This window comes from Papaver somniferum, chromosome 2 (assembly GCF_003573695.1).
Source record: "Papaver somniferum cultivar HN1 chromosome 2, ASM357369v1, whole genome shotgun sequence".
Taxonomy (NCBI): domain Eukaryota; kingdom Viridiplantae; phylum Streptophyta; class Magnoliopsida; order Ranunculales; family Papaveraceae; genus Papaver; species Papaver somniferum.
The window spans coordinates 199594405-199665881 of record NC_039359.1 but is presented as its reverse complement, the minus strand read 5'-3'; the positions used below and the strand labels follow the sequence as shown (position 1 = coordinate 199665881).

The window sequence follows — 71477 nt, the reverse complement described above, 5'->3', positions numbered from 1 at the left end:
GAAAATATGCAAGAATAATAGCTAAAACAAGTATGGAATGGACACTAAAATCATATGAATTATGCACTTATCAGATTCCCCCACACTTAGCTTTTTCTAGTCCTAGAGCAAACTAAATCAAACTAATCCTAAATACAACAACTTCATGTCGTTGAAAAACGGTTATAGTTAGCATGTATAACAAGCCTTTAAACCCCTAGGTGTCCCTAGTGGACGAGTTATAGTATCGTGAGGGCTTACAAGAGGTATACCAATAAAACCTACTCCAATTTCTCTCCTCGGAAGAACAACTAAGGATAGACACAAAGTAGAAAGCCAAATAATTAGCTTGCATAAGTTCTTTAACTACAAACATCCCACATACATTCCAATCATCACACATTAGCAATTACTTACGTGTGATATTCAACCTGATTGCAAAACTCTACTAAGATAATCATTGTACTTGTTGCAACGTTTGTCACAACACTCGCATACTGAATCACATGGTTAGATAAGAGAATGGAAATAGAAAGGTGAGTGTGCAAATGTTGACTTAAGTGAAAGATGTATACCCACAATACTTGTATGAATGTCGTCAAAGGATCTTTATTTATAGCACAATAGTTGATAGAAGCACCCATTTAACTCGACCAAATGATTAGATACTCTAAGTGCATGTTCCTTTTCAGCAAGTATGTGATAATTGCCTTGGATCCTGCATTCCACGCTTGTTTAGGCGACGAAGACAGGGACAACGTTTCACACATACTGCTATCCAAGTGTCGAGAACCTCATCAATAGTCTTTTTGACTTATTATATAATGATGATATGGTTTTTGTTTTTATCGACTATGATTAGTCCGCAATTCCGGACCTATCATTTATTAGTGTCGATAAATGAAGAGGAGCCTTATATATATGTTTTTTTTTTGCTCACTCTTTAGTGGTAATTGAATATTTGTCCCTACTTTTGATGGATTTTACAAATATCCTTATCACACAATAAATATGTCATTTTTTATCTATAAGCCCATCAGGGGTCCACTAACGTTTTTTCTCCTTTCCATATTTACCTCCCTCTTTTAGATCGGATCAAGGTTTTATTTCTTCTTATTTCCCTTCTTCCCTTCAACGTCTGCAACCACATCACCACCAACTCCTCCGTCGCCGCACCAACATGTCCTCCACTATAATCGGTTGATCTATCAATATCTTTATGTTCGATTTTGAACCTGTTAATTATTTTTCTTCATCTTATTAGGTTAAAAATTGATTTTTCAGATTCATGGATCGACAGATTTGTTTTTGGTTTTCGATTTCATAATTTTGAGTTGGAGATTCAGGAGATCTTTGTATGTTCGAATTATTGAAAGAAGATACTGATTTGGTATGTATGATTTTCAATTTTGTTGCAGAGGTTTAAGATTTGAGAGATAGAGAGTTCTGTGATTGAAACAAATCAAACCAAACCACTCCCAACACCACCATCTTCATCGTCACCAGCTCTGCAACTATCAGCACCTTCTTTGCTGCCAACTGGTTCGGGATTTTGAAGATTAATTTTCAAAATCAGATCTGACGAGATGGAGATTTGATTTAGGATTTAGTATTTTATCAATTGGTTCAGATGGTTCGAATTGGTGTTGAAGCTTTATAGAAGACAGTGTCGGTTGCTGCTATGGATTATAAATGGTGGTTGATGGTTTTGTTGGTGGTTACTGCAATGAAGGAGATGAAGCTGTTGTTGTTTATGAAGCTACATGTGATGATCAATTGGTGTTGTTTATATGTTTTTATGGGATCAATTGTTGTTGTTGGCCCAATTTTTTATGGGATCAACTACTGTTGTTGATCCAGTTATGGGATCAACTCTTGTTGTTGACCCAATTTTTTATGGGATCAACTACGGTTGTTGATCCATTTATTGGATCAACTCTTGTTGTTGACCGAATTTTTTATTGGATCAACTACTGTTGTTGATCCTTTCAACTCATATTGTTGACAATATTTTCTTGGATAAGTGTAATCATGCTTGTAGTTTAAATCATGTAAATTTCTTCCAATGTTGAACTTGTGGTGCAATGGTAGCATGACTGACTCCATGTCAGATGATGCGTGTTCGATTCATGCCAAGTTAACTCCATTTACATGGATCAACTTTCATTGTTGATCCAATTTAGGGGATCAATTACCATTGTTGATCCCCTAAATTGGATCAACTTCTATTGTTGATCCCTTTTTTTTGGATCAACTTCTACTTTTGGTTCTATTTTTATTTAGATCAACTACTATTGTTGATACAAAAATATCTTCACCAGTGGTGGTGGCGGCGGAGGCGGAGGACTAATGGTGGTGGAGACGACAAACTAGTGGTGGTGGAGGACTGGTGGTGTAATGGTGGTGGAAGAATATTAGTGGTGGTGGTGGTTGGTAGGTGGTGGTTGTTGAACGGTGGTGGTGAAATGGTAGTTGAATGTTAGTGGTGGTGGTGCTAGTGGTGGTGGTGAAGTGGTAGAGGAATAAATTTGTTGCATTTTGAGATAAAGAAAAATATTATATGGGTGAGGGTATTAAGGGAATCTAATTTTAAATGGATAAGGTTATTAAAAAGTAGGGACATATTTATTGTTATATAAGGATATATTTATTGGGTGTCAAAATTAGGGACATATAAATAATATACCCCACTCTTTATGAATGTAAGACAATTGTCTTATGGGGCTTTTATAAACTCAACCAATGATTATCTTGCTACAACATCCACGGCAGTATCAAGATCTCACCAAATCACTTTAGAGAAACATACAACTGCAAAAAATAAAAAGAAAGTGATTCAGTAATGATTAATTGCGATGATAAATCTTTCAAACTACTACCATAGCTTAGTTCACATTCAATTATGAACGTATATATTTAAGGATTTTAGAACGATAAACTGAAACTCAATCTACATCCGTAAGAACTGTTTCAACCTTAAAATATTTAGAGTGTCATCCTAATTAGCTCACAATTAACTCCAAAATATGAATTAGATGTAGTCTCAAGAATGCAAGAAATCAAAGAACTCAATATTGTCCTCAATGTTCAAAACCGAAAATTCTGATTTCTGACATAACAGCCCTGAAAAACTCAAAATATGTACCAATGGGTAGGGAATTAGCAAAAACATTATAAACGAAAGTTGTTCGCCTATGTCTTTTATATAAGGTGTCAAAAGATCACAGTATTTCGATAAATGGTCTGACTTTTATGGCCTCCGGACTGACTGACATGCAATCTGAAAAAGTTCTATAAAATACCGAAACTCAAATGTCCAGGACTATTGCTCCAAGTTAACAAACTCCAAATTCAGATTTTCTTTTTGTAAAAGAAAGGTGAGTCTGTCCTATTTAAAATTTGGGGTCAACCACTCAAATCGGACTCCGTAAGAAGTTTTGTGACAAGTGCGCAGTCAGAATTGTCTGACGAGAATTCGTCAAAACTTTCATTATAGATAAAGGATTTGTAAAATCTAAGATGGGAATGCAAGATATGATATGTAAAACTAAGAAAATTAAAAACAAAAGGGATAGAGATACAAAATCGATGGGTTGCCTCCCATTAAGCGCTTAGTTTAATGTCCTCAACCCGACTTGGCATTCCTTCAATTACTCCTCCAGAGGGAGATAATCATGAAATCCTTGCACATCCATATCCACATAAGCAATGCTTTCATAATATGGCTTCAAGTCGTTCACATTAAAATTTGTTCCATCTCTAAGACTATAAATTTCAACCGTGCCATGAGAATAAACATTAGTCACAACATACGGTCCAATCCATCTGGACCTTAACTTACCAGGAAATAGTTTGAGACGTGAATAAAATAAAAAAAAAATTTGGCCCACAACAAAATTCTTTTGAGAAATCATCTTGTCATGGAAAAGTTTCGTCTTCTCCTTGTATATACGAGATCTCTCATATGCATCATTACATATCTCCTCTAGCTCGTTAAGTTGTAACTTCTTTTGTTTCCCCGCATTTTCATAATCCATGTTGCACATATTTATCGCCCAATATGCCTTGTGTTCAAGTTCAACCGGAAGATGACAAGCTTTTCCATACACTAACCGATATGGATACATACCAATCAGTGTTTTGTACGCCGTTCTCTATACCCGTAATGCATCATTAAGCCTATAACTCCAATCTTTCCGTGTAGTGTTAACGGTTTTCTCAAGAATGGATTTAATCTCATGGTCCGAGATCTCGGCTTGCCCACTAGTTTGTGGGTGATACGGCGTACCAACCTTGTGTGTTATGTTGTACTTCTTGAGTAGAGCATGAAATGATTTCTGAAAATGTGAACCTCCGTCACTGATAACCACTTTTGGTGTACCATGTATAGAAAAATATATTCCTTCACAAACTCACAAACAACTTGAGAATCATTAGTAAGGGTGGCTTTAGCTTCCACCCATTTTGAAAAATAATCCACAACACGAAGTATATAAAATTTTCCATTTAGAATTGACAAAAGGACTCATAAAATCAATTCCCCACACATCAAATACTTCAACAACAAGAATTGGTGTGTGTGGCATTTTATTTCGAGCACCTAGATTGCCCGTTCTTTGACATCTATCACAAGATTTGCAAAAAATATATGCATCCTCAAATAGGGTAGGCCAATAAAATCCACTTTCAAGTAATTTGAAAGAGATACGTTTAGAACCAAAGTGACCACCACATGCATATGCATGACAAAAATTAAGAATACACATTCAGAATTTGGTACGCACCTGCGGATGATTTGATCAGAACCGTATTTTCATAAGTAGGGCTCATCCCACACATACTGCTTGGCTATTTTCTTAAGCTTAATCTTTTGAAAATTAGACATTGTACTAGGTACTTGTCTTGTAACCAAATAGTTCACTATATCCGCGTACCAAGGTGTTGAATCTTCAATTGAGAAAACTTGTTCGTCTAGAAAACGATATTGTAAAGGAAGTTCTTCTTCGGAAACAACAAGTCTACTAAGGTGATAAGCGACAGTATTTTCAACACCTCTTTTATCCTTTATTTCATAATCAAATTCTTGCAATAGTAGTATCCACCGTATAAGTCTTGGCTTAGTTTCTTTCTTCTTTAGTAGGTACCTAAGTGCTGCGTGATCGGAATATATAATCACTTTTGTACCCACCAAATAGGATCTAAATTTTTCTATTGCAAATTCTATAGCCAAAAATTATTTCTCGGTGGTAGAATAGTTGATTTTTGCATCGTTTAGGGTCCTAGATGCATAATAAACCAAATGAGACAGCTTGTCTACTCTTTGACCCAAAACGGCTCCAACTGCATAGTCACTTGCATCACACATTAATTTAAATAGTAAACTCCAATCCGGTGACTTTCCTCTCTCTCTGGCGATTTTTCCTCCGCCCTAAAAACAACCTTTAAACCACCGTGAACTAGCCAGTACCCACCGTAGCAGGCGGTGATGTTCATCAATAACTCGATTTTTTGTCTATAAATCAAAAACCCTTTCAGATATGTTGATTCTGGCTACTAAAACTCGATTGTATGTCACTTCAAAGACCTAATTTCAATTGATTTCTACGTTCTAAGACACCAAGACACAAATTTTTTCAAGTTTCAGAGACTCAAAGACACCGTTACTTCAAGATCCAAAGTTTCAAAGACACAGAGAAGCAGAGATTTTACATAAATCAACTCAAGGACACCAATTTTTCAAGATCCTTCTATCGGACCCAAAGTTTCTAAACTCTGAAAAAAATAACAATTTATAGATTTGTTGTTGAATTTGAATTGTTCTCTCAAACCTTCTCTTTTTGATTTATTGTTCTTCTGTATAATTGATTTTGATTCACGAAAAAAAATTTTGGTTTTTCTTTCATAATCTATTTCTCCCTTTAGGTTTTATCCTGTGTTTAGTAAGTATATGAAGTGAATTAAAATTTGCAAAGGTCTTTTGATTTCTATCTCAAGCCTAATGGGTTCTTGCTTGATCTTAGGTACCCTTTGTTATAAATGGAAAAAAAGGAAACCCCGGCGTTCAGAAAATGGTACAGCCAATAGCTCAATTTCATCTGCGGAAATCAAGGGTCCTTTTCTTACCAAGTTTTGGGTTCACTGTGAAATTGAGGTAAGCGTAAAACAAAAATTAAATCTCTGCTACAAATTAAGCATTTATAAGAGGTGTGTTGGTGGATTAATTTCTTGTTCTGAAATGGAGAGTCAGCTAGATGTTAAAATGGATAAATATGATGGATCTCATGATCTTTTTTGACCTTAGACATGGGTTTTCAATGTATAACTGGTATGATAGTGTAAGAATTAATTTGCACTTTTTTGATGTGTTGATTTCCTTGGTAATTTTTGTTGTTGACGACTTGATTATAGATGGCTGGTCTAAGCTGTTTGAATATGACTACACATTTGGGAATGTTAAGTTTGAAACTACACTTGCAAACAGACATGATTCAAGACTTTGTTTGTTTATGCGATTAGAAAGTGGCTATAAACAAGAGAATGTTAGTTCTGAAACTAATTGTCTTTACTGTATTGTAATAACTAATCACCTTGGTTATGAGTACATAATTTATCATGTTAAAAATTTATCTAACATTACATTTCCGAATAATTATATTTTTAGTAATCCATTTTTGCGCGCTGTGGAATATCCTATTGTTTCGTATTTTTGGGTATTTATTAGTGTTCTTTCTTGGAACTGCCAAGGTTTAGGTAGTAATGAAACTAGGCAAAGTTTGCTTGACACTCTAAATAGATCAAATCCTGACATATCGTTTATATCCGAGACTAAACAACAAAATAAAGCAATGCATAATATCATGAGATCGTTGGATGTCTATAATTACTGGTTGGTTCCGCCTAGAGGTACTGCTGGAGGTCTTTGTTTGATTTAGAAAAATAATGTAAAACTGATTATCTCTGATTATGCGCATAACTACATAAATGTTGTTGTTTTTCCTAGTAATAATAATGTTGAATGGATCCTCACATGTTTTTATGGGAGTCCTTACTCTCAGTTGAAATTAGAATCATGGAACATTATTAAAAATCTAGCTAGCAGTATGAACAAACCTTGGGTAATCATAGGTGACTTAAATGTAGTTTTGCATGCCGAAGAAAAAAAAGTAGATTTGATTTTAATAATAGCGAAGCTGCTGTGTTTAATAATCTTATTAACTCTCGTGGTCTTATTGGACCTTGGCTTTTCTGGTTATACTTTTACTTGGAATAATTACAAAAATGATGATGATATTATATAACAGAGACTCGATAAGGCGTTATGTAACCCCATGCGGATTACTAGTTTTCCTAAATCCAGTGTAAAACATTTTGGCCCTCTTGCTTCTGACCATGTCCCTATATTTCTAAATACACATAATACTTGGAATGATTGGGATACCCCATTTAAGTATTTTGGAGACTGGATGAAACATGATGAATTTAAGCTTTTAATACAGGCTTGTTGGGAAAATGAAATTAGAGGTTTGCATGCTCATACGATGAATAAGAAACTTACTTCTGTCAAACATATCCTTAGGGATTGGAGTAAATACTCTTTGGCAATATAATAACAAACATAGAAAAAACTAAGGCTGACCTTAAGAGAATCAATAGTAGAAACAATTATCCTAATAAAAATAGGGACATTGCAATACTTAGAAAAAATATTACGGAATGGTACGATATACAAGAAAAATTTTGGAAGGATAAAAGTAGGGATCAAAATATTCTGTTAGGAGGTAGAAACACTAGATATTTCCATACTAGAGGTAAACAAAAGTTTTGAAGAAACAGGATAGAAACGTTAAAAGACAAAAGACAAAATACAAATGATGTATGGATTAACAGTAGACCTGAAATTGTCTCTTGTATTACTAACCATTTTCATGAAATAGCAACTACTGTAAGCCCTTGTTTGGACCAAAATATGATTGATATGATCCCCGTTACCATTACTTCTGTTGATAATGATATGCTTTGCACTATCCCTTCTTTGGGTGAAATAAAACAAACTCTTTTCTCTATGGAAGCTGACAAAAATCCGGGGCCAGATGGATTCCCACCAATATTCTTTCAGCAGAATTGGGAAATCATAAGTTCTGACTTAACAAAAATGATCCAAGTTTTTTTTGAAACAGGTTTTATATCTAAGGAGATGAATGCGTCACTCATTTCTCTTATCCCTAAAACTTTAAACCCAATCACTCCAGCTGAATTTAGACCAATAGCTTTAGCTAATAAAACTTACAAAATTATTTCTAAACTAATGGCGAATAGAATGAAAGGTCTGCTTAGCAAAATTATATCCCCATTTCAGTCTGCCTTCATTCCTGGAAGGCAGATATCTGAAAATATCACTCTAGCCCATGAGTTAATTCATAAAATGAGAAACGACAAAAGTAAGAAAGGATTTATGGCTCTAAAAATAGACATGTCGAAAGCATTCGACAGAGTGGAATGGGATTTCCTAATCTGAATCATGCAGAGAATGGGCTTTAATGAAAAATGGTGTAATCTTGTTTATCAATGTATTTCTACTACTACTCTAGCTATTCTTATAAATGGATCCCCAACAAATTTTTTTAAACCAACTAGGGGATTAAGACAGGGAGATCCTATATCTCCATACCTTTTTCTGTTTTGCATGGAGGCACTTTCTAGAACCCTTATACATGCTAAAGACCAAGACTTAATAAAAGGAATAAAAATAACCAATAATGTTCCTTCAATTAGTCACTTAATGTTTGCTGATGATTGTATTATATTTTGTGAAGCTGAAAAATTTGTTAAGTAATAATCTTGTTAAACTATTTAAGGATTTTGGGGAGACATCGGGTCAGTTAATCAATTTGGCTAAATCAGGGGTCTTCTTTAGCTCTAAAACTGATCTTACTCTCAGAAATAGTGTGAGGAAGATAATAGGAGTAAATAAAATACCTATAAATGATAAATACCTAGGATCACCTTTGTTTACTTACACTTCAAAAATAAAATATTTTGAACCCCTAGTGGAAAAAATGAAAAACAAATTGATAGGATGGAAACGTACGCTTCTAAATCCTGCTGGTAGAGGTGTAATGATAAGAAATGTTCTTCTTCTATTTGTGTTTACCAAATGAATTGTTTTAGAATACCTGTTAGGATATGTAATGACATAACTAAGTTGCAAAGAAACTATTGGTGGGGGAGATATGAAAATGGATTGAATGATAAAGGTAAAAAAGGTATTTGTCTTATAGGTTGGGATAATATGTGCAAATATTTGGAGGAAGGAGGTTTAGGATTCCCAAACATGAAATTTTTTAATATAGTTATGCTGGCTAAGATAGGATGGAGACTGCATGAAAATACTGATTCTCTAATGGCTAAAAGTCTTAAAGCTAAGTATTATCCTTTGTGTGATATTATTCATATAAACATTGTTCCGAACCAAAGTGATAGTTGGATGTGGAAAGGTATATTACTAGGAGTAGCTTACTTAAAGAAACATTGTTTCTGGGAGTTAGGAAATGGAGAAAATATAGATATATTGGACAAATACTGGATCCCATATGTTAAACCAACTGCTAACAGTACTAGGACAGGAAATGTAGGTACCACTAAAGTATGTCATTTGATTACAACAAATAAAACTTGGGATATGACAAAACTAGCAGGTTGGTTCAACAAAATTACTGTAGACAAGATAAGCAAGATACATATTCCTAACAATGGTTTACCAGACATTCCTCACTGGACGCTAAGCAACAGAGGTATATTTACTGTTAAGTCTTTATATAACAACGTTAATAGTACTGGAGAAACTAACATTCAGTGGAACAAAATTTGGGAAATGAAAATAACTCCTTCAATCAAAACCTTTATCTGGAAGGAAGCACACTCTATACTTCCAAATAGTGTGAGAGTTGCTGCCATAATACCAGAAATAGATGTCTGTTGTAAACTCTGTAATGTAGAGGATGAATCTTTTACTCATTTATTCATGAAATGCAACTTCACAAAACAGGTATGGATGCATCTTAATTTTGATATTGACAATGTAATGAAAAATGCTAATACTTTTCATGATCGGCTAAATGGTTGGTTTACTAAAGTAGATAGAGAAAACAATGTAATTGAATGGAAGGTTTTAGTATTTTAACATGGCATGTTTGGAAAGCTAGATGTAATCGTGTATTCAAAAAAGAAATTCAAAATAGTACTGTGACAGCAAGGAAGATAGTTAAATTCATTAATAGTTATATGTGGGTCAATAGAAAAGAATACAATATCATGCAAACCTTGTATTACAATCCGCTAAATGATGACTCATTGATTGTTACTAGCTGCCAACCCCAAGGAAATATAGGGTACATGGAAATAACGATAAACATAGCTTTATCCATGCATGAACCTATGACTAGTTCAGGAGTTGGACTAAAAATGATTGATTTTGCATGAAGAACTATTGAAGCTAGGGGTAGTTGGAGAAATTGTACCACTAGAGAACAGTTAGAAGTAGCAGGGGCGGAGGCGGCTTTTCAGTGGGCAGTTGAAATGAGTGGCTACCATATCATTTTTCAAAGTGATTCGCAATCCACTCTCAAGTTGCTGATATAAATGTATGCTAAAGCTAGAGAAAGAAGATTCAAACAAAGCTTGGACTTTAGAAACAACTCAAATTTTGATATAAATTTTAAAGCTATGGCTTTTGTATTAACAAGTAGATTCAATATCATTTGGGCAGCAAACTTGTCAGTTTTTTGTAATAGATTCACTATCCAAAATAATTGGAAAGGTGAAAGTCTCTTAGCCATTATGAACTATTTATACATCCAAAATTGGAATGTACAAGTCATGAACACAAACGACTTCATCAGAAGACGTTTGTTAAATGTGTAAGTTTGAGGAGTTATCCTCTTTTATGAAAATAAAATAAAATATGGTGACTTGATAATTGGTGCAGTTGTCAAAAATTCTTTCAATTTATCAAAGGCATCCTTGAACTCCTTGTTGAAGTCAAAAATAACCTCCTTTTGCAACAATTTACACATCGGCATTGAGATTTTGGAGAAATCCTTGATAAACCGCCTGTAAAAACCTGCATGACCAAGAAAAGAACGAATCTCCCTCACTGAAGTGGGATATTGTAAGTTTCTTATTAAGTCTATCTTTGCTTTGTAAACTTCAAGCCCTCGAGAGGACACAATGTGACCGAGCAATATGCCATGGTTTACCATAAAGTGACATTTCTCCCAATGTAAAACAAGATTAGTGTCTATGCATCTTTTAAGCACAAGTTCAAGATTTTTTAAACAAAAATCAAATGAATCACCATAAACACTAAAATCATCCATAAATACCTCAATGATGCGTTCCACATAGTCATAAAATATACTGACCACACATCTCTGAAAAGTGGCAGGCGCATTGCAAAGACCAAACGACATTTGTCTATAGGCAAACGTACCAAAAGGAAAAGTGAAAGTAGTTTTCTATTTATTTTCTGGTGCAATAACAATCTGATTGTACCCCGAATAACCGTCCAAAAATCAATAACGTGAGTGTCCCACTAACCTCTCTAACATCTGATCAATGAAAGGCAAAGGAAAGTGATCCTTTCGGGTTGCTGCATTAAGATTTATGTAGTCTATACACACTCTCCATCCTGTTTGAACTCTTGTAGGAACGAGTTCATCATCCTGATTTATAAAAACAGTGACACCTGCTTTCTTAGGCACCACTTGAACTGGGCTAACCCATTTGCTGTCAGAAATTGGGTAAATCACCCCCACACTTATTAATTTTAGGATCTCTTTCTTCACGACCTCCATCATTGGGGGGTTAATCCTACGCTGAGCATCACGTACAGGCTTAAAATCATCTTCCATTAGGATTCTATGAATGCACATGGATGGACTAATGCCTTTAATATCAGCAATTGTCCAACCAATAGCCGTTTTGTGCTCTTTCAGAACCCTAAGTAGACGTTCTTCTTGTAATGGGGTGAGGTTATTTGCAATAATCACCAGAAGTTCTTCTTTATCACCCAAGTATGCCTACTTTAGGTGGTCTGGAAGCGGCTTCAATTCGAGTTTTGGTGCCTGCACAATAGAAGGTAACGAAACCTTATTAGTTATGGGTAACGAAATATTACCTGTTTTTGCTCCTTGTAGTGTTGTTAAGGCACCACACATCTCCACCAGTTCTTTGGATATCTCAACATCCATGTTCGGATGTCCATGAACGTCCAAATCAATGTTATTCTATTGCACAACTTGAAGTTCATCTTTACTGTTCAAATCAAACATTTGTTGCGCTAACGAACCAATAACATCAATGGAGAAAGCTGAGTGAACATATCTAGGATAACTCATAGATTCAAAAATATTGAACCGTATGATCTCCTTATCAAATTATATAGTGAGTGCACCACTATTAACATCAATCTTCGTCTTTGTAGTTTTCATGAACGATCTCCCAATAAGTAACGAAGTAGATGAACAATTATCTCCATTGTGCATATCCACAATGTAAAAATCAACCGGAAAGATTAACTGATTCACTTGAACTAACACGTCCTCCATGACTCCCTTAGGATATATATTGGACTTGTTAGCCAATTGAATAGTGATCTTTGCCTCTTTTAATGGTCCGAGATTCAAAGAATCATAAACATCGGCTGACATAACACTTATGGATGCTCCCAAATCAAGCAAAGCATGCTCGAATCGTCGGTTACCAATGGTAACGGGAACTGTGAATCCACCAGGATATTCACACTTTGTAGGCATCTTCTTTAGTAACATAGCTGTAGCACTTTCGCCCACCTGGGTAATCTCATTAGCGATCAACCTATCCTTCCGTGTACACAAATCCTTCAAAACCTTGGCATACCTAGGTATGGTTTTGATAGCCTCAATAAATGGAATGTTGATGGGTATCTTGCTGAAAATATCCATGATCTCCTTGTCTTGAGTTTGCTTCTTCGACTTGGAAAAACGACTAGGAAAAGGAGGTGGTATGGTAAAACTGGGAACCGTGTCCTTAGGTTAGCCGTTTGAGGTTGGCTTTTCCTTTGGGACAGTTTCCTCCTCTACTTCCTTTTCGTTGTCGTTACTAACCTCTTTTTGTTGATGTGCCTATTCAGTTTGTCTCCCACTTCTTAGAGTTACTGCATTAATGTTCTCTATTGGGTTCACAAAAGGTTGTGATGGAAACTTTGTTGAAGCTTGCGCCTTCATGAGATTCATATCAGTATCCAATCGCCCCACTTGAGTCTGCAAATCTCTAATAGAAATATCAGTTTTTAACTGATTTTGTTCCGCTTTCTGTTGATTTTGTTGAACTGTTTCCTTGAGACTCTATGTTGTAGATGCAAAACCCTGCATGATTTGCAATAGCATGTTGAACTTATCATCGATAGAAGTTCCCTGATCTTTAGCTTGTTGAGGTTATTGTAAGTGTTGTTTAAAACCACCTTGTCTTGCATACGGATTAGGAGCTGCAGCTTGCTTGTTAGCATAACTGAAATTGGATGATCTTACCAACCAGGATTATAAGTATTTGAGTATAGATCATACATTGGCCTCTGATTAGGGAATAAAGCATTTACCTCGGCTTCCTCTTCGTATGATGGAATAATCACTGCTTCTATCCTCTGTACTACCTTCTCTATATTGTTTATACCTATCCCAGTATTCATACAGAGACTCCCTAATAATTTGTACCTATCCCAATATTCATAGAGAGACTCCCCAATAATTTGAAGAACACCACTAATCTCCTTACGAACTGAGGCTGCTTTTGAAGCAGGAAAATATTTCTCTAAAAATATCTTTTTCATCTCATTCCATGTTGTAATACTCCCTGGAGGAAGGTAATACAACAATTCTTACGCTGAATCTACTAAAGAGAATTGAAAAGCTTGCAACAATGTTGTACCACTGTCTTCGGTGCTTTGCCTAGGATTTGTCATCTTGTGCTGAAATTGTCGAAGATGACGATTCGGATCTTCACCTGGAAGTCCCTTGAACTTTGGTAGATGATGAAGTAGATTCAACTTCAGATCCACTGGGTTAGTGATTGTAATACACAGTGGTTGTGCATCTAAGCATGGAGATGTCAACTCTCGCAGATTCCTCTCCTGAGGTGGAGGAGGTGGGTTTGTACCGTCCATCATTGTTGATGTAGAAGGTTCTTCTTGAAACTGTGGACGTGCTTGTAACACCGTTCCCCTACGAGTTTCGATTATGCACCTCTGGTATTCCCAGTCTTTCGGTGCCAGAGATTAAGTACCTGAAAACAAAAATCTAGAAAACGAAATTAAAAACTAAAAATAAATTCTAGAAACAAGATTAAAACTAATAAAAATAACAACTAAAGCTACCGACTGCTCCCCGACAGCGGCGCCAAAATTTGATGGGTATCGTAGGCTCAACAAATTAATAATCTTATTTCCACACAATTAACGGGTAATATAATGGAAGTAAGGATCGTTCCCACGAAGATACAGTGAGTTTTAGTTTTCGAAGTGTCACAAAGGGGGGGTTTTGTTTTAGATTGTGAACAAAATAAATAATCAAAGCAAATAAAGTTGTATTGTAATCAATAGAGAGAGATATGATCGAGGAATCCTTCTTCGTTAATAAACCGTCAATGAGTTATTATAGTTTCCTACTCATCGTTAATCATAGATTATCACCAACCGTCGAATAACAGCTAGATCAGTGTTATTCCCTAAATTCCTTATATCACTGGATACGGAAGTTCTCGCCTACCAGATTCTATTCAACTAACCACCAAGTAGTAGATCACTCAAGGTGTAATCCAATCGAATGTTTTATCTTTTGTGAATTTATAGATTGATCCTACTAGTTAGACTCTTAGATCAGGGTCCACTTTTTAGTGTTGTTTATACACACAATCGATCCACAAAATCCCTCTATAAGGTTTTGCGTTCTCTACTTGTGTACAAGTTATTCGACGATTACCTATCTCCTAACTTAATACTAGCAATAGATTGAATCAACAGATCAATTTAGTTGGCCACCTAAACAATCTATCAATCAATCATAAATATTCATTATAGTATAAACAAATGATAATCATATGAAGAACTTCAAAGTATATTAATATAATAACTCAGATCTTGTTTAGAACTTAGAATTCATCCTCAATCAATTTCTACATCCATGATATACATACGAGAAAAGTTTAGAGATATCATTACGATTGATGAATCGCTCTGAAACCCTAGCTTTGGCTCCGTGTGATGTTTCTCCTCTCCAATCTTTACAATTTCGTGACCTCTTGATTATCTTTCATTCATGACCTAATACCTTCTTTTATAGGTCTACATTGCTCGACCTTCACGTATTTAGTTTGGTTCAAGAACCCGACCCAAAAATACGAAATAACGACTCCAAACGTGACCTTAGGCCTTCCAAGGTATGAATACACGTTTCCTACTAGTAAAGTATGCGTACCTGGTATGCGTACCTCAAATTCCAGCAGAAATTTTCGGAATTAAGTATGCGTACCCAGTATACGTACTTTACTGTCTTCGGTTTTCGATAAAAACTCGTTTTGGCCATAACTTCTTCATCCGAACTCGGAATGACCTCATTATTTTTGCATTATTTTTATCTTTCAATTCTATTAGATATGGTGATGACAAATCCTTAATTTGAATGAGTTAAGATCGGTCTTTGGCCCTTCTCTTGATTTTGAGCGTTTTGCTCCTTTTCGTCGCACTTCTTCCACTTCTCTTGGACTTGGGCACTTGGATACTTGGAATACTTCTCTTCATAGATATTTTCAGCACTTTGTGGCTCCTTTTTGGATGATTCACCTAATAAATACAAATAAGAGAAAACAAGAGTAATAATACGAAAATATGCAAGAATAATAGCTAAAACAAGTATGGAATTGACACTAAAATCATATGAATTATGCACTTATCAGACACAAACACTTTTACTTTTGTCAAGTAATTTCGTGTTCTTTTGTGCTTTAAAGGCAACATCCTTTCCGGTTTTGGATGTATGCTCATGATCAAAGATCTTTAGCTTTCCAACCAGTGTATTTCTGGAGAGAGCAGGAAGGTTATTTCCCTCAAGGATGGCATGCTTCCTAGAATCATATCTAGATGGCAGTGATCTGATAATTTTCATCACAATGTCCTTTTCAGGAATAGTCTTACCCAATGCAAAAGACGCATTAACAATTTCAGACACTTTGTGATTAAACTCATCAAATGAATCTTCATCTGCCATATGAAGGTTTTCCCTATGGGAATTTAGGTTTTGAAGCCTGGCTTCCTTCTCACTGGTATTACCTTCAAATACGGTTTCTAAGATATCCATAGCATCTTTAGACCGAGTGCACGTAGTCACATGGTGCTGAAGATCTGAGCAATGTCATGTACGATAGCGTTCAAATCGTCGGAATTTTTCTTTGCAGCAAGTATCTCAGCAGCGTCATATGCACCAATATACTTTGGAACGGTTGCATCTTCTACTGTAATAACATAAACGCATGATTGAAAATCACGCGCTTGAAGAAAGGCATGCATAACAATTTTCCACCACAAGTAATTTGAACCATCGAAGACTGGTGGTACGTTTATAGAGATAACACTTTTGTCCACATCAGATCGCTACAAACACAAACTTGTAAGGTCTTTAACGTGTTTGCCTGCTCTGATACCAATTGAAAATGCGGGGGTCTAACAACCACACCCAACAATTCGTTTGGCAATCTGAGAGGACTTACTCCAATATACTTTCTAGAGAATCAACTAGACAAATAGACTCCTTCTAGAGAAAAGTAAAGAGTTTCATATCTCTAACTCTTAATTCAATCCGCAATCAGCAAATAGAAATCTGCGAGCCCGATTGAATATAAGAGGAGTAACTTGAACGGTACCAAAGACCAATGTTCAAGGATCAATCAATTTCAATCAACAACCAAAGGTTGGATTTCCCAATTGATCGATTCAACACACAACCTGTGATATTTCAATTATATAACAAAATATAATGTGGAAAAGAAATAACACATACACAAGAATTTTGTTAACGAGGAAAACCGCAAATGCAAAAAAACCCTCGGACCTAGTCCAGTTTGAACACCACACTTTATTAAGCCGCTACAGAGACTAGCCTACTACCAATGAACTTCAGACTGGACTGTAGTTGAACCCTAATCAATCTCATACTGATGCAAGGTACAGTTGTGTTCCTTACGTCTCTGATCCCAGCAGGATACTACACACTTGATTCTCTTAGCCAATCTCACCCACAATTAAGAGTTTCTACGACCCAAAGTCGAAGACTTGATAAACAAATCTGTCTCACACAGAAAATATAGATTGAATAAATATGTCTCCCACAGAAATACCCAAGAGTTTTTTTTCCGTCTTTTGATAAGTCAAGGTGAATACGAACCAATTGATAAACCGGTATTATGTTCCCGAAGAACAACCAGGTATTATCAATCACCTCACAATAATCTAAACCGTATGATGGCGAAACTAGATATTGTGGAATTACAAACGATGAGACGGAGATGTTTGTGATCACGTTTTATCTTGCCTATCATAGAAATTAATCTTGAGCAAATCATAGAGAATATAATACTCAAATGATAGAATCGGGCAAGATCAGAACACGCAACTACAAGAGAAATAGTTGGGTCTGTCTTCACAATCCCAATTAAGTCTTTCAAGTCGTTAACCTACAGGGTCTCGATAGAAACCTAAGGTTAAAGGAGAATCGACTCTAGCTTATGCACCCTATTAACATACAAGAGGTGTGGGGATTAGGTTTCCCTGTTGCTAGAGTTCTCCTTTATATAGTTTTTAAACCAGGGTTTGAAATCTAAGTTACCTTGGTAACAAAGCATTCAATATTCAGCGTTAGATAAAAAACCTGATTCAACCAAGCTAATATCTTTCAACCGTTAGATCGAACTTAGCTTGTTACACACGAGTGAAATTTACCCTCATTTAGGTTTATGTAACCGTACCCAAATGTGTACACCATGTTGGCTCAAAAATAGTTAACCAAAGTTAGCCATATTATTAGCTCTCATATCAACCTTATTCATCTTAACCATAACTAGTTCAAATGACTCAAATGAAACTAGTTAAAGAGTCGTTCAATTGCTATATTCTCATAGAAGTATACAAGAACACAATTGAAGCGAAATCGGTTTGATTCAATCGAATCAATTCATGAACATTACATCCACGGTTTGCGAAGATTGCATTCCTTATTATATAAATGTTAAAGTTCATGTACACAACCGATTTTAGAAAGTAACTCACTCAAGTATGCAAACGGGTACGCATACTTAAGTGGTAGGACTGAGTTTGGTTACGCCAGTACGCATACGGGTGCGCATACTACTACACTCTTCCAAACTCCAACAGAAATTCACGAAGGTGAACTTTCCACCAGTATGCGTACGGGTACGCATACTTCAGTCTCCCGGTTTTGGACTTACACACTAATGTGATTAACACACTATGTTTGTATCCAACCATGCTTACTTGATTCTAAACTCTTTATTTCAATCATTGAAACTTTCTTAGAGGATGACAATAGTCGTTTTCACTTACTATTAGCATCAAAGTGATTTTTAAGTTATTGAAATTATCATAATGAAACATTTCAAGTCTTCACCAAATGATTGGATGTTACTCAAAAATTTTCATATGATCATATTCTGAATTTCATCAAGAATGTAAGAAGAACTTGGTCGAAGGGAAAGCTTGCCAATACAGATTCCGAGAAATATTTAAGCGAGTTAAACTCAGCTCGAAATCTCAAATGTGTATAATAGAAAACTATATTGTAACACGACTTATGTCTCAATATAGGAGATAGAGTAGAAATAAACTTTCCAAGTGATAGATGATTTTTAGTCTCCACATACCTTTTGTTGATGAAGTTCCACAAGCTCCCCTTAGTAGTTCTTCGTCTTCAAATGATGAACACCGTGAAGTCTAAGGCTCAACTACACAATCTATGTCCTAGTCCGAGACATCTATAAATAGGCTAGAAATCAAGACTTACAGTTTTGATCACTAACATTGACAAACATGCTTGAGATAGCAACGCATGCGAGTTCGACCGAGCAATGATCTAACACCTCTTGTTGATGAAGTTCTCGCAAGTATCTTCGTTTTTCCTTCAGTCTTCGAGGGTTATTCTATGATGTCTGATAATCAACTACCATAATTTAATCATAGTAAGGGACTTGATTTTACTAGAATGGAAATCAAGACATAGTTTTGTGCAACTAAGATTGAAAACAAGCTTGAGATAACAAAACTTGGGATTTCGGCCGAACAATACTGTAGTAAGATATCATTGAATGACCCTCGAATTTGAAGACTAAAAAAGAAACGAAGACTTTTGCGATCACTTTATCAATAAAAAGGTATATGAAGACCAACCAATCCTATTTACTCATTGTATATGCCATTTTATCTTATGAGACGCTGTCGTATGATTTTAGTAGATTTAATATTGCAAAGAATAAATTTCGAGTTCAAGCTTATCTTGATTAAACTCTTGAAAATATGATTCGAATAATGGATGTTCACGGATCCTTAGCAATCGAACAATTTATTGTTCACAAACGATTTTTATTCAATTCTATCATTTGGAAATTGCCCAAGCAAATAATGCATACTGTCTATGACTATTGGGAATGTTTCGAATTTAAGAATGAGATAATTTTATAATTGCGTGGAACAAAGTAGTCGATTTGAATTCTTCTAACTATTGAGGTTTACAAACCCGGTTTTTATACCCTTTACATATGATTTCGGGAATAGGGAGAGGTTCGCAAACCCGATTTGCATACCACTACAATATAACTTCGCACCGGTAGTGGTTTGCAAAACCATTTTGCACACCCCTTGAGTCTGACTTCGCGAACTGCCAGAGGTTCCAAACCCGGTTTGCATACCAATCCAGTTCCAGTTTAGCGGACTCTCACGAACTGTCTTACATGACTATATTCTCTTTTGATACAACTCTCATAGATAACGAAAATACGAGGGTACCCAAATATACCACAATATTTTGTTTCAACATATAAGTCCTCTACCGAAAGTGATCCTCTATGGAAAAAGTCGAGACAATACTACTATTTGGTTCACACTTCGTGTGATTGTCTTTGGATACGAGATCGAGACAATACAACAACAATATAACTTGTATGATTGACTGTGGATACAAGATGGAGACAATACGAAAACGAAGTATGTTAGTTGATAATAGGTTCGGACTTAACCAAACTCTATAGGATCACTATCAATCAATACGGAGTTAACGTAAAGTGCAATTTACTTTAATCATAATAAAACTATTATAATGTGTAAAAGTAAAGTAAATGGCACAATAAGATTTTGTTAACGAGGAAACTGCAAATGCAAAAAAAAAACCGGGACCTAGTCCAGTTTTCAATACTCAATGAATTAAGACGCTACAAAAAGTAAACCTGCAACTTCGTGTAGACGATACCAAGTAATCTAAAATCCTAGGTACATGTACCTACCTATACTCCGGAACCTCAAATATCTATGGTATGTGTATTAGATACGTGTACCTTCCCTGTGCCCAGATTTCAGTAAGCTCTTGAAACTCTATTTTGATGTTTTCAAACATCCTCAAATGTTATTGCCTGACCAATTTCCAAATGATCCTTATGACACAAACATAGTTCTTGAACAATAAATTATTTTGAACTAAGATTGTTAAGGAACTATGAATATCCATTACTTGAATCATGTTTCGATATGTTTAACAAGATAAGCTTGACTCGAAATTTCTTCTTTGCAACATTAAATTTGCTAGAAGTCATACGACATAGATTCATATAGATAAAATAGTAATTCATGTGATTAAATAAAAATGGTTCAGTCTTCGCATAAAGTTTTCTAATTGTCTTCGTTTGGTCTTTAGTCTTTAATATTCGAGGGTTATTCAGTGATGTCTGATAGTCAATTATCGACTTCTAAACCTAGTCAGAGACTTGACTTTAGTAGACTGGAAATCAAGATATAGTTTTGTACAACTAACATTAGCAACAAGCTTGAGATGACAAAACTTGCAAATCCGACCGAACAATGCTCTAACACATATAATTTGACAATGTGTACATATAATTTGATAAATTGTGATGGTTCATTTTGATGTTTTAAACTCAAAATGCATTAACAGTCTTTTTATAAGAATAAATAATTTCTCATTCTGAATATTTGAATGAAAGTAATTTTAGATTTGTTAGAGAAACACACATGAAATTGAATTAGTACTAAATCTACAGATTAGTCAGAGTTTTGTCAGCTTGTTAAATTGAATGATCCAAAAATTCCAATTGAACCTCCACTTGGACCAGTTGACCCTGACCCAGTAACTTTACCTGTTCGACGTCCGGTCTTGTTGTTAAAACATTGGTAAAAAATATTTCGACTAGATTGTGGATCGAAATATATTCTTGAGAGAAGGAAAACTTTATAATCTCCACCTTTTGAATATCAAGGGCTATTTTGTACCTTGTTGGATCAGTCAGGGCTAACCGTCCATTTTGGACCGGATTTTGGAATAAACTGTATTTCACCTAGTTAAGAACCTAATCATACCTTGTTGGATTAGTCAGGGCTAACCGCCACTTGGATAATCGTCCTTGCTCTTATTAACATTAAATATCCACTTACACTTTAAAAACATAATAATACTATGTTATTGTTTAAGTCGTTGAATGGCTTCATCGTCATCAAACAGTGGAAAAATTTTCCATAACATTTGATATATCTAGTTCAGTCCCTCCATAAGAACATCTGTAAAGCTAGAGGTTAAGGTCATCCTAATAGGAGGTCTAAATAACACTATTTTTTAAGTGGTCATCTCATTTGAAAAAACAAACAACAATAAAACTTTTTATGTTAAAATATATTTCTAAACTAAAGGATAAATTTAACTTTGGATTTGGGAGTATCAAGCTATTAATCATAATGGGAAAAAAGACTTCTTTCCATGTACTATATCTGAGAACGAGCGTGACACTGGGATCCTTCTCAGAGCCACCATCGTAGTGAAGCTAACTCTAAGAGTGAACCCCATATATATCAATCCAGTTCTCAACCATATCCTTCTGTTAGGTCAGTTCTCAGAACTAGTCTCTGTACTATTCTTAAATTTGGCAGTTACTTTTTAGGGAATGCTGTTAGAGCATTGCTCGGTCGAACTCGCATGCGTTGCTATCTCAAGCATGTTTGTCAATGTTAGTGATCAAAACTATAAGTCTTGATTTCTAGTCTACTATAGCTAAGTCTCGGACTAGGATAGAAAGTATAGTTGAGCTCAAGGACTTCATGGCGATTCATCATACAAGAAGAAGAACTACTCAAGGAACCGGTGGAACTTCTCGACAAAAAGGTATGTGAAGACTTGAACTTATCTGTCACTCAAAAGTCTATCTACTCTATCTCCTACTTCTTGAGACAAAAAGTCGTATGTTATATATAGACTTAGATTATACACATTTCGTATTTCGATCCAAGTATACCTCGCCTATCTATATCTCGAAATATGTGTTGGTAAGCGTTTCTCTTCGACCATGTTTATCTTTACCTAGTGACGAAAGTCATGATATGTTTCAATAATTTTGAAACTTGCTTTGACGAGAAATGGTGTAACAACAATATAACGTCCTCTAAGAATGTTTCAATGGTTGGAATGAGAGTTTAGATTACATAACCAATAAGTATTGTTGTGGAAACACATATGTGCATAAGTCATATTCCTTGAACCAAAGTTTGCGAACTTTGTTGATCAAGAGAAACCAGAAGAATGTTTTGTTACCAAGTCCGCGAACTTCCGAACTTCTCATCCCGAGAAATTCTGCTGGAGTTGACAAACTTGTTACTTGAGTACCAATCCACGAACCGGCGGAAAGTCTTTGCCGAGATTTTCTGCTGGAGTTTGTAAACTCTGCCCGGTTGCTTAAGTCCGCGAACCTAGTGTGCGAACTTAAGAAGGTTATATATATGAAGATGATTTCTGAACTTAATATTATAAATACTAAGGAATACAGATTGCAAACTGTGGCTATAAAGTTCATGAACTGATTCAGTGAATCAAATCATCTTTGCTTCAATTGTGTCTTGTGTAGTACATAAGATTTCTTTGCAATTGAACAACTCTCTAACTAGTTCATTTGAGTCACTTGAACTAGTTATGGTGAAGAAGAATATGGTTGGTATGAAATGATCAATTGGATAAACTTTTGGTTAACTATTGTTGAACCAACAATGTACACGTTTGGGTACGGTTAACAAACCTATAAGCGTACATTTCATTCATGTATAACAAACTACGTTTTCGATCTAACGGTTGAGAAATATTAGCTTGAATCTAAATCAGGTTTTCATCTAACGGTGGATATTGTTTGCTTTGTGACCAAGGCGAAACCCTGATTTGAAAGACTATATAAGGAGACATCTAGCAACTCTGCAAAACGAATCCCCACACCTCACGTGTGATACTAGTTTGCGTGCTAGAGCCGTTTCTCCTTTAACCTTTGGTTTTCTTCTTCTAAAACTAGGTTAACGACTTAAAGACTTCATTGGGATTGTGAAACCAGACCGATACTACTTTTATCGTAGTTGTGTGACATGATCTTGCATCTTCTATCATACGAATACAATCAGATTGATTGGCTTGAGATTAATATCTCTGATAGGCAAGAGATAAAAAGTAGTCACAAACATCTTCGTCTCATTGTTTGTGGTTCTGCAACATCTTGTTTCGCTACCATACGATTAAGATTGTTGTGAGGTGATTGATTTGTCTAGGTTTTTCTTCAGGAATATAAGACCGGATTATCAATTGATTCCTGTTCACCTTGATTATTATCAAAAGACGGAACAAAAACTTTAGGGTTTTTCTGTGGGAGACAGATTGATCCTTTGATATACTTGTCTGTGTGAGACAGATTTGTTTAATGTTAAAGCCTGCATTTTGGGTCATAGCAATTCTTAATTGTCGGTGAGATCAGCTAAGGTAATCAAGTGCGCAGTATCCTGCTAGGATCAGAGGCGTATGGAGTACAACTGTACCTTGGATCAGTGGGAGACTGATTGGGATTCAACTACAGTCCAGTCCGAAGTTAGCGTGGAGTAGGCTAGTGTCTGTAGCGGATTAATACAGTATGTTTTCAATCTGGCCTAGGTCCCGGGGGTTTTCTGCATTTGCGGTTTCCTCGTTAACAAAATTTCTGGTGTCTGTGTTATTTCAGTTTCCGCGTTATATTGTTTTATCTTTATAATTGAAATAATATAGGTTGTGCGTTAGATCATCAATTTGAGTAATCCAACCTTTGGTTTTGATTGTCATTAATTGATCCTTGGATATTGGTCTTTGGTACCATCTAAGGTATTCCTTGTATTTGATTAGTACTCGCAGTTTCTGTTTGTGGAAATCAAATCAAGGGAGTGAGATATAAACTCGTTGATATACTTTTAATTGATTGAGTCTTGTTGATTCTCTTGAAAGTATATTCGAGTTTGTCCATACAGATTACTAAGTGAAATATTGGATGGTGTTGTTAGACCCCCGTTTTTTCAATTGGTGTCAGAGCAGGCAAGCACGTTCAAGACCTCAAAAGTCTATGTTTGTAGCGATCTGAATCTATGGACAGAGGTGATATCTCTATTAACGTACCACCAGTCTTCGATGGCTCTAATTACTTATGGTAGAAAATTGTTATGCGAGCTTTTCTTTAAGCGCGTGATTTTCAATCGTGGGTATATGTTGTTAATGGCTATGATGCTCCCGTTGTGTCAGTTCGAGATGTAAACATTCCCAAGAATATTGGTGAGTATAATTCTGCCGAGATACTTGATGCAAATCAAAACTCCGACGGTTTGAATGCCATCATACATGCCATTACTCCATATCTTCAGCACCATGTGTCAAATTGCACTAGGTCTAAAGATGCTTGGGATATCTTAGAAACCGTATTTGAAGGTAACTCCAGCGAAAAGGAAGCTAGGCTTGAAAACCTTAATTCCGATTGGGAGAACCTTCGTATGGCAGATGAAGATACATTTGATGAGTTTAATCACAAAGTGTCTGAAATTGTTAATGCATCTTTTGCATTGGGTAAGACTATTCCTGAAAAGGACATTGTGATGAAAATTCTCATATCGCTGCCATCTAGATACGAGTCTAAGAAGCATGCCATCGTTGAGGGAAATAACCTTGATAATATTTCCAGAAATACATTGGTTGGAAATCTAAAGATCTTTTATCATGAGCATACATCCAAAATCCGAAAGGATGTTGCCTTTAAAGCACAGAAGAACACTAAGTTACTTGATAAAAGTAAAAGTGTTTATGCCTCTGAGGATGATCAGTCTGAGGGTGATTTTTCGGATGAAGATCTTGATAAATTAGTCTCCTTGATCACAAGACAGTTTAGGGATCTTCTATTGAAGAGAAGTAAACGGTTTTCAAGAGACAAACCTAGGTCGTCAGATAAACCTCACAATCGTGTCCCTCCTAAAAATAGGGATGATGACGAGGATATGCCACAGTGCTTTAAGTGTAAAGGTTTTGGTCATTTTGCAAACGAGTGCCAAAATCGTAGAAAATACACTGGGAACAAAGTTCTTGGTGTAACACTTGATGAGATGTCTGAGATCTATGATTCTGATGAAGACAGGAAATCAAGTGTTGGTCTTCTATGTGAAAACATTAATTTTGATAATTGTAGCAATACATATATCAACCCTGATGGTTTCAGTGAAGAAGAGAATCCAATCAAGCTGGAATAATCAATTGACACATCCTTTGGAAACTCTGGTTGTAATGTTTCAGGATCTACTACGTGTCTGGTTGCTTTCACACCACAGATGCCTGAATACTATCCAAATTTGACGTGCTCGTTTTGTTCTCAGAAGGGTCATGAACTATCAAGATGTTATAAGTACAAACTTCAAGTAAAGCACGCCAACAAACTTCAACGAAGATCAAATCGATTGGCAAGGAAGCTTAAACTTGCTCAGAAGACTGCTGAGGTATGTAGGATTTTATCTTCGTATAAGAAGTTCGTTTGCAAAGACAAAATAAGACCATTAGAGAAGAAGGTATGGTCAAATCGCTTTGATATACTGAAGTCTGAGGATTCCTCTCAAAGAGGAAAATGGTGGACAAATTTTTGTTCACCGCAACACAAATTAGTTGTGTTGTTTGGTAAATCTTGTCTCATGTGCCTGATCAAAAAGAAATAAAATTGTGTACCGCTCAGGCTTTAGGAAAAGTTTTTTCTTAGGTTTGTTTTTCCTGTCTATCAAATAAAGTAAAGGGTTATTATCGACAATTTTACTCTTTATAGGGTTTAGAATTGGGCGTCCACGAACCTGTTTAAAGGTTGCGAACCCTATATTCCTTTTTCCTCTCTGATATCCTTTATATCTTAAGACTGCTTAATGAGATTGTGAATTCCACTCACAAAAAACCAGTTGTTTATAACTGTTCTCTAAGCATCATGTCTTTGGATGGAAAATATGTCAATATGATTGTTAAGCCATCAATCAAGGAAAAAGATAAATCTCCAGTAACTCCTTCCTTGAAAAGAAAGAGGAGGAATACAAGAAAGCCAAGGGCTGTCCCTTCTAACTCTCATAAGTTTTCTGATATTCTTGATGAGTTGAAGGAAGTAATAAAGGATATTAGTGAAATAAAGGCTTGCGTTTTAAGATCTTTGGAAATTCAGAAGGCCCCTGGTTCGACATCATCAGCCTAGACGGTTTGTTGGTATTGACTCCTTCCTCCATGAACCTTATATTCCAATGGTTGTTGACGACAAGGAGTTCGGGAATGATAAGGAATTTCTCAAAGATATTGTTGCCTAGTATGTCTTCTTTTTGGTTTAGTTGGAAGAATAACTAGTGCTTGAATAACAATGATTGTGACTACACATAACTATTATATTTTTCATCTTCTTGTTCTTTTTTAGGTTTATTGGTATTAAATTCTAAAAATATTTGGAGGATGATGGTTTGCAGTATTTAATCTTTATGATTTGTTATATTGCAATTTGTTATGGGATATTGGTGTTTACGTCCGTGAACTATGTTGTCCCATATTTTGTCAAAAGTAAAGTCTTCATGATCGGTATTCATATATTGATTTAAGGATGAATAGACTTTTGAAATATACAAAAGTTAAGCCTATATTGTCAATTCTTTGATGGAAGATAGGTTAAAATCTTTTGTGTTCAAGGATTATGTCTATTGAAAATCGTTATGCAAATAGTGATGGAAGATATAATGAATCCTTGTGTGTTACACGGTATTGATCTTCACTGATACATATTTTATATAATATTGTGAGGCTCCATAATGTGTCTTATGTTGAGCACGATACAACCAAGTTGATTATTTTTTTTATTAAGTTTGTTGGTTGTTCCGTTAGGGAACTTTATGTTGAGCATTCTTGAACTAAATTAATCATCTTGTTTGGTTATTTAGTTATTGCTCCATGAGTCTTTTTATGTCGAGCAAAACAAATGACAATTAAATTGATTACTTTTGTAATTATTTTGATTGTGTATTCCAATTAGATTAATTATGGGTTCTCTTGTAATTAATCTAGTTGAGTATTTTCATACTCCGTAAGATACCTCTTATGTTGAGTATATGAACGACTATACTATTCATTTTCTGATGGGTATGTTAGTCGTATGCTCCGAAAGTTCTCTTATGTCGAGCATAATCAATTAAGTTGATCACTTTCGTGTTTAATTTGATTACGTATTGCGATTAAATTAATCACGGGTTTACTTATGATTAATTTGATTGAGTTTTTGGATATAGAAAATCATTCTCATGGTTTTGGTTGTCCAATAAAAATCCTTCTTTTCTTTTGAAATTAAGGTCGCTCTTGTTGTTCCCTTGGGAATGACATCTAATGGGGGGGAGTTCTTTTGAACTTGTGGTTAATGGTCATATCTTGAGGGGTGTGCGGCTGTGGAATTTTAAAGGGGTTATCTTGTATCTTTTAAACTCCTTGATGAATGATATTAGCTTCGGCTATATGATTCCATCTAAATTAGATGGTATGTATTTTTTCTTTTAGTCATGAAATGTCTCTTACGGAAATTTCATTATGATCCCGTTCTTGTACCTTTGCCAATTTTATTGACAAAAAGGGGGAGAATTAATATATAATTCACACTACAAATACATATGGTTTTCGGATCATTGTGTAAGGGAGAGTGGTTTCCATGTGAGATGAAGTATTGACTAAGGGGGAGTGATACATATCACCATAGTATTATTGTTGAAGTTGTGATACAATTGGACTTTGACACTGTGTAATAATACTATGACATTGTATAACAATGATCGAGACCGATGCTTTCTCGTTTTTGTAGCTACGGATCTTCAACAACGGTGATGCTAAACTTACAACCTTTGGGATCATTGGAGTGCTTGGAAGTGACGAAGATTTCGAGGAATGTTGAAGATTAGACATGTGGAATATGAGCTACTAAAGTTTCTTTATCTTTTTTGTATTCCATATGTATTGATAGTTTTGTAACTAAAATTTACAAAGGGGGAGATTGTTAGAGCATTGCTCGGTCGAAATCGCATGCGTTGCTATCTCAAGCATGTTTGTCAATGTTAGTGATCAAAACTACAAGTCTTGATTTCTAGTCTACTATAGCTAAGTCTTGGAATAGGATAGAAAGTGTAGTTGAGCTCAAGGACTTCATGGAGATTCATAATATAAGAAGAAGAACTACTCAAGGAACCGGTGGAATTTCTCGACAAAAAGGTATGTGAAGACTTGAACTTATCTGTCACTCAAAAGTCTATCTACTCTATCTCCTACTTCTTGAGACAAAAAGTCGTGTGCTATATATAAACTTAGATTATACACATTTGGTATTTCGAGCCGAAAATACCTCGCCTATCTATATCTCGAAATATGTGTTGGTAAGCGTTTCGCTTCGACCATGTTTATCTTTACCTAGTGACGAAAGTCATGATATGTTTCAATCACTTTGAAAATTGCTTTGACGAGAAATGGTATAAAAACTATATAACGTCCTCTAAGAATGTTTCAATGGTTGGAATGACAATTTAGATTATATAACCAATGATGGATACAAGTATTGTTGTGGAAACACATATGTGCATAATTCCTATTCCTTGAACCAAAGATTGTGAACTTTGTTGATCAAGAGAAAACGGAAGAATGGCTTGTTGCCAAGTCCGCGAACTCAGTCCGCGAACTGCCGAACTTCTCATCCCGAGAAATTCTGCTGGAGTTGACAAACTTGTTACGTGAGTAACAGTCCGCGAACCCAGTCTGCGAACCGGCGGAAAGTATTTGTCAAGATTTTCTGCTGGAGTTTGTAAACTCTGCCCGGTTTCTTAAGTCCGCGAACCTAGTGTGCGAACTTAAGAAGCTTATATATCTGAAGATGATTTCTGAACTTAAACTTATAAAGACTAAGGAATGAAAATTGCAAACCGTGGCTATAAATTTTATGAACCGATTCAAGTGAATCAAATCATCATTGCTTCAATTTTGTCTTGTGTAGTACATAAGATTTATTTGCAATTGAACAACTCTCTAACTAGTTCATTTGAGTCACTTGAACTAGTTATGGTGAAGAAGAATATGGTTGGTATGAAATGCTCATATGGCTAACCTTTTGGTTAATTATTGTTGAACCAACAATGTACACGTTTGGGTACGGTTAACAAACCTAGAAGCGTACATTTCATTTGTGTATAACAAGCTAAGTTTTCGATCTAACGGTTGAGAAATATCAGCTTGAATCTAAATCAGGTTTGCATCTGACGGTGGATATTGTTTGCTTTGTGACCAAGGCGAAACCCTGATTTGAAAGACTATATAAGGGGATATCTAGCAACTCTGCAAAACTAATCCCCACACCTCACGTGTGATACTAGTTTGCGTGCTAGAGTCGTTTCTCCTTTAAACTTTGGTTTTCTTTTTCAAAAACCAGGTTAACGACTTAAAGACTTCATTGGGATTGTGAAGCCAGACCGATACTACTTTTATCGTAGTTGTGTGATATGATCTTGCATCTTCTATCGTACGAGTACAATCAGATTGATTGGCTTGAGATTAATATCTCCGATAGGCAAGATATAAAAAGTAGTCACAAACATCCTCGTCTCATTGTTTGTGATTCCGCAACATCTTGTTTTGCTACCATACGATTAAGATTGTTGTGAGGTGATTGATTTATCTAGGCTATTCTTCGGGAATATAAGACCGGATTATCAATTGGTTCCTGTTCACCTTGATTATTATCAAAAGACGGAACAAAAACTTTAGGGTTTTTCTGTGGGAGACAAATTGATCATTTGATAGACTTGTATGTGTGAGACAGATTTGTTTATTGTTAAAGCCTGCATTTTGGTTCGTAGAAACTCTTAGTTGTGGGTAAGATCATCTAAGGGAATCAAGTGCGCAGTATCCTGCTGGGATCAGAGGCGTATGGAGTACAACTGTACCTTTGATCAGTGGGAGACTGATTGGGATTCAACTACAGTCCAGTCCGAAGTTATCTTGGAGTAGGCTAGTGTCTGTAGCGGCTTAATACAGTGTGTTTTCAATCTGGACTATGTCCCGGGGTTTTTCTGCATTTGCGGTTTCCTCGTTAACAAAATTTCTGGTGTCTGTTTTATTTCAGTTTCCGCATTATATTGTTTTATATTTATAATTGAAATAATACAGGTTGTGCGTTAGATCATCAATTAGAGTAATTCAACCTTTGGTTGTTGATTGTCATTGATTGATCCTTGGATATTGGTCTTTGGTACCATCCAAGTTATTCCTTGTATTTGATTAGTACTCGCAGTTTCTGTTTGAGGAAATCAATTCAAAAGAGAGAGATATAAACTCGTTGATATACTTTTAATTGATTGAGTCTTGTTGATTCTCTTGAAAGTATATTCGCGTTTGTCCATACAGATTGCTAAACGAAATATTGGGTGGTGTTGTTGGACCCCCGTTTTTTGAATTGGTATCAGAGGAGGCAAACACGTTCAAGACCTCAAAAGTCTGTGTTTGTAGCGATCTGACTCTATGGACAGAGGTGATATCTATATTAACGTACCGCCAGTCTTCGATGGCTCTAATTACTTATGGTGAAAAATTGCTATGCGAGCTTTTCTTCAAGCGCGTGATTTTCAATCGTGGGTATATGTTGTTAATAGCTATGATGCTCCCGTTGTGGCAATTGGAGATGTTACCTCATGATGCTAAAATTATTGTCAAAAATTTCCTTGGTTTACTTTGTAACATATTGATGTGAACTTCCGATATTGATGTTTGATTGGTGGAACGTCGGTGGTATACTATAAACATGTTTCATTGTTCAGATCTCGAAATAGGTATATGAAATATTTTGATTTATAGTTTTAATGATATCAATACAAAAATGTAAATGAAATTAACAATTAATTTTTACAGGAATAATACAAGTCGATTTATAATTCCTATTTGAGGTACCTTGCAGTGTGAGAGATGATGTTTCATTTGAATAAGAAAGTTGGTTGACATAAGGCATTTATAAAGACGACCTTCCGATGTACTTTACTGTAACAACAATGACGAAGCACAAAAACTTAAGAAATGGTGGAATTCCTAATTCTAGTTTAAAGGCATTTCTAATCCAAAATTACATGGGAGAGGCATTTATTATTAGGATACAACTGACCCTGTCGCGGATACATAAATTGCCATTGTTTTTATATTATGGTTATTTGGTTCATGTTTTCTTCCCAATCCAAGCATCGTTATTTTAGTCGAGTTGTACTTTCGTCTCGATATCACGTACTTGTATAGACTCCTTGAGGTAAATATAACAATACATATCCTCTGGATTTATATTAGTTACAAATAAATTCAGCAAGTAACTAATTATACGATGTTTACTTTCAGTTTTGGTGGTAAACACATTTTGGTTATGGTGTGAAAGACTTTTTTACTACACCAAAAATATTTCCCAACTGGAGTAATGTATGAAGCCGGTAACTGGAATAAAAACAAAACAAAGGAGAGCTAATTGATTTGTATATATGGAGATACCAACACATTGTTAGGGACAAACATACTGTTATTTGGATGTCGTATGAGTATTTTGAGGAGATAAGTCATCAGGTTTCCCAAAAGATCAAATAATTTCCACTCCACCGCAATGTGTTCTACAGTCCTGTTAGGGATCTTGGTGTTTATTATTATCGAAAAGTATGGGCTAGATAGTTAGCTGGTACAGTTGGACTACCACAAAAGCCTCGATCCATGTCCACCGTCTTTACAGCAAAACACACAAGACTTAAGAGAAGAGGCTGTACAAGGTATGAGACATTATTCACCGCTTGTGACGAAGCGAACATGACAAATGGTTCAAATCGGTTATAAAGCCGATAATTGGTCAAGAATTTGTATGCATATATGGGTTGGATTTTCCTACAATGGGCATAGAATTAACTAAAATGCCTTATCCAACACATCCACCGTCGATGATTTATCCTTCAACAAGAGCTTCATCTTCATTTGACCCGTCAAGAGGACATTCTAGAGAAGAATATTTATCGTATGGGTCTAATTTACCAAAATTGAGGTGGGAGCTATAGACTCTTTTACTCTCACTAGAGAGCGTCGCACTTCCAATTTTCTCACAAGGTATCGAGTGCCCTAATTTGTATACAAGAACATCATCCGGTCGTGAAAAATTGATAGAACAATTGATTCAAAGGAGTTAAGAGATATAAAAACTAGACATATATACGTACAAGAGATACACAGAACGGGAGAGACCATGAGCTTCAATCCTCATTTTTCAAACCATACTGTAAATCCAACATCCCAGGATATAATGACAGACTCACAAGTCAACATTATGCTAAGAGAATGATATCGTCTAATGTGAAAATCTCCATATCGTTAATTCCCTCAACAAAATCCTCAAAGTTATCAAGATCATAGAAGATCGTTAGACTTTGAAGGTTCTCCAACTCAAGGTAAAGGACCTCAAGCTTCAGGATCATACGAGAGGTTTGGAAGTATGATGCCAGGGATTGTATAACATGAACTTGAATATGTCTAAGTAGTTGTGCTTATATAAACTTAATGATTTCTAATTAAAATCCGAATTTAGCATATTTTAAAAGGTAAATATCTAATCTATTTATGTAAATCGCTACAATTAATTATTATAAGCTATTTAGAAAGGAAAGGAAAGTAAAATTATATTTAAATTCATATTTAATTAAAATTTATAAAAACCCCATCAACGTCTTGCTCGAGTAGTATGTGTACTATTTAACATCCCATACGGGTTACCAAAAACTCCCTAAGAATTGCGTAATGAGTTTCGTAACAAAATTTGTTGTTTTTCATCTTCGCCATTCCTCGCAATCTCGCAAGACAGCTTTAGCATTGGTTTCACCCTTAAGTCGATGTCGATTGATAACCCGAAATAAAACTATAAATTCTTCTACATGCTTTCTTATATTTTGATATCGGCAAAACAACTCAATTGCATTGTGGTCAACATACTAGAAATTTTTTCATAATTCTTCTACAATAACTCGCACTCACTAAACCATTTTGTCGTTGTTCCGAACCCCTAGCTGGATAACATACTACAAAATCTCTGCATATAGATAAATTTTCATCTATGATAAACTCCGCATATTAATATATGGTTGAGCCATTCCTCGAAAACTATGAGAATAAAATATGGAGAAGATATGATTTTGGAAGTCAAAATGATTGAATTTATAGAAGACGAGATGCTGGATGTAGCTAGCCATTATCGGTTCATTTAGGGATGACTGACTCAACTGGAGACGACCATTGTCTCTACCAAAGCCGAGACTCGGATTTTCCTAAACCTGGTGTCTTTGTTTGATTTGATCGGTTCAACTTGAGACGGGGTGGTTAAATTTTCGGATTTGAGCAATTGCTCATCCATTAGCCGACTTATTTGTCCCTTGTCGGGTGAGAATGAAAAATCTTCCCATTTTCTAGCCCCACTATAATCGCTATAAGAGGTCTCTAATAACAGGTCAAAAAAATTCTACGTGGAGTTCATTTTTAGACCTCCATTTGTTGGGGTTTTCAAATATGGCCTAAATAAGACCTTTTTCCTAAAATTCATCTCCAATAGTCAAGGTTGTGCTATGTATTTTGGATTTAGATAAGCATAAAAAATATTTCTTTTAACATGACTTTGTATCAAATATTAACTTTTTTAAATAAAATTGATAACGTGGAATTAGTTAAGGGTCATCCCGAAGGTGTAGTTAAGACTTTGTTTAAATCTTTCATATTTAGTATTTCATCCCTCCTAGTTTATAGGACCTAACTACTGGAGAGACATTTATACTAAATGGGGGTCTAAACCTATATGTCACTCAAAAAAAGTATTTTCACCCTCTATTAGAGATGGACTTAAAATTCCTTCATAGTTTGGGTACAATCGGTAGATAGTAAACATCATGAAACTACCGATTGTGAAAATAGATAAATTCAAAATTCCATTTTTTTTGAATATTTTGAATTTAGGGCTACTACCACAATCAATAGATAATGAACATCACAAAACTACCGATTGTACCAATTATGAAAATAGAGAAATTCAAAATTCCATTGGTTTTTTGAAAATTTTGAATATGGGGCTACTATCACGATCGGTAGATTATGAACATCATGAAACTACCGATTATTTTTGTGTAGAGAATTTGAAAATTTAAGGATTTTAGCAAAATTCAAATTTTGGGGCTACTTTGTAATCGGGAAGTTAAATGAACTTCATTTATTACCGATTATGTTAGTTCATTTACTACCGATTGTAATAAGCACTTAAATAAACTTCATTTACTATCGATTATGTTTGTGTAGAGAATTCAAAAATTTAAGGATTTTGGCACAATCCGATTTTGGGGCTACATTGTAATCGTAAGCCAATTAAATATCATTTTCTATCGATTATTGATATATTTTGGCTCAGCAGTTTACAACCGGTAGATATGGTACTCCATGCTGGGTTGTTTATGGCATTCAAACTAAAAAACAAAACAAAAAAAATCCTCTTTATAACAAATTTCCCCCGATTATAAATTTAATTATCGATTATTAAGGGTAAAATCGTTATTATGAAAAACTAGAGATGCTCGGGTGACCCTATTTTGTTTAGGTGACTCTATCTTTTGTTTTGTGAAAAATACTAGAACCCCCGTACTATATGGGTTCAATATATAGAAGCCCCGATAAATGGATCCTACACTATCAATTCCATACTTTAGGAAAATGATATTGTTAGGCCCAAAAAATCAAAATTTCTTCAGATCTGGCCCATAATTAATTATTATGAATTTTAATAATGAGAACACTACTCTTTTCTATAAATACATGAGGAATATCAGAAGATTCTTTTCTTTTCATTTCTCTATTCTCTTCTTCATTCTCTTCCCCACTCGAGAGCTTTTCATTTCTGGTTTTTTCTCTCTCTCCAGTTCTTTCAGAAACACATTTTAGGGTTCTAAATTATTTTGAGCAGAGATAATCCATTAAAAAATGTAATCGATTAATTTCGTGTTTTCCAGTTTAATTAAATTTAGGTTTGAATCGATTAGTTTCGACATTTGATCTAGTTTTCATTGTATGATTTCGCGGTTGTTGTTGTACTTTATTCTTGGTTTGTTCTCTGAAATTGGAAAGATCCAAGAGTTTGAACAAGTATTGTAATCGATGAAGACGATAGAGATCATAAATCCACCACCAAGAGAAGGAGGAGCGTCAGTTGCAGTTGAAAACACAAATCTGAGAAACAAATTTCAATAGTTGATCTATAGCTTCAATACGAATTCATCAACAAGCTAAGTATCCTCCTCTCTTTGTGATGATGCTTCGATTGAGAGTTTTTAGTTGATTTAAGTCAGATTTTTTTTCTTCAGAAAAGTATATTAGGATTTTATAAACCTAAATCTTTAGATGCTTCTCAATTAACTTATCTGAATCGAAATCAGAGCTTAGATTTACAATCATCTGCTTACTTTGGTTGTTTTAATGTAAATTTTTTGAAAAAATTTGAACAAAATTCTCGGATCCGTTCTTCGTTAAAATCGGTGTACTGTATGTTTCTATATCTAGTTTCGATCTATCTGCTGCTGTTGATGAGTATGTTTTTGATTATTCATCTACTGGTGATGCTTGGATATGTGGTAATTCAGTTTGAATATGTTTGGAGTGGATGTTGACAGAAAAGATTGAGATGTTTGTGGTTGACTATGCTGAATTTCAGGCATTGAAACTGATGGTGGTTGCAATTGAAGCTGCAAAATGGACTTGGTGGTGAGCTTAGGTGTATGCTTAGGTTTCAGTTACAAAGTTCAGGTGTAAGCTAGTAAGGCAACATGATGAGCTGCATGATAATTGAATTGAATTTCAGATTGCAGGAATGATGAGGTTGAGTTTAAGTGACTGATTGCTTTGAGTTATTTAATCATATGGTTTGGTTTTCATACTTCAGGTTAGGTTTGATATATGTACTCTTAGTTGTTCAAGTTCAGGTTTAAGTTCTCATACTTCAGCTGAGATTTTTTGATGTTTAATTTTGTTGTTCAGGTAACTTTTCGTGTTGAATTGGTAAAGAAAATAGGAACACAAGGTGTTAGGTTCCAAATACTGCAGTACAACTATGGGAGGTAAATAATGAACTCTAGGAACTTTGATTGTCTTCTCATTTCTTAACATTCTATGAGCATATGTAACTCTCATTTATATTAGGAGGATGCATGTGTAACTGTGAATCATCTGTAACTCTTTATGTCACCATATGTTGATTGCTATAGAATTATATGAAAATTCTGGAACCTTGTATTGATAGGATCCCATTTTTGATGAAATTGTGCTGCTATAAGCATGTGTATCTGCTAGTTACACATGCTTTTAGGATGTGTATTTGTTGGTTACACTTGCATATTTGATGTGTATTTGTTGGTTACACCTGTATTTAGGGATGTATATCTACCATCATTAAATTATTCTTCTTTTAAGAAAAAATCAAGTATCCTCTTTTTTCATTTGGACCTTGCTGCATATAAATGGGTTCTTATTTATTATCATACAATGGATAAGCCTATGACTTTCGTATTTACATTTGTAGGAGGTTTCAGGGCCAAAAAGTAGTTACATAGATAGAATAATTTTTGCTTACCTTCTAGTTACACAAGCTAAGTGGATGTGTAACTTCTAGTTACACAAGATAAATAGATGTGTAATTTCTAGTTACACATGCTAATTAGATGTATAACCTTTACTTACACATACTGATTGAATGTGTAACTTCTGGTTATTACATAGATTTTACTTACATATAGTAATGGTTGTTACTGATTGAAAATGTTGCATTCTTTCCATGAAGGTTGCATTATTTTTATTTAAAGATTTTGGTAACTACTTGTTGAATATGACCTTGAGTGCTTGTGTTTTGTATAGTTATTGAAGAAGCTGATGGTGGTAGTTATGTTAATTTCAGAGAGGATGTGTTGGTCTGGACCTAGTGGTAGTATTAGCAGGGTACTAAAAGATGGGGAGAAAGCTGGTGTTAATGATTCGGTTATTTATGCCTCCCGAAGCTTATAGAACTGCCTAAGGGAAACAATTATGCGTCAACTAAGCCTGGCCGTGCATGTATTTCTTCTTCGCCATTGGGGTTAGCTCTGTAAGTAATTACGTTTCTTTTTTGAGTGGCATGCTTTTTGTTATTAACTTGTCTCCATGAATATCCCCTCGTGAATTCCGCCAGTTTACCCATTTTTTGTAAATAAGCATTGTTTTTTGATTTTAGATATTTACTAGTAGACATTCTGATGTAAACATGATATATGCATGTGTAACTCCTAGTTACACAAGTCGTACGGATGTGTAACTAGAAGTTACACATGCTATATGCATATGTAACTCTTAGTTACACTGGTCACATGCATGTGTAACTACTAATTACACAATGCTAAAATAAACAAGCATTACAACCAAAAAAATTACATATGCCAGGTACACAAGCCATATGGATGTGTGACTTTCTAGTACACATCCATTTTTGTAGTCCTACTTTTCTGATTGCTTCTAAATTGGTTTTATATTTTATTCCCATTTTTAATGTGTTCCGTAATTTTTGTTGTTTAAGAAGCTCGTATCAGGAATTTTTTTTTGTCAAGGTGACACAGCCCATGAAATAGTGTTTATGTAGTGTTTCAGTGCATAATTTTAATGTCTTTTTCAGATTTGACACTAATTGAGAGTTATACTAGTCATTTCATGAATAACTGCTAGTTATATTTCAGGTTACACTAGTCATTTCATGTATATTTCAGCTTTTCCACATATATAACTGCTAGTTACACTAGCCAGATGCTTCTTTAATTTTTATTCTCTTTTATTTTTGATGTGCATTTTTCTTTTGACACTAGCTTATGTTTGTTTGTTATTATATTTCAGGTTTCTAATAACTTCATAAAAGTTAATTGCTTAAATGTGGTAATGGTCTCGCTGGAATTGGAGTTGACGCTTAATACACAAATCAGATGCATGTGTAACTCTCAATTACACTAGATAGATTCATATGTAACTCTCAATTACACTAGACAGAAGTTACACATGGTAAGAAATTATTGTAAATGAATATTAAAGTAATACATGTATTTTTTGTATCCGTTATTTTTTGGGCTATCACCGTTGAAATCCTCGCGTTTCCTTTTTCCCACAAATCCGGACAACTTTTGATTCAAACCAAATTGAAGGACAGCTGAGTTCGTCCGTCCGTGATTGTTAAGTTTCGTTTTTTTATTTCAGTTTTACCCCTCCACCATAGTTACTTCTTAAACCGTAGTTAGGCTTTATATGGGTTTGGGAAAATGGGTTGGTTTGAGAACCGTACTTATTCCCATTTGTGATGGTATCGGTATCTCTCCATTTCTGATTTTTTCTATTTATCTTGCAAGGATTTCAAGCTTATCAGATATATCATTCAATATTGCATTCAAACTTTGTTTACAGCCGAATTCACTGTAAAAGCAGATACTTAGTGATGGTGTCTGCTGGTAAAAGCCAAGCAGTTGATTATCAAAGTGACTTAGGCATTAAGCATAAATTACATTCGAGTCTTCACACCAAAAACTTATAATGTTTTCAACAAGACAACTACAAACTCTACTGCAAACTCGTTTGTCCATTAATCCAAATTACATCTTCACCGGAAATATCCGGAGTCATATCAGGTTGCACATTGCTTCACTTCAGAGTTCAGTCTGAAACTGCACCACAAGCCCCCAAATACAAATCCTCATGTGTTTTTCTTTATCAAGGGGATCCCAGAAATAACCTTAGTCCGCAAGGTACGTCATATAACTGTGGAAATAATTTAGGGTCACTTTAGGGTCAACTTTAAACTTCAAACCCCATCGTCTCTTTTGATACAGTTTAATAACAGTGAGTGATGATCGCTTCTGATTTCGAGTTTGTGTAAATTAGAAAAGGTGGCCAGTAATGAGAGATAATTTTTTGTAGTTTGTACTTCGTATACAAATTATGAAATGTATGCATATTCAAAAGATCTAAGTGGCGAGTGTTATCATACTTCTTTTCCAGTTCTGACACTCCATGCATATACACTGCCGTGCCCTGAACCTACATAAGAGAAATAATTAAAGGAAAAGTTTAGAGCAAGAACTAATGAAGTAAGATTTTACTAAGTGACAAAAACTAAGTGACAAAAGCTAAACCACCAATCTTTACCATCTGAGATATTGATAATCTGGTATGTAAAATATCTGCCAAAATGGTTTATTCCTCGGGTAAATTTGATCAAATAATTATGTGGAACAGAATTTAACTTAAGGGATTCAACCAATCTGTCGAACAATTCAAGTTAAATTTGTAAAGTAAAAACAAAAACTAAGAAAATTACTTGATACAACGAACGCTCCATCTGGACTGAAAGATGCTTCTAAAGTGGAATTGCTTGAAACTGGCTTGACATTGTGAGGAATTCAAGCTGGTAACCTAGGGCTCAAGCAACTACAGGCTGAACCTGCTGTTGTCCATCTGCCCGATTATAGTCCCGCCCACGCCCACGACCCCCTCTTCCTCTACCACGACCACGCCCTGCAGATCCGCGCCAAACAGCATTACTTGCCAAAAACATGTCAAACACAATAAAACAAGTTCTCTTTTTTTTTTTACATCTCTTATTCGTGTTTGATAGAAAACAGAGACTGTAATTCAATACTAGTCTTTTGAACTACAAGCAAGTACCATATAATAATGCATGCTTCACCATACATATTCAAGACGAGAACTTACCACGTGTTTGGGCAGGAGGCCCATCGTTGCACTCATTGTTATAACCACCAAATTCAGGTTGCATATCTCCGCCACCATAACCTCTTCCGCGGCCTCTTCCTCTGCCGCCAAAGCCACATCCACCTTCATAATTTCCTCCATCTCCATTGAATTCACCACCTCCATTAAAGTTCCCTGCACCCATGATAAACAAAATCATATTGGGAAAAGAAATTTCTAACCCTCCTTCAGGATAAGCACTTATTGTGGTTGCATAAGAACTGATAAAATCATACCCATCAATAGAAATGAATCATAGAAATACAAGAAACTTAAAGTTCACAAAAATTATTCTACCACAGAACAATATATCATTCTTTCAACAAAATGTTGCCCTAGTTGCGTGACCAATATTTACAATTCTTCACATTCAAAGATGCCATAGAACACTATCAGCAATTGCTAGAGATAAACTAAGTGAAAGGAAAACTTGCTCACATTGAATCAAAAAGGTATACTTTTTCAGTCGTTTTGATTCAATCGCAAACTCTCACAAATATGCATCCCCTTCAACAAGCCCGATTCCAAAGATACTGGATCATGCTGCTTCTGGCGGGAGAAATTCTTTCAATACCGTGTATATTTTCCTTTCTGAAAGTTTTGTGACTGCCTGAGCAGCAAGTGGTACAATTAATGTGTGGGCAAAGAGTATGTGCACATGTAGTATGAATTTAGGTTTACGCAGTGGACCTTGGGTTGTTTCCGGTGAAGAACACATCACTGTCGAAGGGTGTTTTTCCTGTAGTGGGAACACCAGTAGCAAGAGAAAGCAATCTCGTTTTGCCATAATATTTCCCAGAAAGTTTACATCTCTATAAGCAGAGTAGTGCTAGTCTTTCAAACTGTTGTATAAGATAAATTGGGTACCTCTCTAATTAATTTTGGCAGTCATATAATTTAAAACAGGTACCAGAGCTAGACGGTAGTAAGAAAAGAAAGGTAAAGTATAATACTGTTTGGGTATATATGTACTGTAGGAGCCGATTAGAAGCTAGGATTGTGCTTTTTCTCAACGTTATTCATTCTGTAACACTTCTGACATGAAGAAGAAGATCACATTAGAGTCGGACCATAAACACATTTAAAATCAGAAAAGAACTAGAGATTAAATTGTGAACATATGTCATAAGATAATTCAAAACTTAAATCTCATTAAAAACAAAAATTAAGTTTCAATCACAAAATACGTAGCTTGATCAACAGTAAATCGTATACACGCTTAATAGCAACATAATCACAAGTGGATGTGGAATATTGATTTTAGGTCACCTGGATTCGGATTCCTGTCCATCGCACTCGATACTTTCTGCTAGTTTTTCACCCACTGGAGAAAAAGAAGAAAACCGAGGAGAACATGGTAGATGACTGAGGGAGAACATGGTAGATGACTGAGGGAGAACATGGTATAGAACAAAGGGAGATCGAAGAACAATGAGGAAGAAACAAAATTGCGTTAGGATTCTGATTAACGGGTATGAAATTTTTCTTGTCCTTTTACTTCACCCATGTAGCTACGGTTAGGTTAACCACATAAAAGGGGTTTAAGTCATTTTAACACAACTCACTTCCAACTAGGTATGACCGATTTGACTCTGTCCGTCAATTTTTGTTGACTGAAACCTTGTCTGGATATATAGTTTGACTCGAATGTTAAGATTTCCTCGATGATAACCCTTATTTTTTATGTCTATTTTTCTGATGTGTAACTTTGCATTACACATGTTATAAGAATGTGTAACTTCATGCCATATGCATGTGTAACTTCTGTTTACACATTCACATTATAACTTAATAATTTTGGATCTAGATTTAAAAATTTTAAATTTTATTTAATTCAAAGCTTGATAATATATATAATTTAAAGACATGAATGTCTTTTAATATTTCGGGATCTAAATTTAAATTTTCTTTAATTAAGGACCAGATATTATGTTATTCATGGGTTGGGCTTAGCTTAAGATTCCCTTTTGTTTTATTAGTCGGCTCTAATTCATTATGGGTCCGCTAAAAATGCTCGTATCTTTCACAACCTTGATCCGAGATTTCCTTAGAAGAAAGTAGCACTGGAGATGCTCTAAAGGAGTCTTCAACTGCCAAATCCAATAGTCAGTAGTCGTATTTTTTCATCGTCCAACTGGTAACCTCTCTTGCACTGTGTTATACATGAAACCCTAAGTCGCTGTATCCCTATTTTGACAGTGAGTTTCTGCTTTGAAGTTGAAATTTTCTAATTCATTGGTACTTTCTCATGTTCATTTGGTCCCAAACTTTTAATGTTCTAGGTCATTGTTTTTGTCTCGTCATCTTGAAGCGCATAAACGCTTTTCTTAGAATTCTGAGTTTTAATAGTATGAATTGTTATTTTGTCGGTAGAATTGATTATCATGCTCATGACCGAAGAATCACAATATCGTTCATTGTAGTTCTCTGATTGGAAATGACCTAAGGAAAAGTTCTGATTTTGACTATCTTTTGACGGATGAATATTCATGGTCTTGATTGGGATTAGAAGAAACTCGTTTTTCTGCTATAGGAGAAGCAATTTTTTTATTTTCATGGAAACCTGACGTTTCGCCTTCTTTTTTTTTGTGGTACAGCAATTTAACTTTTTGAAAGATCTAGTCTTGTGAGTCTCTGTCAGTACATTATGGCTAGATCATTGTCTATGCTCTTAAAGAGCATCTCAAGTCTCCCAGCTACTAATTCTCTGAGAACAATGGTAAGATCCTGGAGTTTTGAGTCTTTTTTGTCATATTCTTTAGACCTTGGACAATGATTCAAGAAAAACAGTGATTTAGCTTATTGTTGGTTGTGCGACATTAATAATCCGCGATAGTTAGTAACCTGAGTGACGAATAACTCGATATAGGATTGTGAGTTTTCACAATCCATGGGTTCTCTACTAAGCAAAGGCTTATTGCTTTTGATAAATCGAACTGGAGATTGATATCAAGTTGGTCTAGTTCTACTTTCTAATTATTCCAGACAGTTAGTTGAGTTATCCTTTTTGTTGCTTGGGTTATTGCTTAATGCCTTCAGGAAGTTTTTGCTGTCTATGCTCTCTTCCTACCTGATTATTGATATTTTCTGATGTAGATGGTTATAATCCTGTTTTTGATCTTGCCCAAATTTGTGGGTGTAGGTGTCAGGATCTTTTTGTGGTGAAGGTATGCGATACTCCACAACTGTGCCAAGCGACCCTGACACGCATGAGGATTTCAGACCCACCAACAAGGCTGCAAATTCCGATATTTCTTTGAAGGATATTGTTGAACAGGTAGATTGTCATCCTTTTTTTTTTTCCTTCTTGATGAACCATTTAACTTTACTTGTCCCTTGGTTTATGTAGTTCCTCGCTCATTTGTTTAGTCTATGAACATGGTCAATAGGATATCAAGGAAAACCCTGTAATGATTTACATGAAAGGAGTTCCTGATCAACCTCGGTGTGGATTCAGCTCGCTGGCAGTAAGAGTGCTCAATGAATATAGTAAGTTTCCACTTGTTCATTTCATTTGCAAAATAATGAAGTTGTTCATTGCCTTGAAACCAAGTCACGCCTTCATGCGGACACTCCGGGTATGCATGTCTATATAACAATGCAGGACATTTCATGAGACGTCCCTCTCCCTTTGCCACTAAATGCTACTGTTAGGTATATTATTTGGATCTATGTGTAATTATTTGGTGTTTTTACAATGAATTTTCTCTGCAGATGTTCCATTGAGTGCTAGAAACATATTGGAAAATCAGGAGCTGAAGAATGCTGTAAAAACTTTTAGGTATGAAACCTTATGTATCTGTGTCAAACCTTAGCATTAAGCACGATTGTTGAGTGCTCGTATCTGAGAGATCTAGAAGGGTGTGACCAAAAATGTATGTTTTACTAATCCTAATTTTTTGAACATGTAGCCATTGGCCAACATTTCCTCAAATTTTTATTAAAGGTGAATTTGTTGGAGGGTCAGACATCATCCTCAATATGCACCAGGTAAAATTCTATGGCGCATGTTCCTATCATTTTCTTTTTAATTTACTATGCTCTAAATTGTGAACTGTCCTTGGCAGACTGGAGAACTGAAAGAAAAACTTAAGGATTTTACTGCAGAAAGCAAGAAGGAAGAATAAAGATGAACTCTAACTTAGATTATAGATGGTATGAGTTTTTTAAGTCATGAAAATGGCATTTGTCCTTTTGTTGGAACATAAATAATGTAGAAACATTGATCAGATTTCACTTGTATAACTCCATTGTTATAAGCTTTATTGTTATTATTTTTATTTATTTTATTAATAACATTTTTATTGCCGAGCGAACTGAAAATTGAAACCTAGAAGCTATACAAGATCATATAACTGAAACAGTAGTATGCGAGAGGCAACATCATATATGATGTGATGTCATTTCGGTGGATCTTCTAAACTATAAGAAAACTAGATGTGTTTTTCTTTATGATTCTAGATTGGGATTGATGTTAACAAACGGTGGTCTAAGAGCATCTGGTGGAGTTTGGGCGGGGTTATGTCAACCAACTGGTAAGCATCTATATATGCGGGCTTTATCTCATATATACGTACTTGTACTCTGGTTAACTTGTCTCTCCCTTTAATAGAATGTGGAGTCATGTACAGTTGACAACTCAATTGCAGATATAATTGTTTCATGGAAAGTCTGTATTATTGCTATAAAGGGGAGGTTCCAGCTGTTGTGTTTGAATTGGAACTTGCCAGAAATGGACATGGTGAAATTATGTTGTGATGCAGCGTGTTGAGCCAATGTGGGGTAAAATGAAGCTGCTGTGTACTGCTTTTCTGGTGTAGTTTTTGCTTCTATTACTACTAGGTAAGGGTATCTGCACCAATTGCGTTGCAGATTGGATACTCTAGCTATTGAGTTGCCATCGGCTAAAGAGTCTCTGTAATGATATTGTAGCTTCAAATTCTGGAAATGTCATCTCCTCAATGGTGGAAACACTTCGTGGATTCTAATTATCAGAAAAAGGGATATATAGAAAGATAACCATGTACCCTGATAAGATCTTTAGATCCATCTTTATGCTCACAATCACAGCCACCAAGGTTGGCATGTCAAATTTGCTTTGACAGTAGCAGTTTAAAAACCATAATTTCAATGCTTCTCTAACTCTCTCCATTGATTTGACATTAATGGGTCGAGATGGAGCGTATGTGCTCTGGGGAAAGAGTTCCATGGGTGTTCCCTTCTTATTACTTATTTCTTTGGGTCCTGTTAACTTGTATACCCGTGTACCAGTTAACTTGTATACCCGTGTACCAGCGGGACATTGTAAGCACGTTAGTGTACGAGCGAAGTTTTTGCTTACTTCAACTGCTCTCCAAGTCCCCTCATTGTCCACCAGCTCTCTGGTCTACAGATTCTCGTCCTTCAATCTGTCTTTTTTGGCCTCTCGGGGTATAATTAGCACCGTATAATACATCTACCCACATAATAGAAAGAAATGGTCAAAATTAGGTCCAACTGCTCCCTCACTCTCCCGCTCACCAAGCAAACAAATTGCCGTTAGATGATGAATTCACAGCTCTATAATCAACTACCAACCCTACACAACGCAACTTCTCATGAAAAAGCATAACTAACCGGTTTTTATGCAATGAGACATACTCTAAATACCACAAGAAAGGAAAAAGGAAAAAAGAAATCAAACGCAAGAAATCAAATGCAAGCCATCTCCAGCTCTTTGTAATCTCTAGATTACCTCTGCAAATTGAAATGGGTTGTAATGAATCCAAGCATGATGTCGTTACCGGCAACACGGTTAAAACTCATCCTCCACCGGCACGTAAAAATTCTAACACCATCAGCGTTAAAAAGAGCAAGGATTTAGAAGTTATCCCTGAAATTACTGATGATGTCAATATTACGGCGGAAACAACAAACTCATCAGCACCGCCATTATCATTGCGGTCATCTTCGTCGTTAAAGAGCAATGATAATAATAAGACTGAGTTGGCGGTGGTTACGGACAACAACCCTATCGTAACCTCAAAGGACATAAATACCGTAAATGCGGAGCAGCAACAATTGAAAGAAGAGGATCATGTACCTGTAGTTAAATCTGCCGCCGATGACTCATTAAATGAGGCATTAACAAAGGAAGATAATGTTGTTAATGAGAGACATCAACGTAGACTCTCAGGTTCATCCGACCATTATTTTTCGTCGAGGAAAGATGAAGCTGCAATTAAAGCCATTATTGCGGCGGCTGCAGCGGCTGATAACCATGGTGTTGAAAAAGAAGATGTGGTTGAGGAGTTTCTTGATCAAGATGACGATGATCAGAGTAACAAGTTAGTAAGTAATCATGACAACCAAGAGGAGAAGGTAAAGTCAGATTTAGAAGAAGAAGAAACAAAAGAAGAAGATGTCGATGACAAAAACATCATCAAGAATGGTACTGATGGCGGTGATCTAAACAACGGTATGTTTATGTACGTATTTCCGTGATAAATCCTTTCAGTTAACTTCTGTTCTGCACGTGTAATTAGTAATTTTTCATGTTGGTTTTTTGCAATAACCAACGGCAAGTTCTACCACTATTGACCGTCGAACTAGAGTTGCATGGATTTATTTAGCCCATACCTAGAGCCAGAGATTTCAATCCTCACAGAATGCCTGAAAAGGAGTCAACCAAGAAATCAAAATCTCAAGATTGACCAGTCAAACATAAAAAGTCCCGGTCCAACCTCTCTAATTGACCATGTTTTGACCGTGACTTTTGGAGATATGTTAAGACTGTTAAGTTGGCGAGGAAATTATGTGGGCGATGATACAAATTTATACTGCCAATGGTTGTACTTGTATCAACTCATAAAGAAAAATCTCATAATATCTCAGTGGATAAATCATTTTTTTTTGTTATACCTCCTAATCTATACGGTTGAATGTTGAGAGAGATTGAATAAATTTCTTTTGCAGTAAAATCGTCGGAAGCATGTTTGCGAGAGCAAGAATTGTCAGAAGAACCGGAAGTTGCGACAACAATAACACCAACTGTTGATCAACAAAAGGTATTATTAGACTTGTAAAATTTCTAGATGTAGTCCTCACAAACAACACTAATACCGCCTTTCACATATATTTTTTCTGTTGTGTCTCATGAAACACTAGCATCACCATTCCCCTTTTAAGCAAACAACACTAATACCGCCTTTCAATAACACCAACGGGTTTTCATTCTTTTAGTGTTGTTATTTGGGCGTTTCGAATGGAACCACTGTTTCGACAAGGGGTAGGATCCTTTTACATGCTTGATTGACATTATTTTTACATTTGTCCCTTTTACTGATTAAAATCTTATGCTTCTAGTTTTTTCATGAAATGTTCATTGCAATATACACTGTATTTTCATAAAAAGAACCCAGACTACACGGGTAACATTATCATCAACAATTGAATAATTTTTAATTAGCTTTCATTCGGGGGCCATGGAAAAAAATTCCAAACTCCCAAAATAATGTCAATTTATGCATGTCAAAAAAATAATGTCGGACATGTATTCTTCATGCAGAAGTCACACTTTTTGTTACTCCTATTATTTTGTCCAACAATTCTATACAGACCGCCAAAAAAGAAACAATGAGAAAACCGCTATTCACAGATTTTCAGAATTTGTGAGTTCCAGTGGGTCCCACCTCTCGGGAGTTTAGCAGGGGGCCTGCATTATGTGTGGTGTTTTTTTTTTTTGTTGTTTTTTGCTCGGTCTATTAACACTTTTTGTATTTTGTCTTAGTGACTCGAGTATTACTTAATAAAATTTCCAACTTTAACATCTTTGTCTTTGATGCAGTAGGAAAGCCTGATTACTACAACAAAAAATCAACAAACACTAATGAAACAATATAATGATTAAAAACTCCAGTGGATAAATTCATAATTAAGGCGTGGTTGATGGGACTGTAATTTGTATCGATTTGGAGGGAATAATATTGTTGCATGAATTTCATATTGATATCATTTCGTCATTAATTGTACCTGTAAATTTTTTTGCTTGCAAAACCATCTTGGGTTTAATGTTTTTTTTTCCCCAGAGTAGTGTACGACTGGGAATTACTAAGTATACCGACATTGATTGATTTTTCTTCTTTAGTAAATTACAGATGTGAAAAATGAAGTCGCGTATAATTTATGTGGAAGCTCATTTTCTCCGAAGCAATTAATTTATTTTTTATCAGAATATTGATAGCATCGTTTATATATCGGAATTGTTACATGACAAATATGTTAAACAAACAACAAGGTTCAATACCATTACATAAGAAATTAAATAGACAATAATATGTATAACTATTACATTAGCATCATAGTTTTTCTGTTTGAACATGTAATCCAATTCTAGTGTTTCAATTAAACCCGACTTTAACATTCCTATAAACCAAGAACCAAGTAAGGTTGTAAATAAGAAAAGTGTATTGGTTTGCAAATCTACCCAGGACTGTTGCGTAGGAGCCGATCTGAACAAATAAAGATTTAGGCGATTAGGATTTTAGTTATCGTTTTTGTGGGAGAAGAGAGTAGAGGAGAGAGAGAAGTTTTAGTTGTAGTTAAGGGTGTAGGAGTAGATCCTGGACTATAGCGATTGAGACCTTAGACGACTAAAAACCCCATTGGCTCAGACACTATTGTGTCTTGCTGCTGCTTTTTCTATCTATCTCCTAATCTCTTTCGGCCGGTAGGTTTTTCTTTTATGAAGCACTTTCCCTTTGTTTTCAATTTGGGCTATTGTTGTAAGCTTTCATATCTTCCTATGATATTTCAGTGATTTGTCTGGCGATGATGCTCAAGATTTGGTATATGGGTGTTTCTAAATGACATTCATCTTCCACCTCAACCACAACCATAACATCAACAACTCTAGTCACTATTATTACTTCAACAATTACAATATTACACAATAATAATGACAACAAAAAAAGATACCTACTCTGATCGATTATGACCAAACCAAAATCAGATGTTACTTTAGTTTAAACAACGAATTATGTTCATCATTTTAATCTGATAAATAGATAGATTACTTGATGATTCTAAGACATTTGCTTCACAGTGGTATTATTATTTTGTTTGATATTGTTCTTACTAAAACAAAAAAAAGATCATTTAAACTAGTCAAATCAAAATACCTAGTTATTGGTTTGTTGGAAAGTTAGGGGCGGTTGAAATTGTAAAATCGTTTTATTCAAAAAATAAGATAAAATAAATGGTAAAATCATCTAGTCTTTTCATAAGAAAAAATTATAGTCTTTATATAATCGTCTTAAACTGTGTTGTTTATTTAACCGATTTTCCTTGTAGCGATCATAATTTAGAATTGGACTTTGTTGTTAAAAAAACGAGATAAAGTTAAAATCCATAAAAAAAAATTATAATAAATTAGAAATAAAATGTGTTGTAAACGTTGTAACCAACCAAAATTACGTATAACATGGTGTTCTAATAGTGTTTTAAAAAAAGAGAAAAAGGGTAATGTAACATTTATTTAAGTTAACGGATCAAAATAAAATAAAATAAATAAACATTTATCGAAATTAATTGTTGCCTCTGGTGGCAATATAGTTGACCTCTAATGTCTTCTCAAAATCTGGTTAAGTTGAATTCCACACATTGGTATAAGTTCTTAATGATTTTTTAAGGTTAATTCAGATGATCTGACATGTGCATCCCATGCATCCGTTTTTCTTATTGTTCCAAAACTAAAATGTGAAAGTTAGAGTAATTGATATGACGATGGTATCCAAGTACACCACAATCTTTTCGATATCAACCTATAAGTCTGATACCTTGTGTGATCGTCTATGGACAAAGTCGAGACAATACAAAAACAAGGTAGTCACTTGATAATAGTTACGGTACAAGACCGACATTATAGGATCAATATCAAGTGCCTCGGATTAACGTACAAGTGTATTACTTTTAATTATAATAAAACAATTATAATTGCGGAAAGTAAAAGTAAATCACACAACAAGATTTTGTTAACGAGGGAACCGCAAATGCAGACAAACCCTGGGGCCTAGTCCAATTTTGAATAACTCAGAATTAAACGACTATACAAAGAATAAATCTAATTTCATATAGTTGAGACCAAGTAATCTACCCCCAGTTACTTAGAGCAGTTCATATCGCAATGTACAAACTAAATTTTTTGTTGAGCCACGTGGATGAACAAACGGGTTTCTCCACCACGGGAAACCAAGGAAAAATGAACAAATATGATATTTTAGGGTCCTAATAGTGATTTTATTAATATAAACTAATAAGACTTGGGTCCCACCAGTGATTTTATTAATATAAACTAATAAGGTTTGGTCCCACGGGTTATTTAACTAATAAAAAAATAATAAAAAAAATAAATCCTAAATATAATAACCGGGTTTTGGAGAGAGAAAAGCAAGTGGCGTTTTTGCTTCAAACGCTGGAGTTTTTCCTTCCAACTCCAGCGTTGTTCCTTTCAACTCGCGTTTTTCATTCCAACGCCTGACCTTCCTTTACGCGCGCGCTACATGTTCCATATCACTCAACAAATCAACATATTTGTTGGTTTGTACATCCATTTTTCATGTTTGTTGAGTCCATAATGGGATCAAAATCAACAAACTTCAAGTTTGTTGAGTTCATAGGAAGTGCTCTTAGTTCCCTCAATATTTCGGCGCCTATAACCGTCTGTCCAACGCACGTGAATCCCAAGACAGAAATCACTACCTTGAGTTGTTTTATCGATGTAAAGTCTTTAACACTCAATTCCTTTTGATCGTATTGCAAACAGTAAAATAAAAAAGTTGTTTGGTAGCTACTCTATCAATATTTGATAAATTCAGAGATGTGTTGAGTTTTGGGAAAGGCTTTTCCGTTTAACAAGTAAACTTCTTTGTCGGGTTTAGATCAATCAGGATCTGAAATAATCAAATTTAGATTCACAAGCTATCAGATTCAGATACTAAAATACCACCAAATGATAATTGTCGATCTCTACGACTACTTAATCAAATATATCAAGGATAAATAAGATCTTATTCAGATCCCAGCCAATCAAGGTGTGTGCACTAATATCACAAGATGCGAAACCAATCATAAAAATATTCTTGTCTTCAAATCTCCAATTGTCTTCAATTGTAACTGCACACAAAACTTGATTCCACTTATGATCGATCACGCACAGAACGGATAACAATGGATGATCACACGTTGTCTTCAAATCTAAAAATAATTTTGAATATCCCATCGATCCTTTGATCTAGTTTGAGTGACATTATGTCAGAAGAGAAGCTTCTCAAGAGTAATCAAACTAGGTGTAATCAAAGTTTCAACAACCCTTATTCAATAAAATCAATAATCGAAACTAAAATAACAATGCATGCGCGCAATTATCTAGTTTCTCACCAACGATACTTTCTAGAGATTCTTGATCCCACAACAGTCTTTGAACGTGTGGACGTAAGAGATTTTGCCTAATTAGGGTACTCTATTATCCACAATAGTATTACAAGTAATATTATTAGTCAGCTCCATCAGAAACAACAAAGATGAAGTTTTCCTGGTTAAGGATAGTTTGTAAGAAGAACAGTCTTCATTATTTATATACCAAGGATGTTTAAATTAATTCAACATGGTGGTCATACAAGGGGGATCTGTATGGATTTTGGTTATTTGGTGGATTCCCACCATTAACTAGGTCATTTTGTTAGACCACATCAACATAACCATCTCCTATGAATTTAGATATCATTCTGATCCATAGTATGACTAGAAAACTCGTAGACCTATGGTACTGTAACTGTGTATTGGCACTTTGTTGAAGAAATAACATCAACTACTTCTACAAATCATCTTCGAGAAGCTAGTAATCCAAGAACCAAGTCCTCAATGTATTTAAAGAAGCGTGAAGACTCGATAACACTACCATTAGAAGATTAACACAAAAGAAGACTTCATCAACTGGGAAATTTCTCACGAAAGCATTGTTATCTCCAGATTCAAGAAATTCATTTATCGAAATTGGGAAATCTCGACTCGAAGATTTGCAAGCCAAGATTTAACTGAAATACTTATCAGAGGGGTATCAAATTAGAAGGTATTTTACTGTACTATCATGTTGTACTCTTTTTCCTTAATCAAGGTTTTTACCACTGGGTTTCCTTGTCAAGGTTTTAATAAGGCAACATATACATGTCTGTCTTTGTACTAAGTTTACTCATAATTGTACTTTTTCTCCTTCGATCAGGTTTTGCCCATTCAGGATTTCCTGACAAGGTTTTAACGAGGGAATAAGCTTAGACACAATGTCATCAAGGGGAGTGTTATAAACGTGTAATTATGTTAAGAATATCTAGGGTGAATCTCGTTTATTACTAGGATGCCCTTGTGTCTAGCTTTATAAATAGAGGTTCTAATGTTTGTCTAAATACACCTAATGAGAATTTCTCCCCTCTTCTTCTCTATACTTTTTGTCTCTCTTTCTCTATTTTCTAGTTTCACAATAACCATTACATGTTCTACATTTTGGGCAATTCATGGCTGAATGTGAAGATGAGTTGCAAATTTGACAATTGCATCCGCAATGGAAATGTAAGATTTTATTAGTATTAACTGCACACTGTAAATATATTAATTTTTCTTGCCTCTCCACTATAAATAACAAATTTGAATTGTCTCCCCTAATGGTGGAATTACTTACCTTGTAGGTAAAGCTTGATGATGAATCCGCCATGATTTGCGTATATAAGTGGAGTTATCTTCTTCACTAGTGCACTTCAGAAAACAAATTGATGGTATGTTAGGCGATCTTCTTCTTTTGTATATATAGACGGGAAGAAGAGGAAGGAGATAAAGTTACCGTTGTTCAATGACACAATTTGGCCGACATCTAACCGTCCAGATTGTTCATGTTGGACCTTACACGTGTACAACATCTGTTTTGGTGTTTTTTTTAAGGGTATTTTGGGTAGTTCATGAAATAAGTACAGCAAATGTAGGAATTTTATTAAGAGCAAGTCTTATGGTGGAAGAGTTCCATCTTCCATCATCCACGGGACCTCAGAATTTGGAATTATGGATGGAAGTTCAAGTTTAGCGGTGGAACAGAAAAAACGCTATTCGAAATAGTGTTTTACGCTATTCAGATTAGCGTTTTTTTTTTCTCAGCCATTAGATTTTCAACAACTCGTTTTAAATATACGGATAAAAAAAAAAGCACTATTCAGAATAGCGTTTATCGTTTGGCGATATTTTTATTGGCGTTTTCCATCTTCTAGCGCGCTATTCTGAATAGCGTTTTACGTTAATCTGATTAGCGTTCATGGATTCCACAGACCATCCCACGAAATCATGGAACATGGCTTGGAAAAACTGTGAAAGATCCCAACTTGGAAGCCACTAGACTTGATATTCCACAATTTTTCCACACTTGGAATAGGTTGGATTCCACCATAAGATTTGCTCTAAACCAAGTGTAGAAATTTTATCCGCACATGCACATCACTCGGCTAACCGAGATTTGATTGGAATACTTAGACGATAAGAGGAAAGGCTAATTTGAAGTCTCTATGAGAGTTCTGCAAATTAGATATCCTTTCCGGGGAGGAAACTAAAATCCCAATATTTCTCCAAGTGTTGAATATCCATCATATTACGGATATAATTCAGTCGATTCAAAACTGATAGAGTAAGTATAAGGCCTTAACTAATTAAGTAATAGCTACATACTGCTACTAGTGCTAACTAATTTGTATGTGCATGTACTGCTTGATTGTTAACGATAAAGTGAAAGAAAGGTTAAGTGGACAAAATAGAATAGGACTGTTCGGCTTATCTTATTTCTCTCTTAAAATGTACTCGTTACACAATTATACAATGACCATTTATAGCCGAAGGGTGAAAATATAATGGTGACACGTAATAGTAACATGTGTCAGAATTATACACTAGAATCTTAAAGGTTAAGGAATTAGTTATCCTTATCTAAATCAAAACTAAATCTAGGAAAAGCCTAGATTGATCTCGACGGTAAAAATGGTGGGCCATTCCACAAACCGTGTTTACACAGTACTCCCCCTTGGACCACCATTCTAAGAAATGTTGATTCGTAACAGCTTTGCCGGTAAAATCCGATGGGGCAAAATCCGAGCAAATCTGTTGTCTCGTTAAAACCTTGCCAGAAAAATCAGACTGGGATAAAAAACTGGTGGAAGGAAAAATAGTACAACTCTTGGAGCTTTAAAGAGATGATGGTCGTCATGAATTTTCTCCCGTTGTTGAAACTGTGTCAGGAAAACCATTTAGGAAAAACCTGAGCTTAGAGTGAGGTTGGTCACCGCTAAGAATTGCTTGCTCTGTCAAAGTTCCGTCAGGAAAACCATTTAGGACAAAATCCGAGCTTAGAAAGAGGGTGGTCACCGCCACAAAATATTTTCTTTGACAAGATTTACGCCAGGAAAACCACTTGGGATAAAACCTTAGCGTCGAGAAATACTTCCACCATAAAAAATTGCGTTAGGAAAACCACTTGGGACAAAACCTGAACGCCTGCGTCAGAAAAACCACTTGGGGACAAAACCTGACCACCAAAATTCAGAATAATGCCGACGTCGAAGAGCATGTTGCCTCGTTAAAAACCTCGTCTGGAAAACCACGTGGGACAAAACCATACCAAAGGAAAAGAGTACAACGGACGTCGCCCAATGGCAATGCTGGATACGCATATGCTGCCTCGTTAAAACCTTGACAGGAAAAACCCCTCGGGACAAAACCTTGATGAAGGAAAAAGAGTACAGCGCGTTTAAGCTCAGCCAAAGATTCTACGAGTTTACTCCCCCTAAAGCATGACTTCTTAAAGCGGTTGATGGTGTGGACATTTTACAGCCTTTAGAAAAACTGCTTTACTAAGTTCAGTTTATGGAGGATTGACTGCCAGATTTTGCGCCGGGTGAACAATCGCCATTGTACACCTCGCATTTAAATCCTCTGCCGATTGCACACCAAATTCAGTTTTCCGCTTTAACTTCAGGAATAACAATGAAAGGCCTTTTGTAAACTCATAAATACCGTAGAATCAATTTCAGCCTCTAAAAGTGTAACCTGCAAAACAATAGTTAGAACACAACAAGATAATGCATGCATTATATTCGTATATGGTACTTCTGGACCGTAAAGTATTATTTCTACGTACGTATCAGATAGATCGATCACTTCCCATTTTTGGGAATCACATAGTAATGGTGTAAATTTTAGTAGCAAAATAAGTATTACCAGTATCAAAAGTTAGATACTCTAGTCTGTGCTAGCATATTCTCGAACTTCTGGCAGAGAAATATTTCAATTTCGACGAGATCTCAAAATTTAGTTCAAGCGTGGATTTTAGCGCTACCAAGGGCTCTTTTTAAAAGCCAAAAATGATATCATCATTTCGTCCGGATTTTAACCTTATATCAAGAACATAAAATACACAAAGAATTGTTCATAAATTTTTCCTTTTCAAGATGGTGATTATGATTAAATTTCAAGCCTGACGTGGTTCACAAAGTCAGGTGGCTGCCTGATTCAGAAAATCGAATCCTTCAAAGATTCAAATATAATCACCAATAATAAGTCGTAGCAAGATGCAATCAGAGTCCTTCAACGAATACCACGCTAAAGTGCATCAATATTAGGGGAATACTTTAGTTTTACAGAACCAATCCTGGGGTTCAGCAGGAAACCCTGTATCGCGCTTAAAGCGATAATAGTACTCTCTCTGCGCTTTATCTCAAACACCACCTTGTAACATTCAGACCTCACAATTTTACGGTGTGAGTCGGATTCGATCTTTTGCGCTTTTTCTAGAGATTCCATCCTCTACCTTAATTTTAGGGGAACAGATCATATGCCTACCAATCACAATATCGATGTTCCTCTGCAAAGAGGTACATAACCACTATTGTAAATAGATAATTGACAATTATATAAATCCCACACATTTCCCTAATGCATGCATACTCAACAAAATTTTCACAGACTGGTACCAGCGCCACTTCAGGGGCATTATCATTTTCTCATTTTTAATGAGGTATAAGCTTAGAGAGTGTGGATCATATTCCGATAGTCTCCACGAGCACTATCTGTAGTCTCTCTTCAAGAGCACTACATAATAGAAAAGTGATTGGACTCTCCTTTAAGAGGCATATATGAGGCAGTTATTCAGGCCTCAAGCGTGTTTTAACACACGACTTGGTCATTGCGAGATGCATGATTTAACCTGCTGTGACAACTTCTCGTGTCTGCATCCTCAAGCAAGTGACAAACAATATTTTCCAGAGCTACTGCATTTATTTGTTTTAATCATGAGTAATCTCCAATACCTCAATTACATCCAATATCTTGGTGTGAGAAAAACAAATGAGATGTTTCACGCCAATTTTTGTGGCAGCCGAACTTTCTTTGATCAGGATAAGGCTTAATCAGATAACCTATTTGATTGTCGACATCTCTTACTGCAACCCTTAGGTGATGCATGTCATATCCATGGCTTCAAAGGAAAGCCTTTAAATTTGTCGACATAATACGTGTCATCTTCAAACGACAGTCTTTCTCCCCCTCATTAAGGCGGGAGAACCTTTTTAGGTTATCAACATAATTCGCACCATCCTCTTGTGGTGACTTTTCTCCCCCTGATTAATGTGTAAGAACCTTGAAGGTTATCAACCTTGGTCACGCCAACTTCTGGTGGAGGGTTGTCATGCCAACTTCTTGTGGCATCTTAGTCTTCCTGATCATGGCGGAAATATTACTATCTCATTTCTGAAAACTTCTGGTTCCATAATTGCCTGATTTTCGAAGGCAATTCTGCTCATGGTAGTTTCTGGGTGTTAATTAAACCACACAATAAGTATCCCAAAAACAGTCGCAGGCTCGACAAGAGATGAGACATTTCACGCCGTTCCTTTTTGGCGGCTTACTTCCTCCCCCTAACGGCGGGAATACAGTCTCATCTTCAATAAGACATTACCAACACACGGTTTTAAATGTCTTATGAATCGAAACCAACATATATAGCTAGGTGACGCTATGAGCCAAACACGTAAATTGTAAGGTTGCTTCGCAAGACATAATTGATGGTAAATAGTTGGTCGAGCAATAAACTAAAGATGCTTAAGCAAAGAACTCAACTAGACCATGTCGAGTGCGCACATGTGCTAACTATATGCTCGATATAATACCAACTGAAGGCAAAGCATCAAAAGCCTATAAATTTACCACCAAAATAAATGGACTTAGCTGGAAAGTCCAAAAATGGATACGCAACCACAAGATTTGCACAAACAGTTTTGCAAAATCTAACATCACGTGTTAATATAACAAGAGACCATCTAGTAGATGCGTCTATCAATACGATAAAGTATTGAAATAATTGTCCATACTGCAGGGTGAATAAGTCCTGCATATGCCACCTTGAATCCTTTCTAGGGATTAATGTTGGTGTTTCAGCAACGGTTTACCATAATGTTAGTGTTAATGCAATTTAACAACTAATTGTCTCAGGGACCAACAACACAATTTACATCCTCATATAATGGAAGCTTTAGGTTCTGTAAAGGATTTCCATGAGCATTTTGAATCGTCTACTCATCTTGGTAGAACTTTTGATGTCCATATCAACCATGCCTAAGCATGAAAAATCAAGGTCATTAAAATTCTGGTTAATGACAGTATGAGATTCTACTGATAGAATTTTCATATGGCACACCCCATAAAAGAGAGAGCCTCAAGCTTCTCTAAACGTGCTTCTGGCACAAAAACAAATGAAGTAACAAAATACTTCATAAAAATGCTCATTTATCATTTCAAGGTGGTAATACCAAATATTTCTAAAACTCAACAGATTCTTCTGGAACCTGATAGAATATAAGGAAAATACTACACCACCAGATAAAATGATACACGCTCTTCTGCGGATGTCTATCATACTATTCGAACTTGAAATGATATTTTTCACATTTCCAGAAACCTCTGCAAGGTTATAAAATGGTTCGAAAATTCGTGTTTGTTGTTTCGTCTAAATTTGAGACAAGTATCTCCATCGTCCATATCTACACTGGATTGATTACTTCCGGAATCCATATCCTTCGGCAAAGATAAGACGAGAGAAAAATAGTAGAGTTACCAACAAAAACATTTGGTAACCATGGGCTACTTCGGGAACCCAAAATTTTATGGCTATTCCTGAAATCCAAAAATTTCCATAAACCACTTCTGGGTCCATATTTATGGATTATTACAGGAATTAACAATTCCTATGTTGGACCGTTACCGGAGTCAACAACATCTCATGAACTACTTCAGGAGTCCAGTATTTACGAAAAAGAAAAGAAGTAGCTAAAGCAAAATTTCAAGTAAAGAGATACATAAAAATACACACACTTATGGTACTAATATTAACAAATCTCCATCTTCGTCACCTTCAAAGTCGACGAATTATTAATTTACAAGTGTGCAAATGGATACATGTTTTATAGGAAGATTCCTCAATATCAGTCACAGGTCACTTTAGGAACTGCTGATAGAAACCGGCTAGCATTTTATAACGGGTCACTTCTGGGACCGATCGGCTAGCAAGGCGCGCCTTTTGCATCCATACTATGCTACACGATATTCCAACTTCTGGTGGAATAATTTTCATTTTTAGAGATTATTGTAGCAAAGAAAAATTAAATTTGTGCTATCCATTTAGGATGCAAACGATCCCTCACTCTAATTAATTAAAACGCTTAGTACCAAAAGTAGAAAAGGAAGTAACACGCCAAATTATCTAGTATGAGTGTATGCACTCACCATTGTTATACAATTCCGTTAATTAACTTACCCACAAATATCAACTTTTGGTTGATGTCTTTAAGAAAGAAACAAATTAGCCTTTGTTTTGATGATACATGATGGAGACAGGATTGGGTGGAGCAACCAACCCATCCATAATCAAATAGTATCTTACACTCAAAAATAATAATCAAAGTGAGATACAACATTAGGCAAGGCTATATACGTATATAAACAATGGAGAAAATAAATTAAGTAAAGAGAAGAAGAATGTTTGTCTATTTTCTTCATGCAATCAGCTCCCTGTTTTCTTCGCTTGTGAATTTGAGCAGGCCAATTCGTAGTTAGTAGATCGTTCCATATGTAATTGGACATCAAGTGAATCAACTATTTTCTTTAGAGCAAACTCGTGCTGATAACGTGTTGAATATCCATCATATTACGGATATAATTCAGTCGATTCAAAACTGATAGAGTAAGTACAAGGCCTTAACTAATTAAGTAATAGCTACATACTGCTACTAGTGCTAACTAATTTGTATGTGCATGTACTGCTTGATTGTTAACGATAAAGTGAAAGAAAGGTTAAGTGGACAAAATAGAATAGGACTTTTCGGTTTATCTTATTTCTCTCTTAAAATGTACTCCCTCCGTTCTTTTTTAATAGGCCAGTTTCTATAAATAAAAGTTTCAAAAAAATAGTCCAGTTTCCTAATTGGGAAAGTCAAATGTTATTTTAATTTTTGGGACCACTTTTCTCTTAACTTCTTTTGATGACAAGTGTCATGTGGACCACTTCACTTTACTTCTTTTGCTAACAAGTGTCATGGGGACCATTTCACTTCACTTCTTTTATTGACAAGTGTCATGAGGACCACTTTCAATGATTAGTTCTCTTAATTTCCTTAAATTTCGCTAAAAACAAAACTGGCGTATTAAAAAAGAACGGAGGGAATACTCGTTACACAATGATACAATGGCCATTTATAGCCGAAGGATAAAAATATAATGGTGACACATAATAATAACATGTGTCAGAGTTATACACCAGATTCTTAAAGGTTAAGAATTAGTTATCTTATCTAAATCAAAACTAAATCTAGGAAAAGCCTAGATTGATCTCTACGGTAAAATGGTGGGCCATTCCACAAACCGTGTTTACACAATACCAAGTTTATTACAGGGAGAGTAATTTGAGCGACGACAACATTTATTGGAATTTCACTATTGACTGAAAAAGCAACTTACTTTCTGAACCACAACAAGATACAAATAAATAGAAAATATACATACATGAAATAGTGGAAGCTCATACTTTGACGAATAATTAGTCAGGTCATCCCCACACGCCGAAAAAATACCGTGGAAAATAATTAACAAATCCTTTTCAGCTTTATTTTCTTTCTTTCTTTTCTTTTCTCCTCCGTCGCTGAGTACCAAATGACGTGGAGTCCACCAACGGTCCAGACCAAGTTTGCACGGGTCCTTTTTGGTTGTATATTAATGATGTTGTACTATATGGTACTTCTGGAGGTTCCATATGGTGAGACGAGGCCAAGGGAAAGCCAAGGGCTCCATCCTGGTGTGGAGGTGGAAATTTCTCGCTTTTACTCTTAGCATTTGAATGGGTAATTAAACGCCGTCTCTGAAAAGAGATCAAAAACATTAAATACAACAATTGCCAGTAAAATAAAACTAAACTAGCTGCTATTCCTGAATAGCACAGAAGTTCTACGACAAGTTCTTCAGTTCATATACAAACTAATTGCTCTTAGAATCTTATTTGATGTAGAGGAAAGTGCTAAAGAGTTCATGGATCAAGTTGCCTATATCTGAGTGGTTTTCTATTTTGCATTCCATTAGTGTCCTAGCGGAGAGGTTTGTTCACCCCAAGGTGCTTTTCCTCGATCAAGATGTTTCATTTACTCTAGACGTTTATATGACTAGATTTAGCTAGTTTGTCTAGTTATTTCTATTGCAGAAAGGATTCTACGTAAGTTTAGAAAGCTGATTTATTATGTAAGAAAGATGACTTGCTACAAAAATCAGAGTTTTGTATAACAGTCAAGCTTTCTAAAGTTTCGGGAGTTTTATCTGTATGTTCATTTAGTGATGTATTACTATTCATAAAGGTACCCCATTGGATTGGATTGCTATTAAGAAAAACAACTAAACATCAAGCAAAAGAATTTAAATTTAAGGAGTCGCATATATCACGTACATCAATATTGGTTTGAAGCTCTGCATTGGCTTCTGGAGCAGGATATGCCCTCGCACCTCGTTCACGTGTATGAGTTTTCTTGACATTATTTACATTTGCTTTGTTACCAGCAGCACGGACCCTGCGAACGCATAACATCCGCTAAGTTACGAGCTATGAATGATTTTACAAGCCACACACAAACTTCCCATTTATTTAAGTCTTACGGTATTGTTATCCTGTAGAAGGGGAACAAGTCCTGAGGAATATACAATATTTAGACAGAAGCCTACTTCCTCTACGTTATCACTTTTAGTTGCGTTCTTAACCTCAGGTAAGCAAACTCTATCAGGTTGCATGCTAACTACCTTAAGAGATTTAAGTATGAAGTAACAGACCTTCTAGCTTCTTCATCACGTAGCTTAGCATCCATCTCCTTGCTAGGAGGATATTGTGGGAGGCTTGAAGGTTCACATGCATGAGGTTCTGTTGTGAAGAACTGCAAGCAAAACAAACATGTTAATGCGTTTCTCTATCAACTAGCGTGTTAAAGTTTGTTAGGTTCCCTATCAACATAAAGTATAGCATAATGACACAAAGCCAAAAATCAAGAAAAAAGAAATGGAGCCTAAGCTGCAAATAGCGCAACAAACAGTCAGATGCAAATTTCAAAGGAGCAGAAGTGTCAAACCAATATCCAGATTAAAGAAAAGAACTACAGGGAGAAGAAAAACAAAAAGAATGCATGAGCTTACTTCACTCGCTAACGCAGCGGTGGGAGTTAGGCGTTCAGCAGGATCAATTGCAAGAAGAGTTTCAATAAGTGACAGTGATGATGGTGGGAAATCTTTGAATGTCTCTAGTATGCACCGTTTGTATGGTTGCTGGGGCTTAAATATGGCTGCATGTGGCAATTTTGACCTTTTCCAGAACTCCTCAGTAGGGGATCCACACAGCTTGAAAATTTTGTGAAGTTGCTCCACCTAAATGAGTACCATCAACAATCTCAAAATCAGCATTACAAACAGTTTTAGCTTAATGTGATTTCTAAGAGTCAAAAGTTTACAGAGAGTGAATTTTTAGAATCCGAGTAAGACCCCAATGCAAGTCTAGTACTTGCTTGATGTCCAGAGAAGGGTGTTTCGATTACCAAAATCTACTACCACTGCAGTTTACACCGGACAATCATGGTCTATCTATGCATAAAGGACAAGACTAGATGTGATGATATGAAATAGAACTCCTTAGAACTGAAACAGTTGAAAAACACACCTAAAAGCTCAGCAATCATGTGTATCATTCTAATATTAATAATAAGAGTCAAATATGATTCCTGATTCTAATAAGAGCCTAGTAGTAAACTAGATCAAGCAGAAAAAAGGAAAAGATAAAGAGAAATTGTAATGACCTCTGTACGTCCAGGCATAATAGGCTTCCCCGCCAACAGCTCGGCTAAAATACATCCTGCACTCCAAAGGTCAACCCCAACACCGTAGTCTGTGGCCCCTAAAAGCAGTTCTGGGGCTCGATACCACAGAGTAACCACTCGACTAGTCATTACATGCTTGTGGTTAGGATCGAAGAAAGAAGCTAACCCAAAATCAGCAATCTTAAGTAACCCTCCATTATCAAGAAGGAGATTAGAACCCTTAATATCACGGTGTAATACACCACGATTATGACAATGCTCAAGGCCTGATAGCAGTTGCTGCATATAACATTTTACCTGCCAAATCGGAAAATGAGGGAAAAAAAGATGCACATTAGGATACCCTTCAGAGAAAGAAAAGAAAAGCACCAATTGTCAGAAGAAAACATCAGGCCTCTATTACACCCATGACACAACCAACCTGTGGCTCTGTAAATTTAATATCCGGGCTTGCAGCTAGTCCAGCTAGATCATGCTCCATATATTCAAAGACAAGATACAAACTACAGGACATCCTTGAAGTCACCAAGCCTTCCAACTTCACAACACTTGGATGATCCAGTTGTCGAAGGATGAGAATCTCTCTAGCCATAAATTTTACACTCTCTGGCTCAAAATTGTCAAACCGAACCTTCTTAAGTGCCACAATTTTCCCTGTTAAAGTATCTCTAGCCTTGTATACATTGCTGTAAGTTCCTTGCCCAATCTGAACAAAAAACGATGCAAGTAACATTAGACGATCCCCGTGCACCCTAAGTTAGACACATAATTATTTGGCTTACACAATTGCCTCTCTAACTTTTCAATATAAATCGCTGAAAAAATATGATAAATGTGCCATAAAACCTGCATAAATAGGTTAGACACATTGCAACACCACTCTAATTATTCAAGTGCTTTCCAGTACTAGAATTGAAACAACTGTACTAAAACCACAAAATGGCTAACCTTATCGATCTTTTCAAAAGCATCAGCACGCCGAGGAGTCCAACCTTTAATAGCCTCGCCAGCAACAGCTGAAAGCCAAGCAGGCCAACCAGCAGCGACTTGTTCACCGTGTAAATTCTTAGGTGGATTACTCAATCTAGGATTTGGTTTAGACGTTCTTCTTCTTTCACCACCTCTAGAATTTCTACTACTCTCATCTTTCTTCTCCTCTTTCTGATTATTCCCATTCTGAACTTCATTATTACTACTACTACTCACAACTTTCGCCACAATAATCTCGGGTTTTGTACCTGTAGATACAACCAGATTATTGCTTCCTCCATTAACATTCTCCTCCTCTATCTGTTTCACTTCTAGAGAAGAAATTTCTCTACCAAATACACACCCCATCTTTTCTCATTTCTTAATACATTCTAGACTAGTCCCTTAAAATCCCAAATTCACCAAATGTCAAACCCCAACCCTAAAACAATGATCTTTTCTGCAAATTCAACAACAAAAGAATCCCCAATATGTGATCATTTTAGTACCCCAGAATTTAAATTAGTCAAACAAACCCATGAACATAGGAAAAACACAAAATTGAAACAACAAATAAAAATTGTTTGATCGATTGATGAAGATCCACCGGGTTATTTTATGCACTTACCTGATATTGATAGTAGCACCACGAAAGAGGGTTTTTGAAGTAATCTCTCTTCGTTTGTGAAAACTTTGGTCTTCCTTCTAGTTCTTTTCAAGACAGATGGAAAGAGGAAGGGAAGATAATTAAGGAAGTTCACCAAACCCAAACACTTATATATAAATTAATTAAGAAATCAAAAGCTCCGATTTCTCAACCAGTCAAACCAACTCTTTTCTTCCTCTCTCTCTCTAGAAACTCTGCACCAATTAGGCAATTACCAACTTCCTCTTACTTGGCTTTGTGCGTTTTCAGTCTTTAAACCTTGCTAGTACAGTATTATTTGGTAGTTACACGGATTTATATTTAAATACGGTGCAAACTTATGTAAGAAGGGTGCTAGAGAGGACTCAAAAGGATCGATGACCAGCAGCTATGGGGCAATTGCCCCCTGCCACTAGTTTGACTCCACCACTGACTACTACGACCTGAAGGTTGCAGCCTGAGGTTTGCATTACTTTGCAGTTGTCTTGTTAGTAGTACGGTGATAGAGTAATTAGTTTCTCATGCTGATAATCTAAGCATGGAACTCATTTGCTGAGAATGACAACATTTGGATCGGAGTTTTTCTGAGTTAGAATTTATTTGAAATTAAAAATCTATCAATTCTTTTGCAATTTATTGTTTGAGAAAAATATATGGTTTAGGACCCATGAAGGTCCCATTCATGACTTGTAAGGTTAGGTGCCGTAATTATATTTTTGGAGAAATCATTATAAATGCAAGGTGCATCTCTTTACTTGTTAACCTGATATTGCTGAGAGTAATGAATAAAGATCAAGTCCATGACTTTATCTTATTAATATTATTAAGATTGCAAGATATTTGCTGAATTATTAAGCATTCTTATGCTGGATCAACAAATCTGCATCACAGCCAGCTTATATATAGGCGCTGCAACCTTATATTGTTGGTTGTCTTTTTGTTTTATCACCAAAATTTGTATTCTATACAGGATTATATGTTTTGTTTTAAAGTGACCTCAAAAGAGATATCTTTGCCGGATGCCTTGCCCTAATCCCTGGATAATAAAGTCACTGCTAACGATATCTATGACTTGAATCTGAAATTTATTTACCAAAAGGTTAAACAATACCACAATCAAAAAAATAAACTGCGTAAGAGGAGAGCACTGCCATCAAGAGACGCAAAACTCAGGTTTACGGGATTTGTTGGCAACTGTGAAAATATCAAAACTTATCTCTACAAATATTTGTTCTTGTAGCAAGAAAAAGTAGGCAGGTATTTCACTATACATGTATCTCAAATTTGGAGCAGAAATTGCATCATGTTCTTGTTTTGGCCAAACACCTCTTTTTGGGTACCAGAATGGATGAATTGAGCCTTTTTCATAATAAAAGAACTCTATACTTGAGGGGAGATCTTGCTTACTTATATCTCCCCCTATCTACATGATTACCTCATGTTGATATTATAAACCTTGGTTCATCTCTATGCAGACAAGGAGACAACCCAAGGGACCATCAAAAAAAAAAAAAAAAAAGATTATCTAGTTTCTCACAATTACGTTGCAATTCTTCCCCTCCAACTTTCCTTCTGTTGCAAATCCCTAAACACTTCTGCACAAAATATTCACAATCCAAGTACAATCCAACCTGGACAGAGTTAACTAACAAAGGAATTACCAGTTGGAATATGCAATGACAGAAAGAAATGAAGGAAGACTACCACAAGAAACAGAGAAAAGACTTAAAACTAAATTAACCATAACAACAGACTCAAAAAGTTTTAAAAAATGGAAAAGAAAAAGAAACATTAAAAGGAAAAATTACCTCACATCTAGTCTAATCAGATACTGATGATTATTACTGCATCATATCAGGAGATTTTTCTTGACATGAAACGCAAGGAGGCTATTAGCGAACACTAATATCATCTCAGTCTCCTCCTTGTTATTTGCCAGTTAAACGTAAATATACACTAAAGGTAACCATGAATGAAGATGATAAGTTGTAAATGTAAGAACAGTCTTGTTGTATTCACTTGCTAAGGAATCAACCACAAAATCTGTTGAAATGTTCATCAGAGATTTCATAGATAGTACAAATACTCGTTTGATCGACTGACACCAAATTCTCTACCATGAATCATTCTAATACAAACTAGACGCTTATGTAATAGCTTCCTGGGACAGTATTTTCACAAGATAGTCCTCTTTATGTTGCTCTTTGGTTCTGCATTTCTGAAGTTTTTTTTTGCAAGGGGTTAGTTTGTAAGCTCTTTTAGTTGCACTTTGCACACTTCTGCTGACCTCGTTCAGTATATGCTTACATTTGCAGATCAAAAAGACGATTTCCTTACAACTACCTACCATGTTACTTCTCTTACTCTTCATGACTTACTGATCGATGTTCTGCCGTCTATAGAGAGTGAAAAGCAGAATCTCTAGATAACCTCCTCTCATATTTAATAGCATAATACTTGCAACTCAAATACAAATACTCCGATTAAAACATTGAAACAGTACATAAATTTCAGATTTTGTTATTTTACGAATCATTCACATAAAACCATAAATGAACGATCGAATCTATAGCCATGTGTAATGAGCATATTTACATTTATTGAGCATATTGATACATATCGAGTGACTAAAAGAAAACCATATATGCACAAGAGGCAGGTGAGTTTTATAGAGACGGGAAATTAGCTGGGAACTGAACCTTCGACAAACATTACACTGCAATGTACATAAATTGCATATCAGACATATTAGCGTACCTGGATGGGATGCAGCCACTATTGAGCATGAAGGGAAGTGATGCAAGCAGGAGGAGGGATAGAGATCTGAACGCGCAACACCTCATGTATTGCTCCTCTACAGAGTACCGCGAGAACTTCATTTTCTTTTGCTAATGCAAGATCTCCTAAAGACACCCTTCGGATGTTGGATTCATCACGCATATGAAATCCGTAAAACCATCTTCCTAGTTTCCACCAACTCACACAGAGTTCTCGCTCTTGTATGCTACAATTCCTAAGAGCGGCAATGGCATCTTCAGTCTGACAATGATTATAACATGAATCAATCAACTGAAAAACAAGCTCAAGAATACATAACCGAAACAACAATTAGTGGAGGGTAAAATGAATTTGCAACATAGAGTGTATTGGTAAAATTGAGGGAAGAATCATTTATTACCGATACATTAAGCCAAAACATGCAGTAGTGCAAGCCGGCGAGGTTAACCAACACATTCTGTTTGGACGAGAAGAAGAACATGAGAACATCTTTAAGCCCAAAATCCATCAAAGATAAGTCCTGAACTGCTTTCACAAAATCCCCAACCTCAAGAAATTTGATGGGCTAGTGCCTTCTTCTACAAACTTAATAATATTACTAGCTCTACTAGCCATATCACCATGTTTGTTTATGTAAAATCTCCTCCATCCCTAAAGTATAAATTTAAAAAACAAAACATAAGTTCCCATTCAACTTTATGAGCAATTTTTCCCTAAATAAAGATCATTTTATTGGATTCTGACTGTTTTCTCAAAATAAACATGATTTCACATGAATTCAGTGGTGATGACTTAAACCAACTGGGAATAGCCCTGTTGGCCAGGGGCTGAGTCTCATATTTTTGACCAGGGGCTGATTCTAGCCTACCAGTCTCCATGGGTGTTTTTGAATTTTATTCAATCTCAATCAGTCAATTACATAATTAAATATTCAAATACTGGCAAGAAATTGTAAAAGCATAGACAAATTCCAATTTGAGATGAAGAAACATTCTTACCTTAGCAGACGAATTTTGTACCTGGATATTTTCATTGGATGATAGTGATGATGATCCTGTATTGCTGTTATTTAGAATCAAAGGAATTGGTGATTCTGAAGAAATACCCAAAGCAGGACATCTATCTTTAGATAGAGAAACCCAAAGATAATCAGTAGAACACAACTCCCGCCAAAATTTAGAGCAAGAACCTAACGAGCAGAGCTCCAACACCTTATTAATCATTTTCCATCAAAACCCATATTTAGAAAATCACGAAGCAAAAAGAAGTCAAGAATTTGAGACCCTAGTAAGAAAGTAACAGAAAAGAACCTGGAGAAAAGAAGCTATGTTGAGATCAATATCATCAGGGAGTGTATTTTGAAGAATCATCTCAGACTGATTCATATTTTTGCTGAAGAAGAATCCTACTGATTCTATATATATATATATATATATCAATTAATTGCAAGCTAAAAATGAAATTAATCGGGACTTGTACGACACAGATGACACGTAGTTGGGAATATGTGTGACTCACACTCAAAGTGACAGAACATGTCAAAGCAACTTATAACCGACTTGTTATTTTGTTTGAAGAAGCAATCAAAACCGACAGAGATACAGAATCAGTAGGGGCATTGCCCCTCGACATCTGCGAGCCCAAGGGGATTGCCATTCACCTCCACCGTTAATCCATTCAAACCAGCGAATAAAATGCCTAAAACAAAAAGTAATTTAGATAGTGAAATGGTGGTAAAGTAATTTTAAGAAAGAATTGTTTTCTAGGAACTACTGCCGGTTCTTACTTCCTACGCTTGTAGTATTTGGCACAGTTAAAAAATTCACAAACTTGGTTAAAAAAACCAAAATCAATAATTTTTGGGTGAAAAAGACATGTAAAATTTGATACTGTTTCAATGGACAAAATTTTAAAAATAGCCAGGATCTAAACAGTTTCATCCTGCCCATTTTCAAATACTTTTTTTTGTTTTTAATTTACATCAGGATGCAACCAGTTTCATCCTCGCTCTTTTCTAAGTTTAAGCCAGGATGAAACCAGTTTCATTCTTGCTATTATTTTTGTGTCCATTTCACCCATACTAATTTCTACTCGTCTATTTGAACCGTGTTTTAAAAATATATGGACAAATGACCCATTTTCCGTAAAAAAATTTCGCATCCATTACGGGCATGGTAAAGTGACAAACATATATGGCTAAATTATATATTTACCATTTAGCCGGGTGAGATAGAGATTCTACCTAGCGATAGAGACTTCACAGTCCGGTGGTCACTATATCGCTTGTAGTCATTAAAGCGCTAGCAATAGTCTCTGTATTACTCGATGTTGTGGTCATCATTCAATGGTTCATTATCCAACAGTCAGGATTCCATTCCCTATAAATATTCAATTTCAAATTCATTTCAACTCACACCAGAATTTCTAAATCTCTCACTCTTCTTTTTATCTAAAACAAGATACACTAATCACACCTTCTCTATAATTCATAATTCTTAATTTTCTCTAATATGGCTTCTCAATCTCAACCTCAATCCCGGGAAAAAAGTACCAAAGTTCAGGAGTTTAAAATTCATTGTCATTGAAGATGAATGTTAATTACGTTTATTTTGCCTAAGATTTTATCAATGGTGCACAACAACAAGGTAAACACCATGCGGGAAAACATATTTCAAAAATGTCATGAACAAACCATGAACTTCAATGGTCCTGATCCAACCGGATTGTCAGGTAGTCTCGTTATAATTAATAAATAATTTGTCTTATATGTTGATGTGATAATGCAAGCCAAAAGAGGCCGGGATAGTGGTGATGTTGATGTGGAAAGAAAGAGTCGTGCAAATATCTAACACAAACATGGTAAAAGTCTCACATTTGGAAGAAGAAAACTTGTTTGGGTAGCTTGGACAACAGTGTGTTATCCAAAGGTGAATGGAGGGTTGGGTGTTAGAAACTAGGAAAACGAATACAGCGTTGCTAGCCAAATGGGTCTGGAGGTATTCAAAACAGAAAAATGCTTTATGGGGGAGATTAATGTAGCAGAAGTTCAAGGTTAAAGAAGAACTATTGTTACCGGCAGTTGATAATCAGCCTCAATGCAGGAGCTTGTGGAAAATTGCGGTTAATGTGGTGCAAGATATTCAAAACTTGACAACTATTACGCTAAAAAATGGTACTGGTACCAGATTTTGGTGTGATAAATGGTTGAATAGGGGTTGTCTTAAAGATCTGTTCCCGGTGATTTTCAAGGCAGTCAAAGATAAAAATATTTCAGTGGCAGAGATGATTGAAGGGAATGAATGGCGATGGAATTTTAAGAAAAACCTGAATGCCAATGAACGTTTAGAATGGGATCTTCTAAGAAGAGATTAAGGTACGGTTCCGGAGCTGGTGGAGGAGGAAGATGAACTGAATTTTGTGAATGACTTCAGCACCAAGAGCTGTTATGATGCGCTAATTGGTGAGTTAGAGCAATGCCAATTTCAGCAATTTCTATGGAGAAGTGATATTCCACACAAAGTTAGCTTCATATTGTGGGCTGGATTTCAAAATTCTTTACCTACAAGAGTTATGTTGCGGCAAAGAGGTATCCAAATTGAAAGTGAGCTATGCTTATTCTGTAATGCTGAAAGGGAATCAGTGGAACATATGTTAATGCACTGCAATTTCGCGTTCGAAATTTGGGATTATTTCTTAAAGACGTTCAAGATCTCTTGGCCACTCCCGAGAACCTTATTGGAGTTGTTTGAGGCTTGGTCTTACAATGTTCTGCAAGGAAGAGGGAGGAAAATATGGGGTATTCTTCATTTCGCAGTGTGTTGGCTACTATGGAAGGAAAGAAATAATCGATTCTTTGGTGGAAGGCATAAAAATTCAGCTGAATAGATTGATCTGGTGAAACAAACTCTTGTACTGTGGTCGTGTGATACTGATGTATTTAAATTTATAATTCCCAGCCTAATCTGGAGCAGTTGGGACATACTCGTGAACACAGACTGATCTGCAGAATGCTTCGAGTCTCTTGTTGGTGCAGTAACTTTCCCACTAGCTGGAAATTCTCTTTTTCAGGGTTATTAGTCGACTGCAGATTGTTTGGGGGACTCTAGATGGTGCAAAAGCCTTCTTAAAGGATTGCAACACCTGTTCTCAGGCCAA

At 35.7% G+C, this 71477-nt stretch overlaps 5 protein-coding genes across 27 annotated transcripts; 2 read left to right on the top strand and 3 right to left on the bottom strand.

Annotated features, from left to right (window-relative positions):
• Positions 1-39196: 39196 nt before the first annotated feature.
• Positions 39197-41981, bottom strand: LOC113350202 (heterogeneous nuclear ribonucleoprotein A3 homolog 2-like). Of its 12 annotated transcripts, none has more exons than XR_003360663.1 (6): positions 41751-41981; positions 41172-41516; positions 40920-41091; positions 40443-40616; positions 40048-40244; positions 39197-39767 (listed from the first exon to the last, which is right to left on the bottom strand). XR_003360663.1 is itself a non-coding variant. In XM_026594309.1 (5 exons), exons 1-3 carry the CDS (start codon positions 41770-41772, stop codon positions 40150-40152), a joined length of 291 nt encoding a protein of 96 aa, XP_026450094.1. In that variant the 5' UTR covers positions 41773-41981; the 3' UTR covers positions 39199-39488; positions 39718-39767; positions 40048-40149. The 12 variants fall into 12 exon arrangements, 2 of the variants coding, with proteins under 2 accessions (XP_026450093.1, XP_026450094.1); XR_003360665.1 differs by having other exon boundaries at positions 40920-41087; XR_003360662.1 differs by having other exon boundaries at positions 40920-41323; positions 41435-41516.
• Positions 41982-42489: 508 nt separating this feature from the next.
• Positions 42490-44779, top strand: LOC113350201 (monothiol glutaredoxin-S15, mitochondrial-like). 3 transcript variants are annotated; one of them, XM_026594306.1, is made up of 7 exons: positions 42490-42618; positions 43079-43200; positions 43624-43758; positions 43871-43970; positions 44196-44262; positions 44393-44471; positions 44549-44779. In XM_026594306.1, the coding sequence occupies exons 2-7, from the start codon at positions 43129-43131 to the stop codon at positions 44606-44608; spliced, it is 513 nt and encodes a 170-aa protein (XP_026450091.1). In that variant the 5' UTR covers positions 42490-42618; positions 43079-43128; the 3' UTR covers positions 44609-44779. The 3 variants fall into 3 exon arrangements, with proteins under 3 accessions (XP_026450091.1, XP_026450090.1, XP_026450092.1); XM_026594305.1 differs by having other exon boundaries at positions 42490-42679; XM_026594307.1 differs by having other exon boundaries at positions 42490-42719.
• A 1303-nt stretch (positions 44780-46082) lies between these two features.
• LOC113354370 (protein CLEC16A homolog) lies at positions 46083-48626 on the top strand. 6 transcript variants are annotated; one of them, XM_026597720.1, is made up of 3 exons: positions 46083-46948; positions 47436-47527; positions 48310-48626. In XM_026597720.1, exons 1-2 carry the CDS (start codon positions 46230-46232, stop codon positions 47515-47517), a joined length of 801 nt encoding a protein of 266 aa, XP_026453505.1. In that variant the 5' UTR covers positions 46083-46229; the 3' UTR covers positions 47518-47527; positions 48310-48626. The 6 variants fall into 6 exon arrangements, with proteins under 6 accessions (XP_026453505.1, XP_026453504.1, XP_026453506.1 ...); XM_026597719.1 differs by having other exon boundaries at positions 48307-48626; XM_026597721.1 differs by lacking the exon at positions 48310-48626 and adding an exon at positions 47703-48178.
• Positions 48627-60355: 11729 nt separating this feature from the next.
• LOC113350200 (probable serine/threonine-protein kinase At1g54610) lies at positions 60356-64789 on the bottom strand. Its single transcript, XM_026594304.1, has 8 exons — positions 64527-64789; positions 63878-64358; positions 63351-63635; positions 62909-63226; positions 62256-62483; positions 61899-61999; positions 61522-61642; positions 60356-60945 (listed from the first exon to the last, which is right to left on the bottom strand). Exons 2-8 carry the CDS (start codon positions 64265-64267, stop codon positions 60694-60696), a joined length of 1695 nt encoding a protein of 564 aa, XP_026450089.1. The 5' UTR covers positions 64268-64358; positions 64527-64789; the 3' UTR covers positions 60356-60693.
• A 1741-nt stretch (positions 64790-66530) lies between these two features.
• On the bottom strand, positions 66531-68808 carry LOC113350198. Of its 5 annotated transcripts, none has more exons than XM_026594303.1 (5): positions 68633-68808; positions 68342-68533; positions 67870-67973; positions 67723-67779; positions 66531-67583 (listed from the first exon to the last, which is right to left on the bottom strand). In XM_026594303.1, the coding sequence occupies exons 1-5, from the start codon at positions 68705-68707 to the stop codon at positions 67523-67525; spliced, it is 489 nt and encodes a 162-aa protein (XP_026450088.1). In that variant the 5' UTR covers positions 68708-68808; the 3' UTR covers positions 66531-67522. The 5 variants fall into 5 exon arrangements, 4 of the variants coding, with proteins under 4 accessions (XP_026450088.1, XP_026450087.1, XP_026450085.1 ...); XM_026594302.1 differs by having other exon boundaries at positions 68321-68533; positions 68633-68807; XR_003360659.1 differs by having other exon boundaries at positions 67723-67973; positions 68321-68511; positions 68633-68799.
• Positions 68809-71477: the final 2669 nt, after the last annotated feature.

Bases quoted from the DNA above. Each gene is read 5' to 3' on its own strand.
- LOC113350198 (XM_026594300.1), bottom strand. From the start codon at position 68,707: ATGAATCAGTCTGAGATGATTCTTCAAAATACACTCCCTGATGATATT. The intron at 68,534-68,632 runs GTTCTTTTCTGT...ATGATTAATAAG, and splicing joins ACATAGCTTCTTTTCTCCAG to GTGTTGGAGCTCTGCTCGTT. The intron at 67,584-67,722 runs GTAATAAATGAT...AATCATTGTCAG, and splicing joins TGTTTTGGCTTAATGTATCG to ACTGAAGATGCCATTGCCGC.
- LOC113350202 (XM_026594308.1), bottom strand. From the start codon at position 41,772: ATGGACAGGAATCCGAATCCAG. The intron at 40,617-41,750 runs GTGACCTAAAAT...TCATGGGTGCAG, and splicing joins GGACAGGAATCCGAATCCAG to GGAACTTTAATGGAGGTGGT. The intron at 40,245-40,442 runs GTAAGTTCTCGT...GCGGATCTGCAG, and splicing joins GCCTCCTGCCCAAACACGTG to GGCGTGGTCGTGGTAGAGGA.
- LOC113354370 (XM_026597716.1), top strand. From the start codon at position 46,230: ATGGGTTGTAATGAATCCAAGCATGATGTCGTTACCGGCAACACGGTT. The intron at 46,939-47,435 runs GTATGTTTATGT...TTTCTTTTGCAG, and splicing joins TGGCGGTGATCTAAACAACG to TAAAATCGTCGGAAGCATGT. The intron at 47,528-47,702 runs GTATTATTAGAC...TCATTCTTTTAG, and splicing joins CAACTGTTGATCAACAAAAG to TGTTGTTATTTGGGCGTTTC.
- LOC113350201 (XM_026594306.1), top strand. From the start codon at position 43,129: ATGGCTAGATCATTGTCTATGCTCTTAAAGAGCATCTCAAGTCTCCCA. The intron at 44,263-44,392 runs GTATGAAACCTT...TTGAACATGTAG, and splicing joins AATGCTGTAAAAACTTTTAG to CCATTGGCCAACATTTCCTC. The intron at 44,472-44,548 runs GTAAAATTCTAT...TGTCCTTGGCAG, and splicing joins TCATCCTCAATATGCACCAG to ACTGGAGAACTGAAAGAAAA.
- LOC113350200 (XM_026594304.1), bottom strand. From the start codon at position 64,267: ATGGGGTGTGTATTTGGTAGAGAAATTTCTTCTCTAGAAGTGAAACAG. The intron at 63,636-63,877 runs GTTAGCCATTTT...TTTTTTGTTCAG, and splicing joins CTTTTGAAAAGATCGATAAG to ATTGGGCAAGGAACTTACAG. The intron at 62,000-62,255 runs GTAAGCTCATGC...TTTTGCTTGCAG, and splicing joins CCGCTGCGTTAGCGAGTGAA to TTCTTCACAACAGAACCTCA.